Here is a 72089-nt window from a genome sequence, read left to right as displayed (position 1 = left end):
TGGGTTCAAGTCTCCAGGAAAGTTTCACGCACATAAACTTAGATTAGGCTAAAGTGAAATTCTATATTAGATAAAATAAAATAGATTAAATTTTTACTTAATAAATTACAGGTGATATGATCATAGTATTGACTAGTTAATAAATAATAATAATAATAATAATAATAATAATAATAATAATATCAAATTAATAAAAAAATTGAAAGCCTATAATATCAATTTGAATTATTCTAGGATATTGCTAAGTTTAATTTATATATAAGACTTATACTATATTTGTGTCTTTTTTTTTTTTTTTTTGCTCGCAAAATAATTGTCATACATGTTCCCTTGTTAAATAGGTTGTTTGAATTAAAATTAAAATTAAAATAATTAGTAACGTAGCCAAATTAAAATTTAGCCAAAACAAATAAAATATAGAATATCATAATTCTTTTGATGTCAATTTTCCATTTTCACCACTTCGTATCATATCACATGTTGCACATGCATAATATGACTTCCACATATTATACATCATTTGATGTACTTTTTCTATGTGCATTCAATAAGTACATTAAAATGATTAACAGATCCTATTCTAACTTCTAAATGAAACTCTATAGGGCAAGCTTCTAGAAATTTAAAATACTATCCAATTAAAACTCCATAGCCAAAAAGTTTCAAGAAACTTAAAAGGAGTTTATCATTTGATTAACATTATTCTAGTAATAATCGATTATGATATTTGGTTTAAATAAATATCTATCTTTTTTTTTTTTTTTTTTTTGAGAAAGAGATAAATATCTATCTTAAATGTTAATTTCTTTATATTTAAAACATAAACAAATGTATAAATATAAATATATATTCTAAACATATGTGATAGAATTGAATTTAATGTTCACTCCGCATACATAATTTTTTTTTTTATGTTCCACATATATAATTAATATTGTTTTATAATTAAAAAAATTGTATTGACAAAGGATATATTGTTTTCAAGTACGTTCTAGATATTAATAAATTCGAGAAATTGGTACACAAGTAAATGAAGGCTTGTGTAAATGATTATAGATACTTACCAAGTTTAAACATGTAAGAAGTTTTTTGTTTTGTTAAAAATCTATTTTGACCAAAGAATCATACATGAAAGTATGTTGATTAAACTTTATGTACATTGTGAAATTTACAAATATTTAAATCGAGATGTTTGGTTAGAAACATCAATGAAGTGCATACCTTTCTAAATAAAATATGATAATTTCTTATATTAGAAAACAACCTCTAAAGATTAATATTTTTATGGGTTTAACTTACCTCCAATACTTTTTTTAACATGATATGTTCTTTTATTTTAAATATACAATGGCAAGTGGTAGTGTGTTTTAATCTACACCATTTATTTAGTTAGTGGATGATATTGTGGTTTCTCATTAAAATAAAATGAGATTTCAGTTAAAAAAGTACTTGAGATAAGCCAAACCCTATTTTTATCTCTAATAAATTAATAGCTTTGAGTAGTTAGTGTACAAATAACAATACAAATATTAATGTTTTAAAAATGAGAGATATGATTCATTAAAGAATATAATCGCTTGAAGATTAGAGAATGACAATCTCTTCGTACAAATTCCTTAATTGAATTATTCAAGTTCTATAATATTTTAAAAACACCTGAAAAAGGATATGTTGATTTGTGTATCCTAGAGTAATCATGAATATTTTGGCTATATTTTCTCCAAACCTTTTGAAGACTGCTATGGGAAAGGTCTTTCTTCGAAGAAAAAAAATTGCAAGTTAATGCTTTTATGATTTGATTTTGCCTGTAAAAGTTTAATGCTTTAGATTATAAGTTTAAATTATGGGGCAATACTATTGATAATATTTGTGCATAAAATATGAGATGCATCGATGGTAAGTCATTTATTTTTTTTGAGTTTTATTTTTTAGAAAGAATTTGGGATACTGTTATAAGGTTTTGTCTAGTTAAAGGTATTTCAATAAACTTATACAACATGAAAATATCTCAAAAAGTTGAATATATTAATATCATTAAAGAAAAATAATAATTTAACTATCGCATAACTCAATTTAATTTTTTGACAAATGTTGTGTGAATCGTGAAATAGAAATATCATGCATTATTTTCTTGTGGATAATGCAAAGGAGGGTCCAATATGTGGCAAAAGCAATTCTTGTCATTGGTTTCAAAGTGTTGCCTAAGTTTGTGATCGTAATTTTCTTTGAGGCTCTTCATCCTAAAGGGAGAAGGTTCATTTTGCTGTTATGGACTAGGGTCTTTCTTTCTTTCTTTCTTTTTCCAAATCACGTTGGCAGCAACTTTATTCTTAACTTTATCCTGTCATAAGTTATGGCAAACTTAGAGCACTTAATGTGTATATTTGAAAAATGTGTCTAATTTATATATTTTTATCCAAAATCTAAGCACATTAGACAAGCCAAAATTGTGTAAATATCCATTGTTGGCTTATATTTAAAATTTTCCATAAATCGAAACTCACAAAGATCAAACACCAAAAATTAAAGGTCTAAATTGATACAATTTTAAAAGTTTAAGGTTTAGAAAAATTGAGGAAACAAAAAATAAGGTTCAGGATTTGACTAAAAAACTTAAAATTAATGAAATTATAATTTGCATTTAGATTTAAAAAAAAAATTATTTATTAAAATATTTTTTTTTTTTATTTATGGTTTCAAATTTTAAGTCTTTTAAAAACTTGTATATAATCAAATAAACTAAGAAAAAAATGTAATAAAAATCATACTATTCAAAAAAAGTTAAGTGCTAAATATCTGGGTTGTGCTAAATGACTATATTCTCACTGCGATAAGTGACTATACTCACAGTAATTATTAAAATATTTTATATATATATAAAAATTAGTAGGATAGTTTAATTTAACTAAACCCTATTACCTAAATTTAAAAATATTAAAAATTATACTTCAACTAAAATTCTATATTCCTTCTTATTAATTTTTTGGATAGTTTAATTTGGGTAGAGTTCTATATTTTCTAAGTTTCAAGAAATTTAAAATTCTTCTCCCACTAAAATTCTATTACGAAAATTTCAAGAAATTTAAAATAAAATTTAATATTTTTTTTAATAATCTTTAATAATTTTGTATTTGAATAATAAAACTTGCTATGTTCATGTCTGTAAATGCCACAAACATACTATATTGATCTTAAAAAAATATATAATAAATTTAGGACAAAGTTTGTTTACAAACTTGATTGTAACCTAAGGCTACAACTCCACTCAATATCTTTTTATTAGATGTGAATTTTAACAAATCCATCATTGGATTACATTTTCTTTTGATATCATCCATGATGGCAAAATTTCCCGAAGATCAAAAATCAATAGTTATATCATCAATCAAATGTATAAATTTCAAGTTTTTGTAGTTTAAAATTATGCATAAAAAATAAATTTATGAATTAAATAATAAATAACATTCAATTGACATGAAATTTGATACTTGTGTTAAAAATATAAAGAACATGTAATATAATGGTTATGTTTTCAAAATATGTAGTCATGTTAATTTTTTTTAGTGGGAGTTGTAAGCTTAGGCTATAATTAAGAGTATTAGCATTAGGTGTGTAAAATCCCCCAAATTGTTATTTTAGAATACACACTCAAATTGAGCTTTACTCGGGTGTGTATTGCTAAAATTTTTTAGCAACCATGAACAATAAATTTGTATATATACAAATTACTGTAACTAGATGATAAAACTTAAACATTTTATTTTATTGTCTCTCTCTTCCAATAAACAATTATTATTCTTCTTTTATTACTTTTTCTCTCTTTTCACATGCTTCCCCTCTCAAGAATCTACTTCTTTCTCTCTCTTCTGCATGCTCCTCACTCTTTCTTCTGTCTCCTTTCTCCGCCTCCATCACCCTCTCTTCTCTCTGCCTCCCTCAACCTTTTTCTCTCTTGCCTCCCTCCACCTCCCTCAACCTTTTTCTCTCTTGCCTCCTTCCCTTTCCCCTCACCCTTTCTTTTTTATCGTGTGTGCTTCTCTCACCAAATCGAACTTCTAGACCGGACCATAACTAGATCGGCCACCACTAGATTAGACTAAGAGATTGACAAACTTTAGACGAGGTCAAGGGTGTGGACAATTTGTGGTTGTACTGGTGTTGCAGTGGGGCTGGGTTTTGGGGGGGCTAAACAGTAGGTTGATTGGCTTAGTTAGTTATGTAGGTTGGCTTAGCTAATTTTTGCTAAATATTGGGTCATGGATGGTAGTTTTGGTGGTTGGTTGGTTCGATTTCTGGTGATTTAGTGGTGATGGTGGTTGAGATTCGATGGTAAGTTGTTGCTGGCAATGGTGGGGTTGTTAAATTTGGTTGTCGCTGATTGTGTGGGTTTGTTAAAAAGACAGAGAGGAAAAAGAGAGATGGGAAAGAAGAGAGAGAAACATGTTTCTATATAATTTGATGATATAGTTTATATCATTTTATTGGGTTGTATATATGTATTTTTGTGGGGCCAAGGAACTTAGCAACCCCGGCCCACTTTATACTGGGCTCAAGGCTTGCGCCGAGGAGGGAAAAATGCCTGAGAACGTACGAAGAAAGCCCAAACGTCCTAGAGACGATGCTGAGGACAATCTTGTCCTCGGCACTCCAGACCCCAGGAGAAAAGGACAGCACACCATCAAAGGCATCTTCCCAGAGCGCCCCCAAAAGAAAGGACGAGTACAGAAGGATACACACGGGGGTATGGTGTAAGAGCAATTCAAGGAGAAACTGTCACCTCCACATTGAATGCACCCAACTAACGTTCTGGCCGCATTAATGAGGAAAGGACCCTTGAATAGTGTGGCCTTAGTTGCCACAACTCACAAAGGGTTTGGAAAAGTGGCTAACGGGACGAGCACTCGAGTGATGACCTGCACAATAAACGAGTGGAGGGTCAAGATCGACTGAAAAGAAGTATATAATGTAAGAGACCCTCCAAGAAGGGGGGATCATGGAAAAGAAAGTAAGAGGAGAGAAAAAGGAGAAAGCTGTGTCAATCTGCATGGTCTTGAAAACTACTGTAACCTAGTACTGAAAGTAGAAGAAGAAGAACACTAAGTTCCTCGGACGAAACGCCCGAGGACAAAATTTCATACTTTAATCCATTTCCTTATTGCCCAACCCGCATCTAACCGTGTCCAGTGATTGTGGTTCAGACTAGGACCTAGTTCTTAAACCCACTCTCTAAAAATTTATTGTATTGGGTCAATTGGGCTTGAGACCTTTCGTCCAGTAGAAGGAACGCTCAAACCCACCCCTTACAATTTTTTTTTAGAAAGTTATTGGGTTGTATGCAAAAATAAGAAAAGAAGGATGTCAGATGTATTGTTAAATGAGTTGGTAAAATTACTAAGATAGATAAATAGCTTTTGAGAATGTAAAATAAATACTTTTTTAGAAACTAGTAGTATTTCCATCAACCTTAATAGATAGACTAAAAAAGGAAAGTAGAAATGACATGCTTGCAAAAGTTTGGTAAAATAAAACTTCACAACAACTTTTGTTGTACATTATTCAAAACATTTAAGACAATAAACCACTGGTAAAATAAAATTTCAATTAATTTTATTCTTCTAAGTTTCAAATTTATTCAATTAATGTATTTCCATTAACTTTTGTTAGATATTTCAATTAATTGTCCAAATTTTTAGTCTTTTTTAAAAAAAAAATTTCTTTTTAAAAAATCCAATTAATGATTGAAAAATATTTTTTAGATTTAAAAAAAAAAATTAACGGTAGTTAAAGAAGAAGACTTAATTGAATAAACTTGAAACTAAGATGACTGAAATAAACGAAAACAAAGTTAAAAGATTAAAATGAATTATGGTGAAACTTAAAGAGTGTGTTTTGCATTTTAGCCTAAAATTAAATACCTTAAGTTGTCCAATTGAATACAACCAACCAATATAGCAAAATTAGTATCATGTTTTCAAGATTAATTAAAAACAACCTTCTTCCTCCAAAAAATAAAAATAAAAACAACCATATATATGGTTACTACATGGTTGATTTTAATTAGATACCTAAAGTAAAAGGATCGGGGTTCTCTAAGAGGAAGTTTCACACACATACACTTATATTAGGCTAAAGTAGAGGAAAAAAAAACATTTTTACGTAATAAATTATAGGTAATCTGATCCTATTATGGGCAAATTTAGATACACCACATTATGTACTATTCTTTAAGTTGACCTCATAATTTTTAACCACATGTCTAATTAAATACTTCAACAAACGGTGTTAAAAGACTCTCTCTCTCTGTTTATATATATATATATATATATATATATATATATATACTTTTTCATCATCCCTGTCTCACAATAACACATCAGATATGTCTTCAAATCTCAAACTTCAGGTTGGAAATTTTCCTAATGCTAAGAATAACTTGAGAGATCTGGATCAAACTTCCTAACAAGTTTTTTTTTTTTTTTTTAATTTCAAATTTTTATCAATACCATATAGTAAATCTATATCATTATCATCAACAAAACCCATAAAAAAAAATAAAAAAATAAAAATAAAATAAAAAAATCTCTCATTTTCTCTCTCTCATGGCTGCCTTTACAAATCCAAATCTCCAAAACCACAAATCCAAATTTGTCGTTCAAGCCTTAGGACCATGGTTGTCAAAATCGCGATCTAGATTGTAGGATCACATAATTTTACGATCCCACCTCACCAAAATTTTTAGGATTGCACTACGATCGTATGTAAGATTGTATAGGATTATAGGATTGTATGGGATCCTACCGATTCTACCAATCCTACCAAAACATCAAGTTTTCGTTTTATTTTATATATATATATATATATATATTGTGATGGTATGATTTTTTATTTATAAAATTATGTTAACCTAAGCAAATGTTTTCTAGTTTATAGTTAACTTGTAATTAAAACAAAGGAATGCTTCATCATTTCTAAATGAAGAATTTGGCTTTGCTACATTTTAAGCTATAATGTTGTTAAATTTGTTTGATCAATATACTAATTTGTGTTTTAATATTACTAAAATGTTTTTCTTATATATAATTTTATTAGTACACTTGTATTTGTATATTGATTGATTGATTTTTTGAGCATGCTTTGTAATTGTTGCTGAGTGGTGTAACTTGAATAGTTAAGTGTAAAGTTGTATCTTGATTTCTTTTATAGTTCTAGTATACAAATATACAATATCTACATAGATGACAAAATAGGTGATGATGATTAGGACGGTGATTATAAAAACCCTAAAATGAGAATAATTGAATGTTCACTTCACCTTAATATTAATCTTACTTTTGGATTTTATATTTTAGTTAGCTAGTTTCCATTTGATAACTTATTTTAGAATTTAAACTTGGAACTTAGAACATGGAAAATATTTCCATATGTGTTGATAAAAATTCTGGTATTTGGTTGCTAATTAAACATTTAATGAATTTTTTAGAAACATTAGGTCAAAACTTAAATATATTTGTTTCATTAGTATAGACGTAGCAATATATAAAATGCAAATTACATCATATAATGCAAATATTTGTTTTTTTATGGATAAATTTACAATTTACGTAATTATTCAATATACAAAGTCATTATCAATGTGTTTTTTGCTTTAAATTTGAAAATATGTGGGATCTTACGATCCACAATCCCACCTACCTCTCACGATCCTATGTAGGATCCTGATTTTGACAACCTTGCTCAAGACTCCATTGAGAACTAATCTACAACAACATTACCCAGATCGAATTTGGTTCAAATTGGTCTTTTTTTAATTTTTGTTTTAATAGCTTGTGGCTTGTGGGGTTTCGATCTTAACCGCTAGAGATGAGATTGTACCGATGGCTTGGTGTTTTAAGCAGAGGCTAATAGCGAGTTTGGGATTTTGAGTGGAGGATAAGAGCAAGTGGTGGTTTTGGGATTTGGTGATGACTAGGTCAATGGTGGGAGGTTTTTGTGGAGGCAATCCTCATCCCTTACCTCCTTCCTCTTCTTAGTCTCAACCATTTGGCCCTTTTTACTTTTTGTTGAAGCTAAATTGGTTGTTTTGAAAGCAGATGTTTTATTATGGACCAGGGAAAAGAAAAAAAAAATCATTGTCTTTTTTAACGTTGTTTGTTGAAGTTTTATTTTTTTGAGATAGTTTCAATCTATGGCGTTTGCTATTGATTGTAGCTTTTTATCATTAGACCAAAATACCAATTAATTTTTTGGTGTAGATGAGAATTGAACCCTAGATCTCTTATTCAAACATCAGAAACTTTTAATGTCATTTGTTGAAGTATTTTAATTAGACAGATTGCTAAAAATCAAAAAGGAACCTAAGAAACAGTATATAAGATACCATATTTAAGTTTTGTCATCCTATTATTAACTAATTAATAAAAAATGATAATATCTCATTAATTAAAAAAAAAAGATACTCTTTAATATCAATTTGAATTATTATATATTCTAAAAATAAAATTGAATTATTATAGTATATTGTTAAGTTTAATTTATATATAAGACTTATAATATTGTGTCTTTTTTTTTTTGGCTCACAAAATATTTGTACATGTTCCCTTGTTAGATAGGTTGTTTGAAGTGGGTTTCAGTTAGCTCAATTAGTAAAACCTCTGATGGTTGAATAAGAGATCTGAGATTCAATTCCCGCCTATACTAAAAGCTTATTGGTATCTTGATCTGATGATAAAGAGCTATCATCAAAAGTGGGTGCCATAGGTTGAAACTCTCTAAAAAAAAATGTTGTTTGAATGTTTATACTAATTAATTTTGTTTGATATTAATAATATGAATAAAAATAAAAATAATTAGTAACATAGCCAAATTAAAATTTAGCCAAAACACAAAAAAGAAAAAAAAAATACCTTGACTCTTTTGATGTCAATTTTTCATTAACCAACCAATTAAACCAAGACTTTAGAGCATAACTTTCTTCCATGTTTCAACTTTGGTTAGGAGGAAAAGGAATCAAATCATGGCTATTAAGAATTTAGTGGGGGAGTGGATCCTTGAGGAGAATGATATCAAAGAGTTTATTAGAAGCAGTTTTAATGGGATATACGCAACATCTCATGAGGCTGTTTCAAGGGATGAACCTAATTTTGTCCAGTGTCAGGCCAGCCTCTCGGATGGGGAGAGGGAGAGCATCAGTGGAGAAGTTACTGAAACAGAAATCAAGGCTGCCTTATGGTCTTTAAAACCATTTAAAGCCCTGGATCCGAATGGACTTCATGCGGGCTTCTTCCAAAAATTTTGGCCAATAGTGGGGGACTCTATGATTGAGGAAATTAAGCAGATTTTTAGGAGTGGGAAAGTGTCTGAGCATCTGAATAAGACTCTTATTGCTTTGATTCCTAAGATCCAAGATCCTGAGACTTTAGGTAATTACAGACCTATTAGTCTGTGTAATACGGTGTATAAAGTGGTGACCAAGATTATTGTGGCAAGGCTGAGATCTTTTCTAGATAAGCTTATTTCTCCCCTACAGACGGCTTTTGTCCCGGGTAGAGAGGGTATTGACAATGTCATCATTGCCTAAGAGATAATTCATTCCCTTGGGAAAAATAAAGGGAAGACAGGGTACATGGCCTTAAAGATTGATTTGGAGAAGACTTATGACAAGCTTGAGTGGAGATTTATTCGGAACATATTTATTAGGATTAACCTTCCTACACAACTCATAGATGTTATAATGAGTTGTGTGTCGACAGTCTCCACCTCCATATTATTTAATGGGAAAGTTTTGGATCCGATTCTTCCTTCTAGAGGAATAAGGCAGGGTGACCCGCTCTCCCCGTATCTTTTCATCATTTGCACGGATTTTCTTGGTCAGTTAATAGAAGAGAAGTGCAATATGAAGACTTGGCAGCCAGTTAAAGCCTCTCAAAGTGGTCCTGAATTCTCTCATCTCTTCTTTGCGGATGACCTCATCCTTTTTGCTAAGGTAGATTGGGTTAATTGCGCCGCCATTAGAGATGTTCTTGATGATTTTTGTGAGTTATCTGGGCAATCAATGAGTGAAGCTAAGTCGAGGGTGTATTTCTCCCCAAATGTAGACCGTGACACAAGGGAATCTCTTTGTGACATTCTGGGGTTTGCTTCCACTCCTTTCTTGGGGAAGTATCTTGGCTTTCCTCTCAAGCATCCTGGCTCTTCTTTTCAGGAGTACAACTTCATCCTTGATAGAGCAAAACAAAAGCTTTCAAGTTTGAAGGCTAACATGCTCTCTTTGGCGGGGCGGAATGTTCTCATTCAAGCCTCTCTCGCTGCTGTTCCTTTGTATGTTATGCAATGTAACTTGTTGCCTGGTAGAATTTTGAATGGGTTAGATAGAATGAATCGAAATTTCCTGTGGGGTTCTTCTGAGGCTGCCAAGAAGATTCATTGGGTTGGTTGGGATAAGAAGATAAAGTTTAATGAGGAAGGGGGGCTTGGGCTGCAATCTGCAAAGGGGAAGAATATAGCTCTCCTTTCTGAGCTTAATTGGAGGTTCCATACGGAAAAGGAGGTCACTTGGGCTAGAGTTTTGAATCTGAAATATTTTAATCCGAGAAGAAGATTTGCTACCAATACTAATAGGCTTCCTTGTTCTCACATTTAGGCTGCGATGAAAAAAGGTATGGACACTTTCAATAAGGGTAGTAGGTGGATGGTTGGTAGGGATAGTGGGCTTAATGTGTGGCAAAGCAATTGGACTAATGGAGGTTTTCTTAGAGGTTTGATTCAGGGTCCTATCACGAGGGAGGCTAGCTAGTTAGAAGTTAAAGACTTTATGATAGACACTGGTTGGGATTGGGGGAAGATTCCCTTTGAACTTCCTATTGAGGTTAGAAGGTTGATTCAAGCAATCCCAATGACTTTGTTGAGTAGAGGTGTTGATAAGTTGGCTTGGTCGGGATCTCCTAAAGGCACCTTTGACTTGAAGAGTGCTTATAGGATTGCCATGGGGGATGAAGGGATAGATCCTTTCCCAGCTCGTTGGATTTGGAAAGTGAATACTCTTCCAAGGATTAGAATTTTTCTTTGGAAGTGCGCCCATAACAGCATTGGAGTTAAGATTTGCCTTGAGAGGAGGGGTGTTAGTCATAATACTACTTGCCCTTTATGCTAGGAAGGAGCTGAAAGCATTTTACATACCCTGAGAGATTGCCCTCTTTTAAGAGGCTTGTGGAATCAGTTGGGGGTTTTACCCTCTAATCAAGCCTTTTGGAGTAGCAACCTTTAAGATTGGTTGATGTTAAATAGTAAATTTAAGCACAGTTTAGGTGCTACTCATCCTCCATGGAATGTTGTTTTTCCTTTTGCTGTGTGGAATGTCTGGAAGAGTAGAAACAATGCGGTCTTCAATGGCAAAAGTAGGAACTCGAAGCTTGATTTGGTGATTATAAACCAAGCAGTGGAATTTTTTCATTGCCTTTCCTCTCCAAGGTTGATGACCCGGAAAGTTTTAAGGAGGATTAGATGGGGAAGCCAGTTTAAGGATGGTGGAAGCTTAACACAGATGGCTCTTATTGTGGTAACACTGGTTTGGCAGGTTGTGAAGGGGTGATTAGAGATGATGCAGGTAGGTGGGTTATTGGTTTTAGTAGGAGTATTGGCATGACCAACAGTTTTGCCGCCGAACTATGGGTTTAAGGAAGGGTCTTCTTTTATGCAGCAACCTTAACATTAATGCTCTTGAAGTTGAACTTGATGCCAAGTCTATTGTGGATGCCGTAGATAATCCTTCTTATGTGAATAATGTCCTATCGCCTTTGTTGGATGATTGCAAGCTATTGATTTCTCGCATTCCGCAGTTTTGTATTAAACATTGCTTCTGTCAGGCGAATAGGTGTGCAGATAGTCTTGCTAGATTGAGCTATTGTCTAGATGCTGATTTCTCTACCTTTGATAGTCCACCTGTGGACCTAATAGATGTTTTTGAGGATGACCTCAATGGGTTGTTTTGTAATAGGGTTTGTTCTGATTGTATTGTTGCTGCTTAGTTTGTAATGAAGCATTTTTTCACCCCCCAAAAAAAAAAAAATGTCAATTTTTCATTTTCACCACTTTGTATCATATCACACGTTGCACATGCATAATATGACTTACACATTATACATCGTTTGATGTACTTTCTCTATTTGCATTCAATAGGCAAATTCAATAGTTTATTTTAAATGAAACTATATAGCACAAGTTTCTAGAAATTTGAAATACTATCCAATCAAAACTCAATAGCCAAAAAGTTTCTTTTTTTGTGGGGAAAACATTGAAACTTCTTTTATTCAGAAAAGCCTATTAAGTCGGCTTGAAATACATTGTGTAATTGTGGTGGAACATCCTTCATCCATACTAAAAAATTTGGTATGCCAACAGCATATTTAGCCAGACTATGAACTAAAAGGAGTTTATTATTTGATTAACATTATTCTACTAATAATAGATTATAACATTTGGTTTCGATTAATATCTAGCTTAAACGTTAGTGTAAAGTAATTTCTTTATATTTTAAACATAAACATATGTATAAATTCAAATATATATATATATATTCTAAATAAATGTGAGAAAAAATTGATTTTAATGTTCACTCCACATACATAATTTTATTTTTTGGATGTTCCACATATATAATTAATATTATTTTTTTAATTAAAAAAAATTGTATTGACAAAGGATATATAATTTTCTAGTACGTATTAGATATGAATAAATTCGAGAAATTGGTACACAAGTAAATGAAGGCTTATATAAATGCTCATAGATAGTTACCAAGTTTAAACATGTAAGAAGATCCTTTTAAAAAAAAAAAAAAATTATAATCCATGTTGACCAAAGAATCATACATGAAAGTATGTTGATTAAAGTTTATGTACATGGTGAAATTTACAAATATTTAAATCGAGATGTTTGGTTAGAAACATCAATGAAGTGCATACCTTTTTCAATAAAACGTGGTAGTTTCTTATATTAAAAATAAAAAAAATAAAACTCTAAAGAGTAACATTTTTATCTCTAATGAATTAATATCTTTGAGTATTTAGTGTTTAAATAACAATACAAATATTTATGTTTTAGGTGAGATATGATTCATTGAGGAATATTATTACTTGAAGGTTAGCAAATGACAATCTCTTCATACAAATGCCTTAATTGAATTATTCAAATTTCATAATGTTTTAAACACCCGTAAAAGGATATGTTGATTAAAGTATCCTAGAATAATAGGACAAAATGGGCTTCTGCCCTTTTTGGGTAAATTAATTAGCCTTTTGCCCTTTTTCCCAAACTAAATAGGAAAATGCCCATCTTTTGAAAATCGAATTTCTCAAAATCGAGTTAAAAGAAAAAAAAAATTCTGGAGCCCTATAGTGACGTTTTTAAGGACCTATAGTGACATTTTAAGAACCTATAGTAACGTTTTATAACTTAATATCCATAAAATCGAGTTATAGGCAATAAAATTGCCTATAACTCGATAACTCGATTTCATGGATATCAAGTTACAAAACGCCACTATAGGTCTTTATAAACGTCACTATAGGTCCTTGAAAACGTCACTATAAGGCTTAAATCGATTTTGAAAAACTCGATTTTCAAAAGAGGGGTATTTCCCTATTTAGTTTGGGAAAAATGGCAAAAAGCTAATTAATTTGCCCGAAAAGGGCAAAAGCCCATTTTGTCCTAGAATAATCATAAGTATAGTGTCTGTACTTATCGTAGTCCGTAGATCTCCTGAATACTACTATGGGAGAGTGAACAAAACCTTTGTCAAATAATCATGGTTGGAGTTCTTGTCTGATATATATATATTTTTTTCTTTTGAGATACTATACGCATAAAAAGAAGAAGCAAATATAGTCTCAATAAAAAAAGCACAACACAAACTGCAATTAATTCATGCTTGTCAAGTACCCTAAATAAAGAAATTGAACACCTTATTAGTAAGATAGAGATAACTATGGTTAAAAATAATAATAAAATAAATTTTTGTGTTTGTGTGTGTGTGTGTGTTTTTTAAGACTATTCTATTAAGGAAGCCACATTTTGTGAAAAGGTAAAAACTTTTCTACTACCTTTATGTAGTCCAATATAGTAAAAACGAAAAATGTGCATAGGCATGGTAAAAAAAATTAAAGCGCACATATGGAATAAAAAAAACATAACTTTTTTCACAAGTTTAAAATAGAGTTTATGATTAAGTACATGTTTATGTTTTAAAAAAAACTTTGTTAAATTGAATCAAGATTAACAAATATCAAGTGCAAGGTAATGCTTTTATGATTTGATTTTGTCCGTAAATGTTTAAACGCTTTAGAGTATAATTTTAAATTTTGGGGCAATACTAGTGATAGTATTTGTATGAGATGCATTGATGGTAAGTCATTTATTTTTTAGTTTTATTTTTCCTAAAGAATTTGGGATACTGTTATAAGGTTTTGTCTAGTTAAAGATATTATTTTTTACAATTTATTTAAAAAGCAATTACGCAAATAGTTTATTATTATTCAAATATTTCAATATACTTATACAAAATGAAAATAACTCCAAAAGTTTAATATATTAATATGTTTAAAGAAGACTAATAATTTAACTATCGCATAACTCAATCTTATTTTTTGACAAACGTAGAGTGAATCATGAAATAGAAATATCATGGATTATTCTTTCGTAGACAGCGCAAGCGAGGGTCTATTATGTGGCAAAAGCAATTCTTGCCATTGGTTTCAAAGTGTTGCCTAAGTTTGCAATTGTAATTTTCTTTGGGTCTCTTCATCTCAAAGTGAAAAGTTTCATTTGGTTGTTATGGACTTGGGGGACTAAGATCTTTTCTTTTTTTTTTCAAAATATGTTGGTACCAACTTTAATCTTAACTTTTATCCTATCATAATTTTTGGTGAACTTAGAGGGCAAAATTTGCTAAAAAGCATCTTTTTGGAAAAATATTAGCAAAAAAGCACACGGATGAAACATTTTAGTAAGTTAGATTTAAAAAAAAAAAAAAAGTGGAACTCGAGTTCCAAGATTTTTCGCAAAAAACTCGAGTTTAGGAGACTCGAGTTCCAATTTTTTTATTTTTTTTGGTTCATGTCATACTTCACGGAAGAGGGAATTGGGTTGGAACTTGAGTTTAACAAACTCGAGTTCCAAAAACAGTCAAACTTACTAAAATGTTTCATCTGCATACTATGCACCAAAATTTTTTCTAAAAAGCTACTATTTGGCAAATTTTGCCGAACTTAGAGCATTTAAGGTGTATAGATAGAAGTGAGTTTTAATTAGCTCAATTGGTAAAGTTTATGATAGTTGAATAAAATATTTGAGATTCAATCTCCACTTACGGCAAAAACCAATCTAGAGTTCTACTTAAGATGTATAAAGAGCTATTATCATAAGCGGATAAGTTGAAACTCCCTCCAAAAAAAAAGTGTATAATAGAAAAATGAGTCAAATTTACATATTTTTATCCAAAATCCACCACCTTAGACAAGCTAAAATTGTGTAAATATCCATTATTTGTATTTAAAATTTTCCCTAAATTGAAACTCACAAAGATCAAACACCAAAAAATAGAGGTCTAAATTGATAGGATTTTAAAAGTTTAGGGTCAAAAAAAAAATTGAGGAAACCAAAAAAAAAGGTTCGTGGTTTGACTAAAAAATTTTAAACTAATGAAATTATAACGTGCATTTCGATTTGACAAAAAAAATATAAAACTAACGAAATTATAATTGCATTTAGATTTTTTTTTGTTTATTTATTAAAATATATTTTTTAAAATATTTTTTTATTTATTGTTTGAAAATTTAAGTTTTTTAAAAACTTGTATATAATCAAATAAACTAAGAAAAAAATTGCATTAAAAATCATAATATACAAAAAAAAAGTTCAACCCTAAATATCATGGTTGTTATAAATGACTATATTCTCTCTGCAACAAGTGACTATAGTCTCAATAATTGTTAAATTATTTTATTCATATATGATAACTATTAGGATAGTTTAATTCAACTAAACCTATTACCTAATTTGTAAGAAATTAAAAAATTATATTTCAACTAAAATTCTATATTCCTTCTTATTAATTTTTTTGATATTTTAATTTGGGTAAAACTCTATATTTTCTAAGTTTCAAGATATTTAAAATTCTTCTCCATCTAAAATTTATTACAAAAATTTCAAGAAATTTAAAATAAAATTTAACATTTATTTTAATAATCTTTAATAATTTTGTATTTGAATGTAATAAAACTTGCTATGTTCATGCGCTTAGAATGGCTCATTAATAGTTTCAATAATATTTGTAATTTTTTTTCTTTTACATAAAATTTTTAGTTAATCTCTAAATCCCACAAACATACCATATTGATCTTTAAAAAAAATATATAATAAACTTAAGACAAAACATGGTTGTAGCCTAAAGTTACAACTCCACTCAAAATCATCTTATTCCATTAATTAATTACATTTTTTTTCTTATATCCTCCATGCTTACAAAATTTCTCGAAGATAAAAAATTAATAGTTATGTCATCAATCAAATATTTAAATTTTAAGTTTTTGTAGTCTAAAACTATGCATAAAAAATAAATTTATGAATCGAATAGTAAATAACATCCAATTGAAATGAAATTTGATATGTGTGTTAACAATATAAAAAGCATACAATCCATTGATTATATTTTCAAAATATGTGGTCATGTTAATTTTTTTAGCAAAATTTATAGACTTTAGCCACAATTAAGAGCATTAGCATTGGGGAGTCTAAAAAACTACCGATGTGACCAAAAAAATAAAAAATATATATTGTGAATTGTTAACTCTAGAACATTTTGTGATGCATGAACCATAAACTATATAAAAGGTGTTATAAAAAATTTGGCTATGAATGAAAAATTATTATACCAAACCCAAAAATACATGCTTATTTTATTGGGTTGTATGTAATAATAATAAATAAATAAAAAAGAAAAAGATGTTGGTAAAATTACTAAAATAAATAAAATAATTTTTTATAGAGTATAAAATAGATATTTTGTAAATTGTAGCTTGGCCATAAATTTATAACAACAGTTTCTAACTTTTAAAACTATCTTAAATATTTCTAGGGTTTAAAATAAAATACCTAAATTAAAAATAAAAAAAATAACTAGACTCCGAGTCCTTCTGGACCTCGAATTCCGGAAAGTGTGTAATCTCTCTTTTGGTTTGCCTCTTGAGTCTCTTTTGCAATCCCCTGTTTGGTTCAATCTTCAAAGAAACAGAGATATCATTACACCCTCTCTCTCTCTCTCTCTCTCCCTCAAAGCTTCCATGGCCGGACCTTGATCATCTCAGCGCCGCTGCCACCGTGGTTTTGGTCGTAAAGCCCTTTCCGATCTCACCCAATATTGCTCTCTTTATTTGCTTTGCACCGAGGTTAGCCACAGCCGAACCACAACGGACCACAACCGCCACCAGTGATAGCGGTGGTTTACGGCAATGGTTTATTCACTTTCTTCTTCTGTTTATTTTTTTTCTCTTGGGTTTGGGGATTTAGATTTGGTTTTTAAGATCTGATGTTGTTGCTTGCATGTGCTTTGGTTTCGATTTTTTATTTCAAATGTATTTGGATTCTGTGAATCAATGGGTATGGGGGATTTTGGTTTGAGATTTCCTTAGATTTTGTTGTTTGTGTTGCTGTGGGTGTTAATTTATGATTTGCTTCAATATGTCTGATATGGTGTTATAATAATTTCCATAGAAGAAAAGAGCAATGAGATCTGGTTCAGCAAAAAAGGTTTTTTTTTTTTTTTTTTGGTGCGCGCGCGCGTGTGTGCGTGCGCGTGTGTGTGTGTTATCTAATGCAAGTATAGTATATGTTATGTCAGGATGAATCTATTTACTAGGGCTCCAGTTTTCTGTTTCTATATATCAATTTCTGTTCTGGGTTTGTGCTGTTTGATTTATATAAGGGCCAGAGCATTACAAATCTTCGGTTTTTGATGGGAAAGTTTTGATTTATTATTTTTATTTTTGGTATGGAATTGGTGGGCAGTGTGCAAAATTGTGAGAAATTGCATTGGTTGAGACTGGATCTCTTGGCAACATGGTTGTAGTAGGTGTGATTTTTTGTAAATTTTCTGAAAGTAATGGCATTTGTTTAATCTGGGTCAGTGATATTCTTATGTGGGATCTGATCTTTTCTGCTATGAAATCTTTTGAATCAATGATATGTTGCCAAACAGACCCAGATGATGGAATTTCTTGGTGAATGAATTGTAGGTCCCTAGATGAAAAATTATTGTGCTTTTGACTTAAAAATCTTTTATAGCAAGAGTTATGGTGCTTCTTTTTTGATAGTTTGGCTTCATATGGTGTTGCATTATGATTGTTGTGTCATTTTTTATTGGGTTTTCTGTGCACGTATTTTCGGCATTGTCTTACTAATAGTTATGGCTTTTATTTTTTTTGGGTATATCTTATGAGGGATATAGGTTTGCAATCTAAATGGACTGGACTATAAATCTTTTGTTGTTGTTGGCAATTCCTCTATTCGCATTTGTTCTGTTGAGAGTTTTAAGTTTCTAATCTGGTTCTTCATTTTTTTGTTGTTAATGCATCTTTGTAAAGTCTTCTTCTCTAGCTTGGGTGTATGTGAGGCCCTATCTGATTTAGTTTTGGTTTATGCCATGGTAGTAGTACACTATCATTGTGTTTTTGAGCATATCAATACAACCAACACTGCACTGGGCAGGTGCAAAAGATGGGGGAACATTCACTGACATCTTGCATTGTGGTGGCATGCAATCTATTACATTTGTCATGCATTCTTTATGTATAATGTAACCTTTATTATACTCTCACGGTGCATTGACACTCGTGTAAGTGAATTGATAAGTGCAATTTGTTTCCATTGTATGTAAATTTTCTTCAATGAATTTGGGATTGGTGACATATTAACTTAATTTCTGCAGGCATATGGTTTGTGACTGTGATCTTTTCTACTCCATAACATAAAGGATTCTGTTGATATAATTCAGAGCATTGAGAAGAATGGCCGATGGAATGTCAAGTTTCTGGGGTCCTGTCACATCCACTATTGACTGTTGTGAGAAGAATTATGCCTACTCAACTTATATTGCGGAATTTTACAACACCATATCAAACATTCCATGCATTCTTTTGGCCCTCTTTGGTCTTATCAATGCTATAAGACTACGATTTGAGAAGAGATTTACTGTTCTTCACATATCTAATATGATACTTGCCATTGGCAACATGTTATACCATGCCACATTGCAACGCGCGTAAGTGATTCTATCATTTAGGAGTTCTGAAGCTTAATTTATGTGTGATTGGTTGATCTAATACTATTATAATTGGGATATGTTTTTAAAAGCAGTTTTGTCATTTGGGGGGAAGGGGGCGGGGAGGGGTTTAAAGAAAGTGTGAATTAGATGTTTGTGACCTAAACAACAGTAATTGAACTTATTTCAGATGAAGAATTTGCAGTAGGAAAGCACTCTTTAACTTTTTGTTGTTTTGTGTTGGACATGCTCTGGTAACTGATTCTTACAAGCCTTGAAGACAGACATTTAAAATGTGAATCCTTTGATAGTGCAAGCTTATAACTGTAGGCAACCTCACGTAGTTAGCATTTGCCACATGAATTGATTTGGTTGGTTCAATGCTGATGGTGTTTTTCTTTGAAATTGGGGTCAAAATTCTATTATTCTCGCTTTCGAGTGAAAAGAACATATATGGAAGCAGGCATAGGGAAGAGTTAATTAGAACTTTGCATGTGTAATTTTGACAAATTTATGTTTCACATGCAAATTCTTATGCATACACTTTCAGTTTAGGCCTGAATTTCTTCTCTGCCTTTATGTAATATTGGATATGGAGGCTGTCATGATAAAGTTAATTTTATTTAGACAGTTTCTTTATTCTTGAATGGTTATTTGCCATTTACATTTACTCTTTAGGTTTTCTAATTTGTTCCCAGGCAACAGCAGAGCGACGAAACTCCTATGGTGTGGGAGATGCTACTCTATATGTACATCCTCCACTCACCAGACTGGCACTACCGCAGCACAATGCCTACTTTCCTATTCCTTTATGGTATTGTTTTTGCTGTTGTCCATTCATTTGTCCATCTCGGCATTGGCTTCAAGGTGCATTATGGAATCTTGTGTCTCCTCTGCATTCCCCGAATGTACAAGTATTACATTTACACAAAAGATGCTTCTGCTAAGCGGCTTGCAAAGCTTTATGTGGCAACCCTTTTCCTAGGTAGCTTGTGTTGGCTCTGCGATCATCTTTTCTGCAAGGAGATATCTAGTTGGCTCATTAATCCACAGGGTCATGCCATTTGGCATGTCTTCATGGGTTTCAATTCTTACTTCGCAAACACCTTCTTGATGTTTTGTCGTGCTCAGCAAAGGGAATGGTCTCCAAAAATTGCTTATCTTATGGGTGTCCTACCGTATGTGAAGGTTGAGAAACCAAAAGCCCAATGAAAGAAACACACAAGTGATGGAAGTATTGGCTATCTTGAGACGTTTTGGCAGGTGACAGACTTAACAAGTGACCATTTTTGTTCTCTTTTTCGAGATGACTTTTGGTATGCCATTGAAATTTCCATTGTTATAAAAGTAGAACATGTACCATATTTATAAGCTTTTGTTGCCGGTACGAGATTAGATGTTTTTTTTTTGGGGGTGAATCAAATGGCTTTTTGCTGAATACTTAGATTTGATTTTTGGTTTTAGAAACACATATCCTGTTATTGAACTCTTGAGAGATTCATGAATTTTGATTTTGTTAGTTTTATGTCTTTAATTAGACAATCAAATTTTTTCAATTTATAGTCCCACAGTATTATTATTTTTCTTTGTTAAAGATCTCTCCAGAAGTTCACATGTACCATCAGCGTCCATATAATGAGCTGGTTAAAGCGTATGTCCTTCGAAGGAAGATTTGATGGTCAAGAGATACTAGCTTTTGATATCTTGGTTTAATAATTCATAAATATGGAAAGATCGAAGGTGATGTAAATTGTAGGATAAAAGTAAGGTAAATGAAGTGAAAAAGCGTATTACAAGTATTAGATGATCTTAATACACCTATTAAGTTAGATAAAGACTTTCAAAATATGTTACAAAACCAACTATACTTGATTATATTAGATGTTAGGCTATAAAGAGCGAAAATGAGAATGTTAAAATAGATGTGAAAATATACAAAAATATAGAATTCGAAATTAAAATTTTTTTATAAAGAGAAAAATGAGAATGTTAAAATACATGTGGAAGTAAAAAAAAAAAATTGAAATTAGAAAATTTGATTAAAGATAAGGACTATATACTATGAAAAAAAAAAATTAAAACTAAGATTTATTTGTTATTTTACTTGAAACAAAAAGTAAATTGTAACTAAATAAAATAAAAATAAAAATTAAAGTTTTAAAAAGTTGTGCTGATATTGATTGATGGCAGGCAAAGGCAATAGTGTTTGTCGGTCAATATGGATAGGCTAGAGTAGATTTGCATTGAAGACAAACATATACATACGAAAAGGTATCAAACTTTGCTTATGGCCTCCGCAGTCCGCAGCACAAGCGGAATGTGCTGCCGACTGAGTGCATTGTTTGTGATTGGAGGAACTAGATTCTTTTCAGATTGTATTAACCAGTTAACATTCATTTAAGGCATTCTTATTGTGATAGTCGTAAGAGATGCTTCAGTAATAATCTTCCTCTTACAGGCGATAACATATCAGCCTTGATTTTGTCACAAGCTTTAGTGTTATGGAATATGGACTGCCTTACCACTTGTCAGTACCTACAAGTTCTTACCCTTGCAGGGCGGCGCCAGGCCAGGGTGTTCCTGGGACCCCCTTGAACTAATTTTTTTTTTATATAATAATTAAAAAAATTTTATTTGTTTACCCTTCAAAAACAAATTGGGAACATCATCAATTTTTTTTATGTTAACAAAATTAAATTTTATTCCATAATTTGTTCTACATTTAATGAATGAATAATTGCTTGGTTATGTACATTAAAAGAAATGTAGCTTGTAGCATTGATAACGAGACTATCATGCAACGATTTCAAAATATGAAAACTCGTAAAAGACAATTGTAAATTTTATGTATTTTCTTGTTTTTTTATTGTTTTGTTGTCAATATATGAATTTCTCTTTTTATTAGATTGTATAATTTATGATTTTAAGGAATACCTTAAAAAAAATTCTTGAAGTTATCACTGTAAACTTGTAGTGAACAAGACTTGATCACCAATTAGATTTCAGAGCAAGTCAGACAAGAATTTCTACCCATTCAAAATTGTAATGAATATATATATATATATATATAATGTTAACCGATGTCCTAAGAATATTGATTTAGAAATTATTTTAAGAAACTTTTTATAGGAAAAGAAAAAACAGTTTAATTGTCTTGACAGTTTTTTATATATCCCATGAAAGTGATGGCAAAATTTTTCTTGAAATGATATATTAATAATTACCTTAAAGTACTCATTAACCTGACTTATATATATATATATATATATATATAAAATTTATAGCTTAATCTAACATTTTGAAACAAATCAAGCCAGGTTTCTTGGCGGGTGCCATTTGTGCTCTTAAAGTCAATATAAGGCTCCTGGCCAAACTTCAGATGACTTGGACTTTGACCTGGAGAATATTTGTGATGGTAAGAATCTATTCAAAAAAAGTCCTGCCGTTTTTGTTTGTTGAAAAGTGGTGTTTGGGGGTGAATATTATTAAAATATGAGCTTATGGACACTATGTAATATACTAATTAATATGTGTTAAGTTATAGAGAGGAATGAGGAGAGAGATAATTCGGCAAAATAAAGACTGAATTTGGGAGTAATTCGACATTCCTATTGCCGAATTAAACTAAAAATTCTGGACAGAGGGGACCAACTTGACACTGTAATTCGGCATTAGAAAAATAGTCTAATTTAAATGTATATGTGTGTAAAGTTTCATTTTAAAGACTTGAACCTCTCTTTGTACTTGTAAAGTGACCATCATGTCAAGAGTGCGCGCTAATCTAACCAAAATTAAAAAAAAAAAAAAAAAAAAAAAAAAAGTGGCTCAAGTTATATATAAGTTATAAAAGTCTAAAGACACAACAAATTTCACAAATAGTTAAATGGCATCTTATGGTTGTATTCTAATTATGGATAATATCTATCCTCCTAAATCTGAATTAATGAATAATTTTTGTTCTTTTCTAAAAGGATTTATAATATTCATTCCTTAATGTAGGTAATAAAAGTCTATTAATCCTGACTCTAAAAAAAAAAAAAAATAATTCTATTAATCCTAAACCCATTTCCAGTCTATTATTTTAAAAAGGTAGTAAGGAGACTAAAAGAAAGGAAAAGGAAATGCTTGTTTTGTTTTTTTAGAGGCTTTTATATGATTTTTGCTTTTCATGAAAATAAATTTGTTGGCCGGCTAGGAAAAAAGAGGTCTATTTGATAGAGGTCTAGGAAAAAAGATGATTTTTTTTTTTTCTCAAAAGAAAATTGATGACGTGCAATATTTTAAAGTTTAGGGATATTAGTGTAATTCACCCTATATATATATATATATATATATATGTATATGCATGTCTGTGAGAAATATCAATAAATAGAAAATTTTGTTTTAGATGGGATAATTAAATTTGAGTAATTATTAGGTATTTCTGGAGTACAGGTAACATGGTACTCCCTTTTCTCATATTTTTGGTAGATATTACTAATTAATTCAGGAAAAAAAAAAAGAACTAATTATAGCAACTTTTTAAAATTTGTAATATTCAGTTAAAAATCAAAAGCAAAGTACATAGAGAGTAGACAAGAGAAAATGGCATCAGTATGGCATATATCAATTATCAACGAATTGGATGGTGTATTAAAACAAGCTTAAAACCAAGATGACATTACTACATCTAGAGGATAGGCCATTGAAAAACCAGCACATAAAGTTCTGTTCAAACAGGAAAATCTAAATATATGACTCATGCAAATGGTAATCCTATTAAACTGTTGCTTTTTGAGAATTCATAGATCCTCAGAAGAACATAACCACAGCATTTGGAGAGGATTTTTGGTATGATAAAAATTGATTAGTGACCTGACGTAATTTGTGTCCCTCCTTTAGAGTCGGGGTTCGATTACTAGCCTCTCTTTTTCTATATATAACCATCTTCTCTAGCACACTTGCATGCTCAAGCAGAAACTGTACAAGTCCAGTTACAAATTTCAACCCAAAACAGTTTGCTTCAAAGCCAACAATCTTAACAGTCTTTAAGTGTGAAGACAAACATACAAATTTCCTGCTCTGTGATTTCCAGTACTCGTCATGATCAAAGTTATTGACATTGATAAGGTTTAGGCAAAAATCCAACTACAGAAGAAAATTAAGTCAGGGAATCCATATTTGAAATTTGCAATGTAATTTCTGCTGTCAAAAATATAATGGCATATCTTAAAGCAAGTGGAAACAAGGCTCGAGAAGCAAATAGGTCCTTTCCATTTGAAATTGAAAATTAAAAACAATACTTTAACAAATAAGGTCGGATGAGATCAAATAGAAGTGGTAAGATGCTGAAGTTTATATGAACTGTCTGTTGTAAATATAACAAGGGAAAAGAAATGGGGAGGTCTAATTAAAAACTCACCTCGACGTTGTAGGCTAGCTATTCCAGGAAGGTCCCATTTGTTAAGCTTTGTATCCAGTACCAAACATTTGCGCGTTGAAAATGGAGACAGGAAAGTTTTCAATTCCAATATTGTTAAGACCTTAGCACATCAAGAGAGAAGAGAACAATACATTTTAGCATTGATAAGTTTTCATATGATTGAGAAAATTTGTTTTCATAGCATGTACAAACAAGATTGATCATTCCTATCATAGAGGAAGATAATAAGCTTCATTACTTTCACATCCGCCATCCCAAGCCACCACCAAAGAAAAATTGAAAAGGCCTATTCGTATGATTTGCACCATTAATTATCAGTTGTAACATGAATGCATAAGAATTCTGTTTTTAACTTTCCAATTTAACTGTGAGCTTAGTCAATCCATAGTACTTTAAGCGAAGTCCAAGAAATTGTAGTTATTGTTTCAAAGCTACAAAATGTTAGAGACAATATCTTCAACATTGAATTAGTGCATAAACTTGGAGGCAACAAATAGCTTGTAGAATCAGACGTGTTGGGTTTTTTTTGTGGCATAAAATTCTAGGTAGAGATTCTCAACGTTGTGGGTTGTTGCGAAGTGACCCTATTTGTCCACGTAAAAAAAGTAACGTCCTGTGTATTCGAAGTCGATGAGAAACTTGATCAACTTACCAGAAGAACTGTTTAGGTCTAGGGTTGTGCACAATAAGGCAGCGAAGACAGATGTTGGGACCCAAATAATGTTATCAACTATATTAGCAATTCAAAATAACAATCACACATAAGAACACAAAATTTAAGCGGAAACCCTTTCTCTTTGAAGGGAAAAAATCACGGGACAAACTCCGAATAATTTCACTATTATCAAATCAATTACAATAATTCTTGTGTATGTCTCACTGTTAAAGAAAAAAAAAATATCTCTTATTTTTCTTTACTCTCACAGACACACACACAAATTTTCTTTCTCAAAAGCGGTAACACTTTGCTCTCTCCTCATTGGCTATCTTTTTGAAGGCAGCAACCTTTTGCTCTCTTCTCCTTCGCTATCTTCTCGAAAGTGGCAATATCTTACTCTCTTCTTTCCCTTGCGTTCCTCCCAAGCGAAAGATCTCTTTTTTCTCTCTTGGTTTCACACTCTATTTTCTCTCTCCCCATAGGGAGGACCCTTGAGCCAAAACCATCAAATTCTTTGTAGCATTGTCTATTTATAAGACTCTTTTGCTATTCCCTCTGGAACTAAGAATACATTATCTCTTTAATAAGGAATAGAATTCATTCCACACCAAGGAATAGTCTTTCCTTCTTCAACTAAGAAATCTAATTGACTTTCCAAGTCACATTTGGAATTTGAGGCAATTCCCAACAATCTCCACCTTGACTCAAATTCCATCAATTGTCCTCAACTATCTTCTTTCCTCTTGGGATAACTCCTACCTTAATCAAGTAGTCATATTTTCCTCTTGGAATAGCTCCACCTTAATCAAAGCAACTCCTCTTCCATCTTAATTCACACAAAGAGTCATCCACTAAATCAACCAAGCTCTAATACCACTGTTGGTCTTTTCTTTCACAGCATTGTGCGCAACTGATCTTAATAGAGTTAATCGAATAACTCCCAATACTTATCTATCAAGAAGGTTTCAGTCTTCATCCTTCATAGTTTTAGGTTTCGTCCCCAAAAGAGATAGGTGCAATTTCTTCACATAAAGATAATCTTCAATCTCCATCCTCCAATATCCAAAATTTGTCCATCAAACTTTTCAATTCCTGAAGCCTTGCCTTCTTCTCTGGCCATCGCTTCTACTCTAACCTTAGCTCTGATACCACTTGTTGGGACCCAAATAATGTTATCAACAATATTAGCAATCCAAAATAGCAATCACACATAAGAACACAAAATTTACGTGAAAAACCCTTTCTCTTTGAATGCAAAAAATCACGGGACAAATTTCGAATAATTTCACTATTATCAAATTAATTACAATAATTCTTGTGTATGTCTCACGGCTAAAGAAAAAAATCTCTCTTATTTTTCTTTACTCTCACACACACAAATTATCTTTCTCAAAGGCGGCAACACTTTGCTCTCCCCTCCTTGTCTATCTTCTCGAAGGTGGCAATCCTTTGCTCTCTCCTCCTTGGCTATCTTCTTGAAAGCGGCAATACCTTCCTCTTTCTTCCTCTTGCATTCCTCCCAAGCAAAATTCTCTTTTTCTCTCTTGGTTTCACGCTCTATTTTCCCTCTCCCCATAGGGAGGACCCTTGGGCCAAAGCTATCAAATTCTTTGTAGCATTGTCTATTTATAAGACTCTTTTGCTATTCTCTTTGGGACTAGGAATACATTACCTCTTTAATAAGGAATAAACTTCATTCCACAACAAGGAATAGTCTTTCCTTCTATAACAAAGAAATCCAAATTAATTTTTCCTTCTTCAACTAAGAAACCGAATTGAATTTCCCAGTCACATTTGGAATTTGAGACAATTTCCCAAAATCAGAGACAAGTGGTAAATGACCTCGACGGTTGCAGAAGGACAAGCCTAGCAAATTTCCATAACCCATTCCATCTTCTTGATAAAATGCTGGTTTTGATGGCGTCTTCTGCGGCCAAGAAGTAGAGGATGTGGTGGAGAATGGAGTCATGAAACAGGCTGATACAGTCATGTTCTTCCCCTGTTTGGACCGGATTTTTTTTTTCCAAAATACCCCTACACCCCTAGTTTTAAGTAGAGACAAAACTAAAGGATAGTCTGGTAAAAATACATGTCTAACTTGCACTAAAACATTGCCTACAAAATAGGAACACTCTTTCTTCTAACCCACTTCTTCAAAGTAACTATACATTTTTTTTTTTTTAAATAGAAAAATAAGTCAAACAACCCCTGTTTTTTCCTTTAAAAAAAACTCCCCATGTTTATCGAAAAAAAAAAAAAAAAAACTAAACTAAATAGATATACACTTTTTTTTTTTTTTTGATAAGTAGATACATCTTTAACTCCCATTAAAATGTTGCCTATAAAACATGAACACTCTCCTGGTGGTTTTCAAATTGCTCTTCTATTTATTTTATTATTTTTTTTTTTGTAAAGGTTAATAATTTGCATCTATTATAATTTGAAATTACTACATTTTTCAATCATAGAAATACCTAGAGGTGTGATGAGTGTTCTGTGTTTTGGATGGAATAATTTACTCATCACACCCTAGGTTTTTTTGTGATTGAAAAATGTAGTAATCTTAAATTATAATAGATTCAAATTATTAACTTTTACAATAAATAAATAATTAGAAGAACCTCTAAGCAGGCGCGTGAGCTCGTGCTCAGAGGCTAGTTTACTATTATTTATGTTTGCAAGCCAATTGTATTTTTATGTTTTAGGTCCTAGTAGTTTAATGGACTATTAGTATTTTAATTTGGAAGTAATGTTATTTTCGTAATAAGACAATTAAAGTTTCCTAGCAAATTAAAACTAGGGTTTAGCAATCCTTTATAAGCAATTTATTGTACTCTTTGAGGGAGTTGATATTTTGATGAATGGAAAAATGGTCATTTGGTCTCTCTTTGATTTAGTGCTAACTCTAGGTCCACCCTAGGTGCTGACTCCTAATGGTTTCCCTACTTGGTGTTGACTCCAAGTAAGGCCTAGGTGCTGACTCCTAGGTCATATCCTTTATTTTCTTGTTGTTTAATTTTGTTCTGGTTGTCCTACGTCAGTTTCTTGATTATTGTGAGGAAGTGGGTGATTGTCAAAGAACAAAGTTTAGCTACAAAACTGGTTGAACCTTACTAAATAAAATAAATATTACTACATATTTTGAAAATCTAACCATTAAATTGCATATTCTTTATACTCTTAATACACATATCAAGTTTTGTATCAATAGGATATTATTTACTATATAATCTATAAGTTTATATTTTATGCATAATTTTAAACTCAAAAAACTTGCAATTTAAAAAATTTATTGATGACATAGCTATTGATCTTTAATTTTCTAGAAATTTTGCAGGTATAGAAGATATAAGAAGAAGATGTAATCCAATGATGGATTTGTGAAAATTCATCTTCAATAAAAAGATATAGAGTATAGTTTTAACCTAAGGTTACAACCAAATTTGTAGTTAAACTTTGTCTAATACTCGTTTAACATCTGTTTGGTATGATTTTGTAGTGAAATGGTGGATCAATATCTAGAGTTTCCATTAACTTCGTTTTCCTTTTACACACAAACTTGTGTATAATTTTTTTTTTTTTTAATTGTAATCACGTGTAACAAACACTACCATTTTTTTTCCTTAAAACTTAAAAGACTATCACATATAAAATGTTTTATACAGTTGTACATACATTCCAACTTAAAAGTGTTCATTTTCCTCCCTTGAAAGAAAGAGTATTTCTTTTAATAGTTTAGAAATGAAAATAGTGAAGAAAAAAAATATATTTTTTTTCAATAGTTTTTATTTTGAGTTAAACAGTCAAAAGTATTACATTTTTGTTTTTCAATATTTTAGGGAGGAAAAATGAAATTTTTAACATTTTGGGATGAAAAATGAATTCATGCAAATTTTAGGGACAACAATTTTTAGCTTTTTTTAATAAAAAAAATATTAAAAAAAAAAAAACAATGATTTCTTTTAAAAGATAAGAAATTATTAAATACATTTGAAATACCACACATTTTCCTTATATAAATGTAAATCTCAGTTATAAAATCTATACATGGGTTTATCTTTATATAAGAGGAATGTGTTGTCCACCTCAAAGGGTTTCATGACATTATCCATTGTACGTGAATTGAATAAACATGAAATCCCTTGAAGTTTTGAGTCTAGCACTTAACTCACTTTAGTATTGTTCTACATATAAACTTCTAACTAGGTAACACATACCCCTTGAACTATTTGAATGTAACACAAAATCAATCATCATAAGGTATTCTTTTTATGTGAACAATGTAGCTTTAAATTGGGACATGTGTTACTAAATGAACAAGTCACTATTTTAATAGTTTACACAAAACAATACTAAAGAGGGATTGAGTATTACATTCAAAACTTAAAAGACTTTTTTGTGTTCTTAGAAGAAAACATAGGATATTTCATATATTTTTCCTTTAAAAGGAAAGAAAAAAAAAAAAAAATCCACGGGTTGATTGAGACCACGTGACTTCTCCTAGTATTTGAAGACGTGGAAAGGGTGTATATTTTCTCAACTCCAGAAAATTTTAATGAAAGTTTCTCCTTTAAAATTTGAAGTCAATATTAATTTAAAGTCACGTTCTCAGTTGTTTTGGGCTATGTTACATTTGCATACACCATGTGCAACACGTTTTTCCTTTTGGGCAGAAACTTACAAGATTGGGCAGCCCATTATTTTTGGTTCGATTCAATTTTTGTAATGCCGAATTACAGTGTCTAGTCCGTCCCGTGTTGAATTTGACAATAGGAATGCCGAATTACTTAATTCGGTGTTTATTTTGCTGAATTAACCCTCTCCACATTTTCCACAATAACTTCCCACACATCATATTCTACCCACAAACTCATTTTAGTAATATTTAGCTTAAACACTTGAAAATTATGTAGAAAAGAGGAAAGAAATTCATGAATTGACTCATTATTTAGTGGTTTGAAGGCAACATAAAAAATTAAAAAATTAAAAAAAACCCCTCCTCCCTAAAACAATTGTTTAACTTAGTTTAAGATAGTAATTATATTTTAGTACGAGGACTTCAATGACTTCTTTTCTTCCATGGAGAGCTGACTCGAGTCCTTTTAATTTGGGTGATTAATGCACGTAACTGGAATACTGATTTAATTACGCCTCTGAAATTTTTTGTTGTTGAATAAATTAAGCCTCTGAAATTTCGAAAGAACATAAATCCAACTAATAAACTGGTGCAAGAGAGACGCAGAGAGCAATTCACTCTCCAATGAGAGTTCATGCACTTAAACTGGTTACAAATACACTATACAGAGTGTGCTGACTGAAGAATTACTCAACCCAAAATATTTGGGTTGCACTAGGAAAAGAGAACAAAATACCATATACAAAACATTATCTATTTCTTTCATAGTTAGGCCACCACGTACATAACATGCTGGGGAGAGAGAAAACATCACCCAAGACGCAGGTTATGCAGATCTAGGACTCTCCGGTCAGCGTCTCATGCAAGATCTCCCCAAGCTTTACGTATAGAGAATGCTGCTCCTCGAATGTAAGGTTCATCAATATCTAAAAAGCAGTCACGCCATCAGCTAATGAATCTTCACATATTCACTCATTCAATTAAATGGATATCCAAATTTTATGCACAAACATGTGAAGACAGTACCTGGTCCAAGATCCTTTCAACTGAGAGGCTTTGTGGCACAACAAATGACTGATGATAGATGTAAGCAAAGACGGCCATCACCATCTACATTTGACGACCGCATTAGTGATTAGTGCATGACAGCATCATTTGTAAACAACCAGGCTTATTACATCTTTCAGTATAATTCATTTTGGTAAATACATCTTTCTCTTTTCAATAAAAGTTGCTAACAGTAAAAAAATAATATATGGTTACAAACAGAAATAAAACTAGCATGATATCATAGTTTCCTGCCAACAATGACAATATAACTAACCACACATGCATTAGACATGGTAATCAAGTTTATTTGAAGAATAAGACAATATAATACAAACCGGGATAGGGGGAAGCCATGGTGAAAACACTTTCAATTAGTAAATGCATAGAAATCCGGAGGATTCATTTTTCATCAAAGCTTACCTGGCAGTCCATTCTATCTGTAATTCCACCATGTCCAGGAATACTATCACCAAAATCCTGTAGCAGAAGAGGAGAATTATAGCAAATACAGTGAACATCTTGGAAGCTAGCATCTATGTTTGAATCACTTGATTAGAAAGTATCAAAAGCAAACCTTGATTTTAAAAGCTCTTTTAAAACCACTAGCAAAGAAGCCTCCAAAAGGTGCTATTATAGATGCAAACAAGCCAAGACATAGAGCATGCCATTGAACTGGCAAAATTGAGATCTCTTTCCAAGGAAACTGTGAAAGACAATAATAACAAGATAAATTAGAATTTGAGTTTCTTAACCATTCAGAGACTCAAGATCTACATCTCGTTTGCTATAACTGGAATTCCATAATCAGTAAGCTTTATATTAACTCGAGTTAAATAATTCCACATAGCTCAAGCAGTGGATCAATAGCCATGTTTTTTACCTTTAATAATTGGATAAAGCTAGTGGATTTACCAACGTAAGGGAGTTAGAAGTTATAAGAAAAACTATTGCTATAATTTTATGAGTAAATTCACCACAAACAAACCAAAAGGCGAAGTAAGGCAACCATCAACTTTTAAAAACTAACACGGTTATACATGAAAGCATATGTATTTTACTCCCAAAATTCATGGCAAAAAATACCTGTCAGATGAGAAGAAAATGATATTCTTGTGGGAAGGCTGAGGGATATCTATTGAAATAACAAAAATACAAATAGTTCACAACAGAAAAAATCTGAAAAAGATTGCATGAAAGACGTGAAAGAAACAACCTTGGGTTGATAAACAGTAATCTAACCACTGCTACAACTCAAGCACTACATGCCAACTTTTATGGTCTAGTTTAGGAATATCAAAACCAACTTGAACCAGCATCTAGATGTAGTATCAGTGGTCAAATTCAAGGATGCAACCATTATATATAATATATAATATACGCCTAGGATGTGTTCGTTAGCCATCAGCTTATTTGGCCTTTAGCTGATTAATTTTTTCTGAAAGTGGCTAACCATAAAATTTGGAGACATGTGAGTACATGCAATGTAGTTTGGTATGCTATAAAGAACAGATTTAATTGCATTCCAATTTACTCACCCATTGAGAAACCCATCCAGGTAAAGTATGTTGCTCAGACTTAAACAATGGACCTGGATCACAGTGAAGCCAACCATTTGATAAATCCTGCATGTAATAAAAACTGAGAGATATAAGTTTCTTCAGAACTGATCTATTATGCCTTTCAAACATCAATAACTTACTTCCATGAAGTTACCTTTCTTGGGCATGTAAACCACTGAAAACGACCCATGATGTTTGCAAGCTGCATGAAAAAGTACAAATACCAGATTTTATCGATATCCATTTGCATACAATTTTGATGTTGAACAAACAAACATCAGTAAAAAGCAAGGTTTCACCCCAATTACTGTCATAGTAAACAAACATGAATGCAAGAAACATGAAGTCAAAAAAGTTTTAAAGCATGAAAAAGAACAATTTTGGGGTGAACTAGTGTTCTATAAGTGGATTTGAGGTGAGATTTTTGTTTGAAGCACTAAAAAAGTAACTTCAGCCTATCTAGAAGAAAGAAAAAAGGATTTCAGATGCATGTTTTGGGAAGACATGAAGACAGGTCTGTTTAATGAAGAGAAAAGAGAATGTACATCAACATTTAGGGCCAAGGAGTAAGTTGCACCTTTATGAGTATTTGAAAAATAAAAACAGCTGAGTTGTGACAAAAATGACATTTTCAGATCTAACTCTGTAGAATTTAATAAAATGAATTTCGATAAACAGAGGTAAAAAAATCATTAGGCATAGTGGAGATCCAAAAATAAGGAAAGACATAAGCATGAACAAAACTAGGCAGTAATGATGTGTCTCCTGACCATGTCCCATAACATAGTCAGCGAGAAGTAAGCACTGACACATATTATTCTTGTCATAAATATGATAAAGTTATATAATCATAGTTAGAAAGGTTAATCGTGCTGCTTAACACTAATTGGAGTAATAAATATGCTATTTATTTATAGGCTAAAATGCAAAATTGACACTCTTAACTTTCTTCAGATTTCATTTCAGTCCTCTAACTTTGCTTTCATTCATTTTAGTCCTCTAAGTTTCAGATTTATTCAATTAAGGCCTTTCCGTTAACTTTTGTTAAAATATTTTGAAAAAAAAAATCTAGAAAATATTTTTCAATCATTAATTGAATTTTTTTAATTTAAAAAATTTGAAGAAAAATTTATAAAATTGAAAAATTAACAACAACATATAACAAAAGTTGATGGAAAAACTTTAATTAAATAAACTTGAAAGTTAGAGAACTGAAATGAATAAAATCAAAGTTAGAAGACTGAAATGAAATCTGAAAAACTTAGCGGGTCAGTTTTGCATTTTACCCTTATTTATATGATATTTGGAAAATACATATTAGGAACTTTCAGATGCAATGAGATCATCGAGTTAAAGTAGCTTCTGAGCACGCACTCACACACGTGCTTAGGGGCTCTTCAAATTTTTTAATTTCTAAAGGTTAATAATTTTCATTCAACATAATTTGGGGTTACTACATTTTTCAATCATTTTTCAGATGCAATGAGACCGTCAAGTTAAATTCAAGGCCAAATATAATGATTAATTAAAGCCACAAAAAGACAAGATCAATGCAAGCCGTATTGTGAAAACTGATGCATGGCACCATGTTTGGTGGGTAATAGGTCTGCAACCATAAATGGCCACATCTGACTGAAATACTAGGTTTACTCATAGGATTACACTTTCTCAAACTTAGTCAGCAAGCAAAATAAACATAATAAAACAGGCGCGATTACCATGAACAAGGAAAAAACCTATGCTTACCAGAAATGCAGAGATTATAGTTGTAACAGATGCTCCAATAAATCCCTCCCAAGTTTTCTTTGGAGATAACTTGATTAAAGGGGTTCTCCCAAAAAAGAAACCAAAGATATAAGCAGCAATGTCATTGATAACTATAAGAGTTGCTGGAAGAAGAAACCTGCATCAATAGCCAATATCAGAATCTAAAAACTTGTTTATGAACCAGATGAAACATGTTAAAGAGAAAACAAGTCTTAACACAATTTGTAATACAAGATAAAAATAAAATACAAATGTTCAAATTTGTCAAGTTCTATAGGGGACACAAATGGACTGTAACTGGTGCTCCTTGATGCATCTCATGAAAGTAAGGAACTTTTTAAACACAGTATTGTTACCATTCATATCAAAATCTATGCTTTTACAGAGGAGGTGGACATCATAGTATTTGCTGTTCTGGGAGGTCCTAACTTTAATTGATAGGAATAGTAAAACACACAAGGAAAATATATTACCTCCAAGGAAGCAAAAAATAAACAAAAAAATTCATGTTGTTCAATAGGCTTCTCTATTGGTCTGTTAATTATCCGCTTGCTGGAGGGTAAGCCATTTTAGTCAAGCATAAATGATATGGGAAGCAGTAAGGATTCTCAGAAGATCCAACAACCCATGCATGTGGAACAGGGTGCCATTTGTCCTGCTAGATCAGTTTTGGATGGATTTATCATTAAAATTCATAAGCAACTCAACTAATATCACCTATATGCCTTGGCATTGGCTTATTAAAGACATCCATGAAGAAAACTTACATTACACAGTGCCAATTATGGAAATTGTAAGTACTCAAATGCAAGTTTTAGAAAAGAGGCTACAAAAGACAAGGCCCTCAAAACAGACTACCATGGGAAGTAAACAGAAGTTGAGGAATGGCACAATTGGTCTGCAAGTTAGAAACTAGACTTCATCATCAATATCCAAAATTAACTATTATTTCCTAAGAAGGTTGAGTTACCAGAAAATTCCTTCAAAAATGTTGGCAACAGTGAAGGAAGACTGTGCAAACACAACAATTAGAATCATGTGTGTCCATGCATACTGGCCAAACTGATACTTGTACATCTTCTTCTTTAATGAAAGAATGAACCACATAAAACCTGAGCCCCATTAAAAAGATATTGTTATCAGCAGCTATACATTAAAAAATAATAGTACGAATAAGAACAACAATAACCCAAAAAGAAAAGCATCATGGATATGCAAGTTCATTAAATGCTAATTACATTATAAGTATGAGAAAATTGCATACAAAGAGGGTGTTTGATATCAAGAGTCCTCAAAGCCATTATATGAAAGGAAAAAGAGAACACATATACCAACCTGTAATATATAAGAAATAACAGATGGCCATATGATACTTGAAAAGGCTGCTCACAAGCTGATATAAAAATCTATCTGTAGTCACGGTATTGACAAGCCGTTGACTCAGAAAGCGGCCATATACAAATAGCATTGCAGTGAAGAAGAAGTGCCTGAGCACAGAAATTGAAAATGAAGAACAATATATAAGACATAATAAACAAAATCTAATTTTCAAGTCATGTTAGTTGACTAACATAAAAAAATTAATTAAAAAAAAAAAAACAAAAACAAAAACAAATTTCAGTAGAAAATAAATGACATTCTTACCAATTTAATAGCCTAAATCCCGGGAGATGACTATCTTCATGAGATTTCCTAAGTAGATTGAACAGCTCTTTGGCCATATAGATTTGAATAACAACAACCATAGCAGTAATATAGAGATGACCCATGTAGACAATAAACATAAAGCCCCCAATCATCCAAATTGATGAATGTGCACGGATCCACATTGATCTGTATTTATTACGATCATGAACAAGCAAATGGCTTCCATTTGGTTTGCTATCTTCCGGAATAACCTGACAACCAAGAGAAATTGTTTTTTTTTTTCAAATTGTATATTGAATCCCATGCCTTCAAAGAAGACAATATACCACTTCAAAATTGTTTACATTAAATTTCCCAAGAAGCTAGGTAGTGATAGTATCCAAAAGGGATGAACTTTATATTAAAATTCATCTTCTTTTTACTTTTTTTGATGGGAGATGCATATTACAGAAATTAGCATCACTAAGCCCCTACCTATAAAATGAGGGATGATTCAAGCAAAAAAAAAAAGACCTTACAAGATGAGATGTAACAAAATTAAACATTGGGATACCTCCATCAGACGTACTAGACGAATTTCATTGTCTGCCAACTTTTTCAGGGCAAATATATACATTAATACATACATAAATACATAAAACCATACCCAATGAAGATCAGATGTATTACAATGCAGAAAAGGAGTACAAGTAGACATTGATGTTGACCAACCTCATTTGAGCGTCTACGATTTCGAACACGACTGGTAGGAGTTGACGGAGTGCTAGTACTATGATCTTTTTGCATGGCTCTCCTGATTAATTTTTATTCTACAAGGAAAACAACAAAACAAACTTCAAACACAATTTCAGGGAACACAACAGCAAAATAGATTTACAGAGTAGAAAGGGGGCAAACCTTCAAAAAAAAAGTTATTACAGATAAATTTGATAAAATGGAATTAACTAACAGCAGGACTTAAGTATGGCGTAGAATCAGAAAAAAAAAAATATATATATATATATATATTTATATATTCTATTTAGCATGAACTAGGTCACACTGCAAATTTTAGCACAAAGGCTGCCCCAGCGTCAATGAAAAATAAGTAATCATTAAAGCAACCAACTCACATGGAAAAATCCAAAGGCAAATCCGCTATATTGACTTGAGCATGGTACATAACACTACTTATCAAAAAAAAGAGCATGGTACATAACACTACATATAATATACTTCCATTCAAATGAATGAGTGAATCATTGTAATCACTTAAACATTGCATGACCACACCAAACTAAATGACGGAACCCTGATTTTGTGTTTCATTCAACAAACATAATATTTTTCTCCCTATTGATTGCATCTATAACCCTAAAACACAGTCAGTAAAGCCTAGATACTGGTCGCATTGAACATGAACAAACCATCTTAGCCAACATTCTCTAATGTTTTCTTCAATGATTACAACCTCATTCTTAGAGATCATATGATGAATGGTAAAGTTCCTTTCTCATAATCAAACTCTAAAGGCATTCCAAAACACATATTTGGCCGGGAATACTCTTCAAATATGTTTCTGACAAACCATCCACGTTTTGATTAAAAAAGTCCAAATTTGTGTTACTTCACAAAGCCAATGACTCTGGGTCAAATGACACTTTCTATTCCCACGAGAGTGGTAGGAGGTTGAGATTGCAAGTTCAAACCTTTTTTTTTTATTTTTTATTGTTAGATTGCAAGTTCAAAACCTATTGGATGTGTGTGTAACTTACCAACACAACAACAACAAAGCCTTAATCCCAAAACTATGAGATTGGCTATGGATCCTCAATAGAGTAATTGGGATCATTCACTCGTATTCTTCTCCGTCATTCTATCTTATCCAAAATCATTTCTATCATTAAAATTTAATTTTTTAGTCCTAGTATTATTTTTGGTTCCGTTACATCTTTTCGTTCCCTCAACTTGGATCAAAATCACTCTTCCTCACTGGTACATTAATCATTCTCCTTGGCACATCTACCAAACCATCTCAAGCAACCCTCCTAATCATTTCATTAATGGAAGTAAGCATGATCTTTAATTGAATTTCTACGTTTCATTATCCTATCTTTCCTTCGAACCCAAGGAGTTGCCCCTAATGATTCGCAAGGCCTCATGCGTACCACGAGATATTGGGTTCAAAACCCCTAACCAGCATTGTGGGGCCACACCAAGGGATTCCTCTTTGTAATTGCCTACTGTGTGTGGGATGGTGGGATTAATAATCCCAGAATACACACCCAAAACACTCTCATTTTACCTACACTCATTTTATGAACATATTGTTTCATAATAGCCCAAAAATTCAGTTACTTAATAAACCCATCAAGCATTTGCCTATCACATATTCACATCCTAATTTAGCATACAGTATCATTCCAAGGGAAAATAATGCCAAACAGCCAAAGTAACCAAACCATAAGTTCAAACAACAAAAAACACTAATCAATAAACCCATTTCCCATTTGAACCAACAACTTCTCTTCACTATACTACTTCCAGTTCCACTACATTACCCCCGCACTTCCAGCTCTAAACATTCAATAAAGTACCAAACTTCACCATATTTTCCACTGATACAAAGATTTTTTTTTTTTTAAAAAAAAAAACCCCAAAATATTTAATCAAACCAACAAAACAAAACCAAACAAGCATACCCAGAAAAACTACAAATTCAACGGAAACAAAAAAAACAAATCTGAATCACACATACCTTGTTGACACCAAAAATTCAACCTAGAACAATAGCTACCAAACCAAACCACAAACACATGTATGTGAGAGAGAGAGATTAGATTGAAAAACCTGGTGGGTTAGGCTGAGAGTAAGAGAGTTAAAGAGAGAGAGAAAGAGAGAGGTTGAAAAGAGAAATGAAGCAAAGGGAGGCGAGTAGAATACGAATAGAATAATAGGGGAACCAAAGCAAAGCCAGACAGACAGAGAGAGAGAGAGAGATATCAGATTAATTTTGTTTTTGTGAAAAAATTATAAAATCATTGAAGTGAATTTTTGGTTTCGGTGTGATAATAATTAAATTTCACCCAATAAAATAACGCCACATCAGCTTTTTGTTTTTCACATATTTAATAAAAAAGGAATCTTTATTAAAAAGAAAAAAGAATCTGTAAAAATCTGGAAGTGGAAGGGGTTTTAACAAATTTAGCAAACATTTTCATTTTATTTTTACTTTGAGGAGGAAGAAGAAGTTTTTTTTTTTTTTTTTAAACACTGAATTTTGACTTAAATAGATTTTTAATGGGTTGTTATTGTGTGTGCTAATCCTTATTCTTTTGGGTTTCTTTAGTTCTTTATTGAACTTAAACTCTTTGACATAATGATTGGATTTGCTCTTATGATTCCTATCTTTAAACTTTAATATTTAATATTTAAATAAATGCTAATTGATTATTTTTAATTTAGAGTTTACTTGGGAGTGTGTAGCATTTAAATAAATATTAAGTAGCATTATTTTAGCATTTATTTAAATCATTAGTAATAATGAGTATTACTACAGTCATAAACTATTTTATAACATTTTTACAAATTATTAATGTGACAAATTCTTATTAGTTCTAATATGGGTCCACCACTAATATCACATTTATGTTTATCAATGATTATTTGAAAATTACTAAAGCTACATCAGCAATTTGTAAAAATATTATAAAATAATTTGTACCTATAACATTACTCTAGTAATAATATGATAAAATTCAATATCATTCACTTCATATTCATAAAAAATTATTACAATTTTAAGTGTTCTAGAATATAACGTGGAGGTGTACACTCAACTCTATCATATGCCAAGAGTTTTGTAACTAAATTGGCATTTTCTCATGCGCAAAAAAGGGGTTCAAGTTGTAAGGTTAGTAGTATATTGTAATTATCTCTTAAAAATATTCCATTATCTAATAAATATTATTTAGGGGTTGAGTTTACTTGAAGAGTTTTTTCAACTCAATCCACTATGGTGGGTTAAAAAAAATCTAACTCAACCCAACCTATCACAAAGGTCCAACTCAACCTACATGGATCGGGTTTGACTCATGGGTTGGACAATTTTTTTTTAGTTGCTATTATTATTAAATTGAGCATTAGAACAGCACCATCACAAATAAGAGCAAATCAAATAATCATGAGCATAACACCAAATAAACACAAACTATATGAGGAGAACTTGGGGTTTTGAATTTATTTTGGAATAAGGGAAAAAAATAAATAACAAAATTATATAATATATTTTCTAATATATTTTTTAAAATTTAAAAATATATTAAATATAAGTAACTCTGGTCAAGCTAGGCAGATTTGTAAATTTCATAACTTGATCCCAACCCAACCCATTGTAAAAAAATAATTTCATAACCCAACCTAATCCACCAACCTTTAAAAACTGATCCAACTTGGTGGGTTGGGTTAGGTCAAGTTGGTTTTGGCGGGTTCATTGCACACCCGTAATATAACTTAACCTAACCAAATACAATAGTTTGGGTTCTTTTTTATATAAAAATAAAATAAAATAAAAAATAAGTTGGGTTAATATTGACAAATTTTCAACATGGTAATTTTCAGTGACACAATGTTATTTGTCAGTTTGGTGTATTTGGGACTTTATTTAATATAGTTAATTTGATTTATTTTGGCACTTTCAAAGTTCCAAACTTTTTTTTATTAAAATTGAAATATTAGATCCAATTATATGAATTGTAATTAAGCCACACAAAATGATCTTAACTCAGCAGTTCTTATGAGTTAATTTTTATTGAAATAAGTAGATTATAGGGATGGGGCAGGGGGTTGGCATATCACAACTATTAGAGAATTACTACTAGATTATCATTTGAGATTTTTCAATTCTAGGAACTCATGTTAGAGTGAAATTTTTTCAAATGCCAACTCGATGCATGAACCTCAAGACTTCTTAAGCTTTAGTTTTCCACCGTGTAGCTTAATAGTAAGAAATTATTGTCAGTTGTGACCTATCACACTTTCGAAATTAAGAGTTATAGATTCAATTAGTAACAAATCTCATTATTGCTCAAGCACCACCATACACAACTAGGGTTTAGGTGAGTGGGGAATAATGGCCAAACATGTGAATCCTCTTTTTTTTTTTTTTAATTAAAAAAAAAATCTTTAGTTTTCCGTATGAATAGTTTTTCCATTATAGGGGTAGAGATAGACTACAGCACTATGGCGATGGCAAGATTGCCAATTGAGGTTGGACATTACACGTGGGAAGGATATAAAACTAGCACGTATGGATTCTTTTCCGTTTGGATTGACTAATAAGCGGTTGATATGGCAATTTTGAATTTTCAGGATAAGTTTGTTTTCAGTTTCTTTTTTAGGGCCCTTGAACTTTGTAAAATACAACTAACTTCCCATAAGCTTTGATATATTTAGTCTAAGTTTTCATCAACGAAAAAAGAAGATATATTTAGTCTGAGTGAAGCATGGACTAAGGGAAAAAGGTAGCTATTTATTAAAAAAATATAAAAAAAGCAAATGGTAACAAATAACAAGGGCTTTTTAAAAAAAAAAATTAAAAAAAATAAAAGGTAGAATGTTTGATTCTATAAAGAAAATTGAATACAAACAAGTATGCATTAGTCACCTAATAACTAACATATAATCATCATAATTTTTTTAAATAGAATTTGTGATGTGTTTTTGTATCACAATTTCATTGCCTCTTTTGGTGTGTGTGTGTTTTTTATTAAAAAAAAAAAAAAATCTAACATATAATTACATACATTTGACATTTGAACATTTTACTTTGCGCGTATATATATATATATATATTGACATACGTTTGTACTTAATAATAAATTAAGTGGTTGAACAAATATAAATATCAAAAATAGCAGCAAGTACAATTATGGTTAGATTGCATATCAAGCTGTGACAAGCATTTTATAACTCTTACATTTTGTTGAAAATTTTTCATATTATTAATTAAAAAAATAAAATAAAGAGAGAGAATATATAAAATTGGGCTCTAATTGACATGATGCATTGATACACATATGGGGAATTGTATTTAAATGGAAAAAAAAAAAAAAAAAAAAAGGGTCCCTTCATATTGCATATCTTACAATTTCGATTTATAGAAATGTGGTGATTAGACACTCAGGTTCGATTCCCGCTATCAGCAGGAGTCCGTTGGTGGGCATCACATTCCTAAGCATGTGTGATCTGCCCAGGGGTTTAATATAACTATAAACACTCCCATTTTCAATTCTCAAAAAAAAAAAAAAAAAAAAAAAAAATCCCTCAGCAAAAAAGAGAGAAGAATCTATTCTCAAAATTTGACATGACAAGGACATGTGAGGAGGAACCTGCATTGACAGCATTGTTGCTACTTCATAAAATGTCTTTAACTTTGTTATTAATGGTGCTTTTCCACAATTTTACTCTTATTAGAATCTAAAACATTGGAGGTCCACACAATTTACCCAGATTCCTCAAGTCTATTTGAGCACCAGGGGTGTTACCTAGATAGCCTTTTGTTATTACATAATGTTAATGATATACTTATATCTAACTAATTATTACTATTATGAAAGAGAACTTTATTTGAAAAACTAAACCAAACCACATACAAACTAAACCCCAGCCTCCAAGAAAATAACTTTAGCAAAACTCATAGGACTAACAGCCAAACCAGAGAGTATTTATGCATACAAGTTTCCTTAAAGCCATACTAGCTGCTCTATTAACCTAGCTAAATCAAGAGGACTGAAGAGCTTAATTTAGAAACAAAGTTAACCAATCTTAATAGTGATGGGTTCAAATCTTAAGAGATGCTAGTAATTCTTATTTCTTTTTTATTCAAAATATGTAATTCCTTTTTTTTAGATGGTAGTAATTCTTTCTTTTTTATTCAAAATATGTAATTCCTTTTTTTTTTTTTTTGACATGAATAACATCTACTTTTGTAATGATGAACATTAATTCTTATTGCAATAATGCAATCCTTGGTACACATATAATGTATGTCATGCAAGCCAAGTTAAACAACTTAATAAATAAGTCTGCGATGAGGGACAAAGTACAATAATATTACATTAAAAAAACTTGGAGATCAGTAGCCCACCTTTAGCTGAAATGCTTCACAAGTGGATTTCTTTTTTTTTTTGATAATCAAAAAGGGGCGGGGCGATCATATGTGACTCCCTTACGATGTGACCTAATAGAGTACTCCCCCGCTAATGTTGGATTGAGCCATAGCTATTGTGATCGGGGCGTTACAGACGTCACTCTAACACCCCAAGAGAGCCAGTAGATGGGGCGCAATGCAAGCCAGGAACCCCCCCCCCCTCCCCCACATGATCATACCCACCACGACTCAAACAAGGCACCATAAGCTTACCTGCGAGATCCCACACCAACTGGGCCACCCCTCTTGGGGCGCTTCACAAGTGGGTTTGCACAATGATCTGGGTTCAAAATTATAGAGTGCTTCGAATAGTTCTTATATGGGTTTGAGGGTGCAAGCAGAGGTGGTAGACAATAGACATTACCAACTTTTGTGGGTGTGGTCTAGACTCTGGAGTGCACATTGTCTTAAAAGATATACTGGCATGCATAAAGATTAATAATGGATTGTTTGGATGGCTTTTATAGGTGGTTTAATTACAAATTTTGTCCAAATTTTTTGCCCAATGTTTCAAAATGGCTCTTATTTTTTGAAATGTTTCATTTTAGTCTTTATACTTTAAAGTTTGTGTAAAAAATGTTCATGTCGTGAGCTCTTGATTTGATTTTCTCTCTCCAAACATATAATTAATCTTTTTCCCTCTTTGCTGCTATCAAATTCCTTGGGATTTAGCTAAATAATGTCAAACTCAAAATTAGATTGACCTTTTTGATACGTAAAAATATAAAGACTAAAATGAAACATTTTAAAGAATGTGGTTTTAAAATATGAATAAAAAATTATTAAGGACTAAATATGTAATTAAACCTTTCATGTAATTTCCAAAGGCCACATATCAAATCATGGCCGTAACATTTGATAATTTTTCGCATGTGTAAGTGTCAGAGACTGTGACCTCCAGTTGGTCTTGTTTTAAAGCCATGCCAAAGCATATATATATATATATATATATATATATACCGACATCGATCATCTCTAATCTATGGCTCCAATTGGTCTTGTTTTAAAGCCATGCCAACTAGCATATATACCGACATCATCTCTAATCTTTGGCTCCAATAGTCTTCGTGACTTGCAAGGCATCTGATCTTGAAGGAGCTTAGTAGTAGCTAACCCGTTATGAAACCGGGCATGGCCTTTTTTATGGGTTTTAATTTTTTAAATATTAAAATTATGCAACATCACTCAAAATGTCAAGTCATTAGTCCTCTAGATGGGTAGTTAACAGAATGACATATAGAGCTCATTTTTTAAATTTTAGAGACAAATAACACTTGCAAAAAATCATGTAGTTGAATTGTCACCTTTCTATTTGGCGTATTAATAACGCTTACTTGAAAGTAGACTGAAATCACTCACTTGTTGAATTAATTTCAAGAACTAACCATGTATTTTTGGTGTTTTTTTTTTAAAAAAAAACATATATATTTTAATAAATAAATAAAAAAGAATAAGGATTAGTCGCTTCAGTTTAATCCGCAAAAATCCTTGAATCTTAGTTTTAAACTTTTAGTTTTCTAAAGGCATAAATATCACCCTCAAACATTCCCAGTGCAAGCAAAGAGGTTTCAAGACGCGCGCTTCTATGGGCATGGGAATCTACAATAAATAACATCTCAATTGTGTTTCGAAATTTCCGCCATATTTTGCACGTCCGGTTGAATCGGTTAATGGGTTAGTTTTTATTTAATTTTTATAAAATAGAAATTTTACTCTAGTCTAATTTAGGTATATATATATATATATATATATGTATGTGTGAAACTTCCTATTAGAAACTTAAACCTTGGTCTTACTTTCCACACTTCATAATCACTTATATTTGTAGAGTGACCATCGATTATGTGTATGTTTGGATAGTGCGTTTCACGTCTGCGTCCGCGTTTTCCTTCTTCTTCTTTTTTTTTTTTTTTTTTTTTCAGCCGCATATTGTTGACTTTTCAGCCATGAACAGTGGTTTATGTACTGTTCACGGACCCACAAACTCTACTTTTTATCAACTTTTTCATTAAAAATGGGTCCCACGGTACTATTTACACATTTAAAAATTATTTTGTTACAGTGTTTTCAGTTTTCAGTTTTCAATTTCAGCAAAATAAGTTCTATCCAAACAGACCCTATGTCAAGAATATGCAATAGATTTTATGGGTCAGTTGCTGATATGACCACTTTATTATATTCGTTTCTTTCATAATGTGACAGTTCTTGGCCACTGCAGGAACTGTATATGATCTAAACCTTTCGTAGTTCATACCAATCAATTTATTCTTTATAGATGCCAATCCAAATTAAAATGAGTGGTGAAATGTTCTTGTCTCAGTGGATATGTCTTAAGCACAATGTCCTTTATTTAACTATATGACAAAGAAAGATCCCCCCACACACACACGGTCAAATTAATACTCAAAACACAACAAAGAAAGATTATATTCTGAACTATATATGCTCTTTCTTCAGCGGTGAAAAAGGAAAATCCAAACTGTACAGAGAACATGGATACCCTTACTAGTTCCATGAATATGGAATTTGCATGCATTATTACGTTACGTGTTTTTGTGTACTACGTATGTTGACATGACCCCCTCGTCCAACTTCTGATTGAGCAATGCCTTGTCCTAGTATAAGATGATGAATAAGCCAATAAAATATTGTGTGGATTCATTTGTGTTTTATCATTAAATCCAAATGACAAAATTATAGAGATCAATGGCTATGTTAAAACCATAATAATTCAATAGGGCAAATTCTTTTATCTTCAGTGACACACTTCAATTAAGCTAGTTTTATATTCCAAATTTGCTCTAATATCTAACAATGAGGATGGGGGAGGAAAATCACTAAAGGCCCATTGGGTAAGGGCTAGATCCCGATTTTGATGTGTCCGGCCCAGGAACACTCGAAGAAGGTCACTTTCCCCATTATGTCAACATTAATTACCCTACCCCATTACCACATCAGTAACATTGTGGGTAGTACCATATGCCACGTCCCCTTTTAGTTTCTCAATTATTACTCCCTCCGTCTCACTTTGTTTGTCCTCTATTTCATTTTGGAATGTCTCAAAATATTGTTCTGTTTCTAAAAATAAAAGTCATTAATTTACTAATGTTCTCATTATACCCCTATTAATCTACTAATTCAATTTTTTGATAAATTTATTTAAGGGTAGTACTGGAAACTTATACATTTTTAAAAGATAGACAAGACAATAAATGATGTTCCCTTAAAAAGTTTGACTTTTCAAACAGGACAAACAAAGTGGGACGGAAGGAGTAATATATAAAAAGCGGCTCGGCCGCTACAGTGCTTATACGGTGCATCTAACGTATTTCACTATATAATACTGTAGCTGCAACAGTGCTTTGGTTTCGTGAGTATTTTTTTTTAACCCTTTTGTTTAAGTTTTGCACAGTAGTTACAGTGCCAAGTGACACTGTAGCTACAGTAGTTGCATTTTTTAAGTCTTCCGTTTGTATTTTTTTTTATATATATTGTTATATTGACACAACAAATTTTACAATATTTTCACAATTATTGACGTGTCAATTTCTTACAAGTCGAAATAAAATAATAAAATATAAGATTGTAGCCAACCAAAACTGAAAATAAATATTTAAAAAAAATGTTACAACACTTATTGTTATCACAATATTTTCACAATTGTTGAAATCTCAGTTTCTTATATATCAAATAAAAAATGCTAAATCCACAACATTTTAACATTAATTTTACAACAAATCATAAGTAAGCTATTATTGATGAATAGCACTAGAGCTATAGTGCTTTTGGTTTATTCAACTGGTACTGTAGCTACAATGCCAAAAGTTTTTAGTGACCAACCACAACTGAAAATAAATATTATGAGAATAACAATAACAATGTTATTAGTTTAAAACCAATAATAACTTGTCATTTAGAATTTGTTCTAAAAATGTTATGAATGTAGCATTTCTCTCAAATAAAATAAAAAAACATCTATTCAGATCCTAAAAATGAAGATATTGTGAAAATATTGTGATATTTTGTTGTATTTTTAAACTTCTTTTTTAATATAATCAAATTAGGTGAGTCAAAATTCACGATTTCACACACAAAATTTATATTAATTTTCCCACTACTAGGGCAGCACGTGCAGCCAACGCTAGTTATGGTAAAAAACTAAAAATGGTCACCAACCCCACTAACGAAATCCAATAAACACTCACTCAAACAATCATTAAAAGAAATTTACTCTGGTTTTTACAACTTATTGTTTTTTCTTAAGATTTTTAAGAATTCTTGCCTTGACTTTACTTTTGGAGTGCTTCTCTTTTTGCATGCTCTTATTTGATGTATCTCTAATTATCATACATTCCTATTCAATTATGTGATTTATATTCTCATTATCTACAAATAGAATTTCACTTTTTGTGTTATACTTTATGCGCCATTAATTATGGTATGTCGTATGCTTTGTTTTTTTTTTTTTTTTAAATCTAGTTATTTTATAAGAAAAGTTAAATAAATACATGCTAATAAGTTGCCTTTAAAAAAACACAAAAATAGAATATAAAAAATGAGACAGAGAATTTATATTCATATTCAACCCTAAAGTGGATAATTTACCACTTTTAATAACAAACACAATATGTAGGGATAATTTACTATTAGTAACAAATACAATGGATAATGAACACCTAATAACAAAGTGTACGATAATAACTAAGCTATTATTGTCCTCATGAACATTGCTCCTCTAGGCTCCTCCGTCTCTAATCACTTTATAATCCCTTCAAAAATACTCATTCAATCCCATTTCTCATCTTGGCATTTTATTTATGATTTCATTTTTGGTTCGCTAATTAAGTTGCTTCAATTAGAGAATTCAATGGGGGCCAGATTGAGCAGGGTCAAGCGTTCTAATTCAGGAAGACAGCCTAATTCAGTCAACTCCAGTTATGGTAACATGACTCCGGATAGGCAAATGAAGAGACCAATGTTTCACTCACCAGAAAAGAAGAGTCCGAAGGTGGAGTTAACTCTAGAGGAATGGCTCATGGCTTCTCCAGATAGACCAGATTACTGCAGCGAAAGTGAATTGTATGTATTCAGACCCTGTTCAAAAAGGGTGCACCCATCTTTACCTAGAGCTAGAGGCCGTACTGCTTTATCCTCTAAAGCAATAGATAGCTTCTGCTTGGAGAGAAGAGTACACATTGAAGAAAAAGCTGAAGTGAAATCAGAGGTTTCTTCAATACTCGGAACCAAAAGTGGGAAGTTGAAAAAGAAGGTGCGGTTTAGATTGCTTGAAGAGGCTGACATTATCATATTTTGCTCACCAGAACAGTGATCAGTATTATTGTTCATGATGTTTGTTATTTCAACTATTAAGGACTTCTATTTCTATATGTTGTTGTTGGGTTTATATATAAGATACATACATGGAGAGAAATTAAGCTAGCTGAAGCAGGAAGAATGGTTTGAGAGGAAAAATAGTGTTGCATGTGGAGTTTCAAAATGGAAATCCCAGGAGGGATATGGTTGGTGATCCTATAGGTACAGAAGTTTTCAGGAGTTAAATAATTTGTATGTAATGAAATAGATCGTTTCAACATGCACGATGTGATGAAAAAATTATTTAGGTCAAATAAGTCTTTGCATCTTTGCAAAAAAAAGAAAAAGTCTTGACATGTCTAAAAATATACAAGTCAATTTAATAAAAAATAAAATATATAATTAAATTATGCACAATATATATTAAATGCAATTTAATTTAATGAGTTATGTATGACATAAAAGTAATTAGAGATAACAGAAAATGCATTAGTCAACTATATAAATATATTACATGTTTTTAGAAATAATCTAGGAGGACTTTTAGTCAAGGGAGCCATGGGGGCGGGGATGGGTTTAAACATTTTAGACCCACCCCGCCCCGCCCTTCCCCATACCCGCCCCGTTCCGTCCCACATTGCTAAGAGTTATAATTGTAATTTTTTCATACCCTAAAACCCTACTATTTAAATAAACATGTCGATATTAGCTTATTTTATTCTACCCAATGTAGTTTTTTGCCTTTATTTTGTTATGTGTTATACTATGAGATTTTTTATTTTATTTTTTATGATTGTCTTGTTAAATATTTAGATATATTATTCTTTTTTTTTTTTTCTAAAAATTGATTTGATTTGATGGGATAAATTTAGTTGTAATTTCAAGTATATTTTTTATTAATGAAATAGATTTCATTAAAAAAATTGTATTAGTTATAGGGCAAATTAACAAAAAGTAGAGTTTTACGGGGTGGGGCGGGGTTTCGCGAGGCCCCAGGGGGCGGAGATGGGCTGAGAAAGTTTTCCCCGTCATGCAGGATGAGACGGGGATGAGGAAAGACAAAACCATGCGGGGTGGGGACAAAGACCCCATCCTTCGGCCCCGCCTTGCCCCGCCCCATTGCCATCCCTACTCTATGTCATTGGTGTATGTGCACAAGTTAGGGTGTATATTTTATTTTGTTTAGTCTACCATTGAGTCTATGATTTCAAAAGCTAGTATTGATAAACTGGTGATGAGGAGGGGGAGCTTTGTTGCGAGTGGTAAAGTCAAGAATTGGATTTGGATACGTGTACTATTTGCTTAGAGGAGTTTTCATCATCACCAGAGGCAAAGCTGATTCGAATGGACTGCTCTCATGTTTATCATCTAGCTTGCATGTATCCATGGTTGGAGAACCGGAGTACTACTTGTCCCTGTTGCCGTTTTAATATCAATTGATTATCTTGTTTCATATTTTTTTTCCTTTTGGGTTTTAATTTTGTTTTATGATATTAATTGATTATTGATAATATGGTTATTTTTTAGTTTTTATTTTTCTCTCCATTTTTATGAATTTTATATTTCATGGTGTTGTAATTTGTAAATAACAAAAAAAAAAAAAATGGTAGACTACCCAAAAAAAAATCCCTTGAGATTTGGGTTCGTTGTTTTTAAGCCCACCCACCTCTTATATTATCAATTTAAATTTTAAATCATGATATATTACAATTGATCAAAAAAATTAGGTGAAACTTGTGTCCAGTGTATTTTTTGAACACATGTCCACATCGTAATATATCCAATGCAAAAAGGCACTAGATACAAGCCGTATTCGATCAAATTGACCCTTCGATCCTACTTGCATGGTAAGGCGCAGAGTCCCAAACACATACTTAAATCTTTCCTAATTTTTTTTAAACTATTAAAATTCATTTTAATACTATTTTTTCTAAAATAAAATTTAACTTAAAAAAATTGTACTAGTTATAGGGCAAATTAACAAAAAGTAGAGTTTTATGGGGTGGGGCGGGGTTTCGCGGAGCCCCAAGGGGCGGGGATGGAGTGAGAAAGTTTCTCCATCATGTGGGGCAGGGCGGAGATGGAAAAAGACAAAACCATGCGGGGCGGGGACAAAGACCCCATCCTTCGGCCCCGCCTCGCCCCATTGCCATCCCTACTCCATGTCATTGGTGTATGTGCATAAGTTAGGGTGTATATTTTATTTTGTTTAGTTTCCTAATATAAAATATATATTGGATCATGTTCTGTACAGATAGGGTATGATTTGAAACTCACAGTCCATGATCATTACTATTAGTTTGAGATATTAATTTCTTTGATAGGTAGACAGGATTCAAATTTCAAAATCCCCTTTTTTGATGACAAAAAAATATCATTAGTTCATTACCAATTAAATTAACTCAACTTATTCATGTAAAAAAAAAAAAAAAAAACCTTTATTCTTACACATCTTTCTTTTAAGTTTCTAGTATATACTTAAATTAACCCAACTTACTCATGGATTTTTCCAAGAAAAAAATGTTTTCACTTGATTTTGCGTTATTGCACATGATTGATCCTCTATTTTCTTGTTGACTCTACAATTTTAGTGATAACATATTTTGAGAATTGAATAAAATTCTTAACTTACATAAGACTAGATTGTAACCCAACAACATAAGACTAAGATATTGTAGCCCAAAACAAACAATAACTAATGTATTATCAGCGGCCAACTAATATTTTTTCCTCAGTAATTTTCCATCGTATCTTAGATTGTTGGCATGGCTGGTATCTAACATCTATATATTTTTGAGTTTTCTCCCAAAAGCTATAAAGTTGCATCACGACGATGCCTCAGTTGCAACTAAAACTCAATCAAAAAATTAACCTCAAATGCCAGGTCGCATTAAATAAGTCGGTTGCCTTGAAATTAAATTACTATTAACATTAGGACTATCCTGGCTTAGAATTCAACATCAAATAGGATTTGTTGCCGACTTTGACTTGCATTCATGTGCAAGCAATTTTGTTTCAGCCCTAGCTGACATAAACACCTATATAATAGAGAGGTGCTGCTGTTTATGTGTGTGAGCCGAGTGTACCAAATAATAGATTGAGAAAGATCAGAGAGAGAGAGAGAGTTTTTGGCAAGTCTCTAGCAGATTATGTGAAGTTTTTCTTGGTCCGCCATTGAAATCAATTAATCGATGACGACTAGTTCTATTAATTATTCAAAGAAACTAAACCTACGCAGAACTAGAGTGACTGAACTGGAAGCCGAACCCACGGGCACACTGGTAGTTTCTTGTAAACGTCTATATCAAAAGAAGGAACGAAGGTTGGACGGTCGTGTACTCATGGTTGAAGATTTCAATAACCCTCCTACAAATTTGTTAACCCTCAAAGTTCCTACCCAAATACTCCAATGCCCACCTTGTCACCAACACTATCTTTTGGGGAAAATCTCAGCCCTTAACCTCCTCGATGCTACGAAAGTTCAGCGAATTGTTTCGACAGCACAAGACTTAGCGGCCACGGGCACAGGATATTTCATCGTGGCCGAGTTGGAAATCCTCCGAGTTGAAGTTGTTAACGTATTTGATTTGTCAAATTTCATTGAGTCTACCATTGAGTCTATGATTTCAAAAGCTAGTATTGATAAACTGGCGAGGAGGGGGAGCTTTGTTGCGAGTAGTAAAAGTCAAGAATTGGATTTGGGTACGTGTACTATTTGCTTAGAGGAGTTTTCATCATCACCAGAGGCGAAGCTGATTCGAATGGACTGCTGTCATGTTTATCACCTAGCTTGCATGTATCCATGGTTGGAGAACCGGAGTACTACTTGTCTCTGTTGCCGTTTTAATATCAATTGATTATCTTGTTTCATATTTTTTTTTTCCTTTTGGGTTATAATTTTGTTTTATGATATTAATTGATTATTGATGATATGGTTATTTTTTAGTTTTTATTTTTCTCTCCATTTTTATGAATTTTATATTTCATGGTATTGTAATTTGTAAATAACAAAAAAAAAAAAAAAAGGTACCCTACCCAAAAAAAAAAAATCCCTTGAGATTTGGGTACATTGTTTTTAAGCCCGCCCACCTCTTATATTATCAATTTAAATTTTAAATCACGAGATATTACAATTGATCAAAAAAATTGGGTGAAACTTGTGTTCAGTGCATTTTTTGAATACATATCCGTATCGTAATATATCCAATGCAAAAAGGCACTAGACACAAGCTGTATTTGATCAAATTGACCCTTCGGTCCTACTTGCATGGTAAGGTGCAGAGTCCCAAACACATACTTGAATCTTTCCTAATTTTTTTTAAACTATTAAAATTCATTTTAATACTATTTTTTCTAAAATAAAATTTAATTTAAAAAAGAAAAAACTTTTTTTTTTGGGTTCTACTTCACAATCTACCCATTCTCTGTTTCTCTCTCCCTTCATGAAGCTGGTATAGTTGCTTTGATAGCAGTTTCCTCTCACATTCAGGGTCCATAATTCAATCTTTCTTCTACATGGGTGTCATTTTGCAAATCATCCTTTGACACTTTTAATCTTAAAATTTCAAAAACACCCAAACTCCTTTCGTCAACAAATGTGGCTACGTGCAAGTGACCACTTTATAATAAAAATAATAATTAATTTTTCTAGAATTAAATTTGGAAAGAAAAAGGTGCATTTCAGTATGAATAATATGAACCTTCATATATGAGTATTTATTTTTTGATGGAATCCTTTTTAAAAGGTAATGGTCCATTTAGGTTGAACTCATTGGGCTTTGATGGGAATGAGAAAGCGTCGGCCTGTTATCCTTCCAATGCCCTCCTCTCTATGAACCACGAGGCCCAGAGCCTTCAATTTCTCAAAATCACTAGAACATACAATTTTATGTCATCTACTAGAACATACCAAATTATCAACCTTCAATTCACTTAATCACTCAAACTCCACAACAAACACTAAGTATAACTTTACATGCAATTCCCACAAAATCTAAAACCTCAACATATTAAAAAAAAAAAAAAAAAAAAAAGCCCTTTAAAAAATCAAATTTTTTAATTTTTTTAATTTTTATACAAGATAGAAATTATACTCTAGCCTAAGTGTATATGTGTGTGAAGTTCTCTTTTGGAGACTTGAACCCTGACCCTTACCCCCTCACACTCCACAGATATTTATACTTGTAGAGTGAACATTGTACCAAGCAGGGCCAGCTGAATGGTGGAGCAAGAAATGCGGTCGCCTAAGGTCCCAAGTAAAAAAAAGGCCCCCAAATTTTAACCAATAGGGTTATTTATAATCAATAAATAATTTTTTTTTTTACCAGATGAAAAACAAATAAAAAATAGAGAAAAATGCAACGTCCACAATATTTTTCACAACACTTTTACAACTCAGGTTGTTACAGCCTATTGTTGATGGCAAAAAATAATTATAATGATATTTTCAAATAGAAAACAAAAAGTAGTTTAAAATCTAGGATTTGTTGTAAAAAATATTGTGAATGGTGCACTTCTAAAAAATAATAATAATAATAATAAGAGTTTAGTTAGCAAATTTTTACTAGTTTTCATCTAAGTCTACCACTAACACCACTGTTTTACTTACCACTATCAATCTACCACATCAATAAGTATGAAAAATTTTGTCAAATTTTTTTTGTCTATAAAATTTCTAAAAAAAGAAAAAATTGTACGTAGTTCATGTTAATTAATAGTAATTTTGCATCTAAAACAAGATGATCAATTTTCGCCTTAGGCCCCCAAATGCATCAAACTGCCCCTAGTACCAAGGATGTGTGGTGATCCCACAATTTTAATTAGCTATGATTTTACAATAGTCAAAGAATCCACAAAATCCAATTCTAGAGCTTTAAAATTTGAAAAGTAGCGAAATATTAGAAGTGGAATAGAGATCGATGTTGAGTAAACCAAAAATTGGTTACTCTAATACTGCAACCCATGTTTCAATTATATGTTAAAAAGCCTCCTCGTACTCTCCTCTATGACTCTATCCCTTCCTTTCTTCTTGACCTCTACCACCACCAATGAAGGAAAGAACTCAAAAATCTTAACAGCAACAGTTAAGTGTCGCTTCACACCTTCCTGTGACCCTTCCAAGCTCAACTAGCAATCCTTCTTCATTACTGTGAAACTCGATCACCAGCCTCATTAATTATACCATACAGTTTTGATATAATCTTTGATACCAGAGCACATGACATATTATGAATATTGCCTCATCTCTGAACTAGAAGTTGTTACAACAATTTGAAAGAAGGATTTCTAGTTCATAGATTGATAACTAAGCTAGGGTTGGAAAGTTAACAACTTACCAACCAAAAAAAGAAAGAAAAAAAAAAAAAAGAAGAGAAGGTGTAAGGTGCACTAGAAAACTTACTTGTTGAATGATGGGCCTGTTTGGTAGTCTATTTTGAGCAACGTTGTTTTGTGTTTAAACACCTAAACAGGTGGGCCCCATGCTGAAATCTTTGTTTGGTACGTGAGTCTGAACTATTGTTGTTTGAGTTGTTTTCAAGCGTTGTTTGAGCAAGTGTTTCACAGGAGATGAGTTGTATTCAAGCTTGTTTGAGTGTGTGTTTCACTGTACTCTAGGCCCATGCGTATAATCATATTGTCTCTTCTCTCCCACGTGTTTAGTCTTGATGTGAAATAAAGAGAAACAGTACCGGTGACAACTTTTTTTTTAAAAAAAAACACACTTACCAAAACACACAACTTCATATTTCTAAACACCAAAATATCTATTTAAAACACATTACCAAACACATTTTTCTCTTTATGAATACTATAAATACATATTTTTAACAATACTTTTTAAACCACATTTCCACATCATTTTAAATAACGTTACTCAAACTCCTCTGCCAAACAAACCCTAAACTTTATTGACTTTATTGTTTATCGGTGTAGTGAGAATGTGAAGTCGTGGACCACTTTGATATTCTAGTTCAACAAGTCATATGGTTGCTTTCGAGAAGCTATGGATTTCCAGTGGCTACTCAAGCATAACGTCATAGTTAGAGATGAAGTCGTGTTATGCGTTCTGAACGTATCAGCTGCATGCATCTAAGTGCTTAACTGCTTATGTTTGGATATTTAGATGTATTTTGTCATCATTAGAATCATAATCAAACTTCAGAATGGTGTTGGAGCTGCCTGAATGGGCATGTATTTCAATTGTTTCTATTGGAAGATATGCACAAGTTATTTTAACAAGCTTGTCAAGATAGTGATTTAGTAATTTAGACAATAGTCACTTCAAGTAATGATCATAATGTGCTAGCAAATGAAGCTCTAAAGTATATTTTCTAAATGAAAAATGAAAGCATGAAACTAAATGCACTTGCATAGTTACACGCATGATGGTTTTTAAAGGATGCATTAATTGGTATTTAGAAGAATATTTTGATTTTATCTAACACAATTAATAAGGTATCGGGTTTGGTTTACTTCTAGTAATTTTTTAACTAAAATCTTCTTTTATTTTAATGAGAAATCATCACATCACCTACTAACTAAATAAAATGTGAAGATTAAAACTTACTACCACTTGCTATTATATATTTAAAATAATAGGAAATGTCTAGTTAAAAAAGCACAGGTAAGCTAAACCTTGAAGTATCTGTTGGTTTTGTCTAATGCAGGCATGCAACTAAAGTTGTAGAAGAAAAAAAAAAAAGTCAACAACAATGCAATCAGACTTACAAACATCTAAGATTACTTTTATGGGCATCATGCTTATTATAACAGAATTGACTTTTTATCCAAACAGCAAGTTTAGCAGTAGTGTAGGCTAAGAAATAAGATTTCTCCTAACCCAGCTAAATTTACTAAGTTCAAGGAAACTACATATAATAGTGCCAATAGACCAGTCCACTTGACAATCCTTCTTTACATTGAGGCTATCACCACATGCTTTAACATTACCTCCTAAGATAACCTACATATTCTTTCTAGTAACAGCTTGTAAGGCCTAGAGAAAGGCAGATGCTTCAACCTGCAAAGCAGAGCACCACTCATATAGAGAGATAAAGTGTGCACATAAGGTACTTTAATTTGGTTAAGTTTCCATGGTTAAGTTTCCCTTCACACCTTCCCTCGACCCTTCCAAGCTCACATGGCAATCCTTCTTCATTATTATGAAGCTTGATTACCAGCCTCGTTATTATCTACAGCTTTGATATAATCTTTGATACCAGAGCACCTGATGTGAATATTGCCTGATCTCTGAACTCGAAGTTGATACAAGAATTTGAAAGAAGGATTTCTAATTCATAGATTGATAATTAAGCTAGGGTTGGAAAGTTTACAACTTATCAACCAAAAAGAAAAAGGAAGAGAAGGTTAACAAGGTGCACTAGAAAACTCAATTGTTGGGAGATCAAGGATAAAGTTTTTGACTTTATTGTTTATCTGTGTAATGAAAATGTGAAGTCGTGGACCACTTATTGATATTCTAGTTCCACAGTCATATGGTTGCTTTGGAGAAGCCATGGATGTTTTCCTGTGGCTACTTAAGGATAACGTCATAGCTAGAGATGAAGTCATGTTATGCGTTCTAAACGTATCAGCTGCGCATGCATCTAAGTGCTTAATTGCTTATGTTTGGATATTTAGATGTATTTTTTCATCATTAGAATCATAATCAAACTACATAATGGTGTTGGAGCTGCCTGAATGGGCATGTATTCCAATTTTTTCTATTAGAAGATAAGCACAAGTTATTTTAACAAGTTTGTCAAGATAGTGATTTAGTAATTTAGACACTAGTTGCTTCAAGTAATTGATGTGCATGAAATATATACAATAAAGTATCCTCATATTTGCATATTTTACCTCATTTTTATGATTAATTTGTGACTAATTATAATCTATCTTTGTTTTATAGGTTATAAAGGCTTTGCATTCTTACAAGAATTAGTGGAAGACAAGAAAAATGAAGAAGAAGCAGAGCAAGTGAAGTGTAATTGACTATGCTGAAACTACAAGGTGGGGCCAATTGATTCAAGAAGCGAATTTACACTACATTCAACCCACAAAAACATGGTCAGCAAAGATGAAGGCTAGCAAACTTTAATAAAGTCAATACAAAATCCAAAAATGAAAACAAAATAGAGAATGAAAATCAGGTGGGTAGGTGCGAATGTAATAAGGGTAGGTAGGGAGGCTAATATGGTAAAAATTTTGGGAGAGAACTTTTCTCTCCCAACTTTTCCTCCCGAATTGGGGAGACACAAATTTGTGGGCCCGGAGAGAAAGTTTTCTCCTGGTTTTCCACTCCCTCTCATTTTTCTCCCTTCCCAAACAGCAGAAAATCCACATTTTCTCTCCTATATTTTCCATCCCTCCTAAATTCCATCCAACCAAACACAGTGTTAGAGAATTGTAATTTGCAAGGCTGGAAGGCGCTAAGTGTCAGATAAGGAAAAGAAAAGACAAGAATTTTGCATGTTTGTGGGCTTTCTCCAGTCCAATAATTCCCTATAACTTCACCGACATACAAGAATTAAACAAGGAATTTCTATTGGGCCACTTCAGTTTTGGTCATTGTAAAGAAAAGCCTTAGGTCAGCCGCATGTGTTATGTGATTATGAATAAGCAAAATAAAGCAATAGAAAGGAAGGCTAGTCCGAATTGTATTAGGAGTGACTTCTCTTATATAATGCTTTAGGTTAGAGTTTGTTTAAGGAGGACGGCTAGGACTGAACGTATAGAACCGCGACTACCTCTTTAGTTTTCTTCCATGACAATTAGTTTTATTTATTTGTCTAGTTTAATGCTTAGTATTTTATTTTTGTGTTTTATTTCAATTACTATGAGTAGCTAGATTTTCAATTAAGGTTAAGGATGAAACCTCGTTAAGGATTATCAGTAATATTTATGTGATTTGATTTTTTCCACAATAGTTGTTAATTTAATGATTTAAATTGTTCTTACTTCATATCAATTGACAAAGATGAGATTCTAGATATGAGTTCAATCATGTTTTTCTCATGATTTAGGATTTATCCTAATTAATTGAATGCTTGGTTTATTATTTCTTGATTTTAAAATTGGATATCTCTTGTGATTTGTTTGTCAATGGATACAATTGATGATTTGATTTTTAGAATTTGATATCTCTTGTGATTTGTTTTTCAATGGATACAATTGATGAATTGATTTTATACTTAGGAAGCGAAGAAAAGCATGCTTTAGATTTTTAAACATAAGTTTTAATGATGATATTTTCCATGAAAGTAAGATTGATTTCTAGATTATCATGTAGTGGTTGGGAAAAAATAATAATCATAAATATATGTTGATATGAATTAACAAGGTGGATTCCAAATTAATTCCTTTCTCTACACTGTTTACATCTCTTTACTGCTTTATATTATATCTTTGCTTAGTTTAATTATTTGCTTAGTTTATTTTAATTTCAAAACAACCAGTTTTTATTAAGCTAGATTAGGATTAATTTGGTTAAGGTTTAATTAATTTTCTTACGTTCATTCAAGTCCCTGTGGGTTCGACCTCGTTCTTGTCAAACTATTCTTCGGTACGGTTCGTACACTTACAAGAACTTTGTTGTGAAATTTTAAAGTACTTGCAAGTGTACGAACCGTACTGAAGTATAGTTTGACAAGAACAAGGTCGAACCCACAGGGACTTGAATGAACGTAGGAAAATTAAATCAAATCTTAACCAAATTAATCCTAATCAAGTTTAATAAAAATTGGTTGCTTTCAAAATTAAATAAACGAAGCAAATAATAAAATTAAGCAAATAGTTAAACTAAGCAAAAGATATAAAGCAATAAAAAGATGCAAACAATCAAGGGAAAGGAATTAAGGTTTTGGAATCCGCCTTGTAAGTCATATCAGCATATATTTATGATTATTAATTTTTCTCAACTCACTACATGATAATCTAGAAATCAATCTTGCTATCATGGAAAATATTCTCATTAAAATCCTTATTTTAAAAATCAAAAGAATGTTCTTCTTCGCTTCTTAAGTATAAAATCAAATCATCAATTATATCCATAGCCAAAAAAATCACAAGATATATCAAATTCTAAAAATCAAATCATAAATTGTATCCATTGACAGACAAATCACAAGCGATATCCAATTTTATAATCAAGAATTAATAAACCAAGCATTCAATTAATTAATATAAATCATAAATCATGAGAAAAACATGATCGAACTCATATCTAGAATCCTATCTTAGTTAATTGATATAAAGTAAGAACAATTTAAATCATTAAAGAACAATTATTGTGAGAAAAATCAAATCACATAAATTATACTGATAATCCTTAACAAGGTATCATCCTCAATCCTAATTATAAATTTAGCTACTCATAGTAATTGAAAGAAAACACAAAAATAAAATACTAAACATTAAACTAGAAAAATAATTAAAACTAACTATCATGGAAGAGGTAGCCGCAGCTCTCTATACATTCAGCCCTAACACTAGCCTCACTGAATTTTGCCCTAAAGAGTCTTTAAATAGGTTAAGGAATCCTATTACAAGTTGAATTCTCGTTTGGAGAAAATCCTAGATTTTTAGGCTTTAATTAACCGACGATTTTGGCCCATTTAATATCTGAATTCGGACTTTTGGTAAACTAAAAAATTATAGCCCTTTAAGTTAACTTTCCAGCCCAACTTGAATCATCACCATTGGACATCTGAGCCGAAAGTTATGCCAAAAATGCTAACTGATGTGCAGTCTGAAATTCTAATCCGAATTGGACTTAGATTTGGTGCAAATTTCATTTGAGTCCCTGCTCCAACTGGACTTAAATTTAATTGGGTTGGTCTTCTTTAACTTTATCATGGGCCTTATAAAAGTAACGTCCATTAGTTTTCTTTTTTGTACAAATCCACTTATTTAATTCCATTCTCCTACAAAAGACAAATTCATGCAATAAGATTCAATTAAGCACAAAATTGATTATTCAGCATTATTTCAAAGCCAAATATGAAATGCATGAATTATCTCAAAATAAGTACGATAATGCTTTCTAACAATGATATAAATATGCAAAATTAAGCTATTATCAATGCACATCAAACTTTAAAATTCCACACCAGTAATGTTCATGATGTGTTACCAAATGAAGCTCTAAAGTATATTTTCTAAATGAAAAATGAAAGCATGAAACTAATTATGTGTTTGGATAGAACTTATTTTGCTGAAACTGAAAACTGAAAACTGAAAACACTGTAGCAAAATAATTTTTAAATGTGTGAATAGTGCTGTGGGACCCATTTTTAATGAAAAAATTGATAAAAAATGAAATTTGTGGGTCCGTGAACAGTGCATATATGCACTGTTCACTGCAGAAAGTAACCGCAAAGTCAACATTTGCGGTTACTGTTCATTGAACAGTAACCGCAAAACTCCAACACGCGTGAAAACCAAAAAAAAAAAAAAAAAAAAAGGACAAAAACGCAAAACAGAAAACGCAAAGCAGAAAAAGCTGAATACAAACATACACTAAATGTACTTGCATAGTTGCATGCATGGTGGTTTTTACAGGATGCATTAATTGGTATTTAGAAGAATCTTTTGATTTTAAGTAACGCAATTAATAAGGTAATTAGAAGAATCTTTTGGTTTTGTCTAATGCGGGCATGCGGCTAAAGCTTTGGAAGAAAAAAAAAAAGAGCCAACAACAAACATCCAACTATCCAAGATTACTTTTGGGAGGCATCATGCTTGTTATAATAGAATTGACTTTTTATCCTAATAGCAAGTTTAGCAGTAGTGTAGGTTGAGAAATAAGATTCTCCTAACCCAGCTGAATTTACTAAGTTCAAGGAAACTACAACTAATAGTACTAAGGCCACATTTGGATTCGGCTGAAATGTTTGCGTCTGCATTTTTCCATTTTTTTTATTTCACGCGTTTTTGAGATTGCGGCTACTGTTCATGCACTGTTCAATGAACAGTAGCCGCAAAGTTGGACTTTTCAAACTTTTTTCAGCCAATCAGTGCATACCATGTACTATTTACGGACCCACAAATTTCACTTTTCAGCAACTTTTTCATTAAAAATGGGTCCCACGGTACTATTTACACATTTAAAAATTATTTTGCTACAGTGTTTTTCAGTTTTCAGTTTCAGTTTTCAGTTTTCAGCTGTATCCAAACAAACCCTAAGAGACCGGTCCACTTGACCATCCTTCTTTATATTGAGGCTGTCACCACAAGTTTTAAAATCACCTCTTAAGACAACCTACATTCAATTCTTTCTAGCAACAACTTGTAAGGCCCAGAGAAAGGCAAATGCTTGATGCATCAACTTGCAAAGGAGAACACCTCTCATGCAAATAGATAAAGTGTGCACATAAGGTACTTTTATTTGGTTAAACCTAAGAATTAACTAGAAATATAAGGCAATAAAGTTAACGCATTTGATTTGTGATGTGAAATGGCTTCATTTGTTTAAAGATATTAAAAAAAAAAAAACTCATAGTGTTTTTTAGTGTTTTTTATTTATTGGGGGATGGTTTTTTATAGTTGATGAAGCACAAAGTGTAGTGGACATCATACTTGCCTTTTTTGCTAAGTCAAAAAAGGCATGTTGATCTATTAATCATGACCAAAACCTTAAATTTGGCTCATTGCAAATATCATTTTTAGTATTTTAATATATATTTCATCATTAATATTAGCAAAAAAACATATTGCAAAGTATATGTTTATAGATGTTTAAAAGGATATGTTTATACATATTAAACCAATATGTTTATATTTTCTAAAAAAAACCAATATGTTTATACACATAAATATTCAATTACTTCAAAGTTTTCCTCTCCCACCATGTATCAATTTGGTTCTTAACCTTTCAATTGTATCAATTTGGTCCTTTATATTTCAGTATCATGTCATTTTGGTCCCTGTCATTATAAATTAGATAGAAAAATCTAATGTTTCAAATGAAATAATAAAAAATTGAGTTACTCGCCACATCATCTACCACATATATAGCCAAATTATACTTAAAAAAAAAAAAAAAAAAAAAAAAAAAAAAAAAACCAACCAAATTTCTATTTCCACTTGAGTTAAGTTGGGGAAAAATTAAAAAATTATATACATGAAAGTTAATGTTAACTTTTTATCATCATTCATGGTTTCGCAATAATAAGGATTGTAAATGGGTCTTGTTGTGTTTATTTGAGTACTTGCTTATTAATCAACCAAATTTCAGGTATAACAGTAGTTAATTTTGAATTTCAGTACCACAAAGGACCATCCTAACCATACATATTCTAGGTTGAAAACTTTAAAATACATGCAGCTTCTACAAAGAAAAGTCACTGAAAGTCAAAGAATCAAGTTGTTTCTTAGGAAGCCTTTTTAGTTATTCACACAAAATGCAACTGAAGTGGAAAAATCAACCGTAGTTGATACTGCTCCAACCAATTTGATTATATCTCTGGAAGCTCATAAGAAAGAAATTGTTTGTTGAAATATCCTCATCAGTTGATTCGTTCTTTTCATCTTTAAAAAAAATTCATTACCTTTTTTTATATTGGGTTTGCCATTCAATCATGGCATAAGGGATCTTTGTGAATATCATTTATTTCAATATATATATATATGTTCAATATATATATATATATATAAATGTCATCTTTATAGGTATTAAAAAGAATATGTTTATACATATAAATAAAATATGTTTATATACATAAAATTTTTTTTTTTAAACAATAAAATTAGGACATATTTGGTACATTGAATAAAGATTACAACATGAACAGTATTCTTTATTATTAGAGATAAAATGAATTGTAATGAAATAACTAAACATATTCATACTTTTGGCTGTAAGTTATAATGTTCGTTGGACTAGATCCTCCACTGGATTTGCCCTTCTCATGTTCTCCCTCATCTTCGCCATAACCTTCCTCATCTCGTCCATTTCCTTCTCCAATTGTGGCACCCTTCTTGACGTGGTACCCCTTGATTGGCTTTCAGGTTCAGTGTTTCCCCTATCTTCCTGATTTTGGGCTTGACCTTCAGTATACCCCTCATATCATTGCTTCTTCAAATTAATCTCCCTGGTCAATTCCTGATTTTGACGAGTTAACTCCACCATGGCGGCTGCCATAGATTGCAAGTGTTGAACAAAGGATTGTGGCATTACTGGGGCTGATAGACGATCGCGATGAGGGTTGCTTGAAGCATCCCTACTCTCTTAATGGCCCAGGCTGGTAACCCTCGATCTGGTTCGAACCAATCAACCTTTTGTCATAGAAAGACAAATTGCAAAGCAATCGGACTGCTTCCTACAGACGGCGCCAACTGATATTGCACAGGATCAGTAGGCTGAATGCTTCAACTTCAATGGGCTTATGGTTGTAGTGAAGTCCTGCAAAGATGAATGCACTTATCAAAAAGGTGACCGGGGTGAATCGGCCAAGTCCTCTCCGATGAATAAGTCAATTTCTCTCTCAAAAATCAAGTTCCAACTTCTGGGGAGTAATGTTAGAAAAAACTTGCCTTGATTTGATACCGGTTGGTCTCTATATAGAGAACCTTGAAGCGATTATTAATTTAGTAACTTCCCCAGGATTTGTGGAAATCAACGAATTCTGACATAACTTCCTCAACGGCTATAGAAGTTACAACTGCTGAGGGAAGTTAAGAATTTGTGAGGAATTTGTGGCAATGAATACGGGTTTAATTCCCACTCCAAAATTCCGTGAGAATTCCCCAAGTGTCATGTGGTCGTCCATGCGCTTTGCCTTTGGACGACTCCTTTATCCATAGACAACCTTCCTAAATATTTGGCCTTTGGCTCACGGACGACCCTTATGGACGAACCAGAGATGAGCAATTTTTGCTATCCCATCAATATCTATATTTAAAGAAATATCTTAATTATACCTTAATATGGCTCATTGTAAATATCATTTTTATTATTTTAATATATATTTCATCATTATTATTAGCAAAAAAAAAAAAACATATTGCAAATTTTATGTTTATAGATGTTTAAAAGGACATGTTTATACATATTAAACCAACATGTTTATACACATAAATATTCACTGGCTTCACCCTTTTCCTTTCCCTCCACTAGTTCTAAAAAAAGGGTTATAAATTATATAAATGATTCCTATCTCTTACACCATATGTCAATTTGGTTCTTAATATTTCAATTGTATCAATTTGGTCATTTATCTTTCAGTATCATGTTACTTTGGTCCCTGTCATTATCCATTAGATTGAAAATTTTGATGTTTCAAACAGAATAATAAAAAATTGAGTTACTTGCCACATCATCTACCACATATATAGCCAGATCAGAATCTAAAAAAAAAAAAACCAAATTTCTATTCCCACTTGAGTTAAGTTGGGGAAAAATAACAAAAAATTGTTCTCTTTTCATCATCATTCATGGTTTCGCAATAATAAAAATTGTAATATTGGTCTTGTTGTGTTTATTTGAGTAATGGCTTATTAATCATCCAAAGTTCAAGTATTGTAGTAGTAATATTGAATTTAAATACCATTCTCAAGTTCTCCTGCCAATGCATGATAGGCAAATGAGTCAAAGTACAATAAACCTTCTACAAAGTAAAGTCATTGAAAGTTAAAGAAAGATGTCGCTTCTTATGTTTGTTATCAAAAGTATGCCAAGTTAGGAAGCCTTCTTTTAGTTATTCACACAAAATGCAACTGAAGTGGAAAAATCAACCACAGTTGATATTGCTTCAACCAATTTGATTATATCTCTAAGGCCTCGTTTGAGAGGAGGGAATGGAATGGAAATAAATGAAAAGAATAATTTTAGAATATTTTTCCCTTCTCTTGTTTGGGAGTTTTAATGGAGGGAATGGAAAGCTCTTCCCTTGTTTGGGAGTTTAAGTGGGAGGGAATGGAATGAGTAGGAGGGAACACTTATTCCTCTCTATTCCCTTAAAATCTCAAATTTTCATTCCCCTCGAAATTGGGAGGAATGGGAGATAATGGAATTAAATTTAATAATTTTTTTTACTAAAACTCCCAAAATACCCCTATACATGGGAGAGAATGGAATGAGTAGGAGGGAACACTTATTTCTCTCTATTCCCTTAAAATCTCAAATTTTCATTCCCCCTCGAAATTGGGAGGAATGGGAGGGAATGGGACTAAATTTAATAATTTTTTTTACTAAAACTCTCAAAATATCCCTATATATTCAACTCTTTATTTTAAAATAGGGGTCTAATAGTAATATTGTCATAAAATGATTCTATTTCATTCCCTCTATGTTGCTCCCAAACAAGATTACTTACATTCCATTCATTTTCATTCATTTCCATTCCTTTATATTAAAACATCCAATCAAGGTTACTTGATTCGATTTGATTCGATTCGATTCCTTTCCCTTACTTAAATACATTCAATTCCATTCCATTTCATTCCTTTCCTTTCCATTCCCTTATGATTACTCCATTCTATTCCATTACATTCCCTTATAAACTCCTAAACAGAGCCTAAAAGCTCATAATTAAGAAACTATCATTGAAATATCCTCATCCGTTGGTTCGTTCTCTTCACATTTAAAAAAAAAAAAAAACAAAATCATTACCTTTCTTCATATTGGGTTTGCCATTTAATCATAGCATGAGGGCTCTTTGTGAATATCATTTATTCCACTATATGTGTGTGTGTGTCCTCATTATTGAAAAAACATATTAAAAAGTCATCTTTATAGATATTAAAAAGAATAGGTTTATATACATAAAATTAGTTTTTTTTTTAAAGACCATAAAATTAGTTTTTTTTTTTAAAGACCATAAAATTAGGACATATTTGGTACATCAAATGAAGATTACATTGTTGCCTTCTTCTTTTCTTTTCATTTTTTCTGTTGAGATAAATAGATAGTGGGGGAAAAGTAGATAGGGTTCAAACTGCATATATAGAAACCACAAAAAATATCATTATCAGTAAACTATTAAGAAACTTCTTTGATTATTTTTCCCATTCAATAAATAAATTAGAAGAATTTGAACTTAAGTTCTTTGCTTTTTCTATAAGAAGCGAATTAGATAATATTAGTGGCTCACAAGATTTTTAACTCACTAAAATAAATTTAAAGAAGATAATAACTTTGGAAATCATACGGCAAGGACAATTGCATTTCAAATGGACTAGGGAAGGAGCTGCCTATTTTCAATAACCAGGTAGCAATGCTAAGTTGTTTTAACGTAAAAAAATTACAGTGAACTCCTGGGAGTTCCCTCCAGTGTTGTTGATACCGTACCGTACCGGCCGGTACGGCCGGAATATACCGTACCGGCCGGTGATCCGGTACGGTTAACCCTTACGTTTCGTACCGGTAAAAATACCGGCCGTACCGGCCTCGTACCGGCCGTACCGGCCAATACCGGGCAATACCGGCCGGTACCGGGCATACCGGCCGGTACATAAATTTTTTTTTTTTTTTTTTTTTAAGTTTTGTAATTTTTGAATTTTTGTTAGGAAAGAATGGTAACTTATTTGCATTAACTTATTAGTATTATTTGTTTTTTTAGTATGCAATGGTAACTTTTAAGCTTTCTATTTTATTTTTTTTTTATTTTTTTTCCCTTTTAATTGATACTAAAGTTTAAAACCATGAATAATTAGTTTTGAATTGAGGAAATGTTTTATGGTAAACTTTTATATTTATTATAATATATATATATATATATATACAAACACATACATACATACATACATACATATATATATATATATTTATAAATATAAAAATAGCGGTAAACCCGAAACGGTATACCGGTATTGACCGGTATCCGAAATATATCGTACCGGTAGCCAAACCGGTACGGCCTCCGGTACGGTATTGACATCCTTGGTTCCCTCTCCATATTTTTTCAATACAAAGATTTTCAGCTTTCCTTGTCACAGGAACCATTTGTACGACAGGTAAAGTCATGAAATTGTAATTAGAGAAGTTAAACTTTGATTTGTATAATAGCTCGCATGTGGACATCTTAGATATTTTAACTCTGATTTTAATGGTTCCTATTTTAATAGGATCTAAATGGAGGAACTATTTTGCCGCAAATGATGAAAGTATAACGAGTGGGAGAGAGAGAAAAGCCTAGAAATCTGATCAAAAAACAAAGCCTAGAATTATTTTTTTTTATTTTTTTTATTTTGAGAAAGAAAAGCCTAGAAATTGATTACTTTCTCAGGTTTTTTTTTTTCAATTTAACAAAAACTAAATTTTTTGAGAATAAAATAACTTTTAACTTTTATAATACATTAGCATAAAAATTATTAAAACAATTTTAATAAACATTATACAAATAAGTTTCTGAAAACTAAAAACTATCCAATTTAATAATGTATGTTTGGGTAAAATTTGTCTTTTATAAATATGTCTGATAAGTGTGATCAAAACTTATATGATTTAATTCTTATTTTGCCCCCGTCATATCATAATTCAGCACGTAAAACGGTTCAATCCCATATTGAACAAACAAATTGCCAAATGAAACTATACAATTTTTAAATAAATAATAAATAAATAAACTTTTATTTATTTTAATATTTTAAGTTTCACCATTTCTCTTTACTTTTACATTGAATATTAAAAATGAATCACAAAACATATATAATTGTGAAAGTTTACAAAAAGTTCGTTCTTTACTATTTTTATTTTTTTTTATTTTTTATCATGGACAACAACAAATATACTCTAGCCCACCGATAGAATAGCACGTGTAAGCGCATCGGAATTGCACTTGACCTTTTCTCAACCACAAATGGTCGCTACTCCTCATTCGCTACTGACCCTCGTGTTACGTTCACGAGTGTCTGTCATAGTTACAGAGGTTGTTAGATACATAGCCGTGACAGGAAGCCACGTTTGAGTGAAAATTAAATTACAATGTGAGAGTGAGAGTACAAAAAGTTGCCACCTCATGCTGTTACCTAACATTTCTTAGGTAGATTGCCCAAAGCTTCTCTGCTCTTTAATGGTCAAGGGCATTTTAGTCTATCAGTAAATAAACTAAGAGATATTCTAAACAATATAAAATGTTACAACTTTCCTGCGTGGTAGGCAGGGAATTGACTGCCTGTAATTTTTATCGCAACTATTCTATAAATATAAGATACTGCAAATAAGTAATTAATTGTCGTCGGCCACTTCATATGGAACAACCATTATCCTATGCGGCGCACAGTTTGGCGGTATGGTACTCATTGTGAATATCCTTTGTCAACATATATATAATAACATGGCCTACTATCCTAGTACGATAATAAATATGCCAACAAATCCAAAGAGTGAAGGATATACGTGTGTAGTTTAGCACCCACACACAATTCACTAAAGTCCTTCGCTTTCGTGTAGGTTTAGGAAAGGAAGCTGCTTGGAAAGGCGTTGCTACGTGCTATACTAGTGACTAGTGAGCTACAAACTAAAAAGAGAAAGATACGCTTTTGCTTTGCCTCTACTCCATCTCTCTTTTATTTCCTTTGATTTGCCATTTTAAAAGCTATAGAGAGGGAAAAGCCAAAACTGTTTTGGGTTTTGTGGTCATAATAATGGCTGGGTTGAAGAATATTGTGGCTGTTGCTTTGGTTATGATCGTCTCTGTGAGCCTTGAAGGCAAATGGGTTGGAGCCCAAGTGCACCATGTGGTCGGAGGTGACCGTGGGTGGGACCCAGCTACCAATCTCTCTTCTTGGTGCTCCGGCAGAATCTTCAGGGTCGGAGACAAAATCTGTAAGACCCCTCTATTGTACTTTTAATTTCTCTGATTTTAATTAAAATACTATATTGTATGTTATTGCTGTGGTAGGTCTGGAAAAAAATTAGTTGCAATTGTTTTCTCGTGCTTTTTTTGCTTTTGGCATTGCTTCCCGTGTGAGTCCCATTAAAGAAAAATTAAATTTTCTTACCAACCAAACAAAGGGTTCCTCACAAATTTCATTTTCAATTTAGCCAGCTGGTCTACTTTCATTTGTCAATCTTATACTAATTCCAAAAAACCAATAATCCAACGGCAAATCGAGCACTCTCGTCTTGTCCACTCAATTGTAAGCCACTTGTTGAATGAATATCCTCCTCACAATGAAAATTTAGATGCTTTCAGCTTTACCTTAAACTTGTATTTTTTACTACTTAAAAATATAAAAAAGAAAAAGAAAAAGTGTTAGTGTTACTTACAGTATTAGTTAAATTACTAAAAGAAAGGGCAGAGGCCTTTTCTTAGTTCAGAAGTAAAAACAGAAGGTCAATAGCTACCATTCAACCAAAAAAAGGTGACACAGAGAAGTTAATTTAGGGCATGTAACTGCTATCACTTACTCTTTTTTTCTTTTCACTACAAGAAAGGGCAGAGGCCTTTTCTTAGTTCAGAAGTAAAAACAGAAGGTCAATAACTACCATTCATCTAGAAAAAGGTGACGTAGAAAAGTTAATTTATGATACATAACTGCTATCACTTACGCATGAGCTCACTATTTTTTTTTCACTACCAAAAAGGACTGAGGCCTTTTCTTCGTTCAAAAGTAAAAACAGAGGGTCAATAACTATCATTCATTGAGAAAAAGGTGATATAGAGAAGTTAATTTAGGGCACGTAACTACTATCACTTACTCATGAGCTCACTATTTTTTTTTCAATACTTACACTTTTTTTCAAGTCACATAATTATGGTAAAAAAATTGTGAAATAAGTATTTAGCATAATCATAAACTAGATTATTTCCTTTTTAAAAGAAATTAAAATAATTGAAAAACATAAAGAGTTTCATTGGCTTTGATTTTATTTATTTATTTATTATTATTATTATTATGAGTATATCTTTAAATGAAATGGAAGTTGTGCTGTGCATGGGCAGGGTTCACATACTCCGCAGGACTAGAGAGCATCGTTGAGGTGAAACAGCAGGATGAATACTTGTCGTGCGATATCAGCAATCCAATCAGAATGTACACGGACGGCTTGGATAGCATCTCATTGGACGGGGAAGGGATCCGCTACTTCGTGAGCAGCAAGCCAGACAGCTGCAAGAACGGCCTGAAGTTACACGTGGAGGTGCTGCCTCAGGGAACACCTGATGATTTCCAAAAAATAGCTGCATCAGAGTCTAAGGCCTCCAATGGCTATGTGTCGGCTCTTGCTTCTGGGCCCACAACTCCTTCCGGTTCGGCCCATCTCATTGGAAGCTCCATCCTCTTAGCATTTGGGTTCCTTTGCTATGCTATTGGTGCCTAGACACAAATATGAAATATCTTTATCTTTTATCCACAGTAATTCTAGTTTTTGAGTCACGAGTTTTATGGGTATTGGCTAAAGAAAGAAAAAAAAAAAGACTTTTTTTGGACTTGTTATTATGTGGTATTTTTAAAATAGTACTTGCAGTGGTTGTGTTTGGATTGGGATTGTTATGAATTATGTAATCTGATAAAAATATTCAGCCCTTACAGCTTGCAATTGTTTACAATTATATGCATGATAATATATTGTCTTAATTTTGTACGACTTTATGTGATTAATATTTAAGACATAATTTATTGTTAGAATGGTTTTTAGTGCTCCAACCGAAAGTCTTCACTCTTATTATAGATTACTTGGGAGATTTGAATATCCTCGAGTGTTAGTATTTACTTAAAAAAAATGATAATCCCACCGCTTTGGTCGAGTGTCACTAGACACTAGTGGGCACGTAAAAAATATTGAATCCAATTTAAATCATATTAAATAAAAATGTTGAGCCGTTCTCTATTGACTACTAAAGAATAAATACTGGAAATTGTCTATTTCTTTTTTTTTTTTTGATAAATTGTCTATTTCTTTGAAGACAAAGGCAATCCTAAGGTGATATAATTTTCAAATAAAGGCACTATATTCCAAGGGCTATTATATTAGATTATGAGTTCAACGTTGCGCACAAAGAAAGATCCTTTTCCTTATTCTTTCTTTTGCCCCCGTTCCCTAGGGACAAAGTTCAGCTGAATTTAATGAGAAAATACACCACATGAATTTTATTTTATTTTATTATTTATTACTGAAGGTAGCAACATACTCTAGACAGTGCGCATTGTCCTTTTTTTTTTTTCTTTTTTGGATTAACCATAATAATTTGATGGATTAAGAGTCAACAAGTATGTTACAAACTACAGTATTTTTATCAGCAGTCAAGAGACTTGCCACCACTGACGGTAGATTCAAAAAAACAACAAAAGCAGAAATGGAGCTCCCCCAAATTTGGCCAGCACATCCACACATTGATTGGCTTCATGTAATGTGTGCACTATCCACTTGTTGGGAATAGATTTCAAAAGGTTCTTGCAATCAAATAACAGAAGTTCCATTAACAAATTAGAATATTTATTTTTCATCAGTATCACCACACTCAAGGCATCCATTTCCACAATCAGATTATTTAAGCCAAGCTCTTTGGCAGTGGCTAGGCCGTCCCTTAGACCCATAGCTACGCCATAAAACTGCTGGTACTGTCAAGAGCTCTTGCATAGCCTCTTATCCAAT

The 72089-nt window shown here is 31.9% G+C and overlaps 3 protein-coding genes across 4 annotated transcripts; 2 read left to right on the top strand and 1 right to left on the bottom strand.

Annotated features, from left to right (window-relative positions):
- Positions 1 to 17144: 17144 nt before the first annotated feature.
- LOC115960203 (alkaline ceramidase) lies at positions 17145 to 20860 on the top strand. The gene is made up of 3 exons (XM_031078977.1): positions 17145 to 17504; positions 18977 to 19309; positions 20008 to 20860. Exons 2-3 carry the CDS (start codon positions 19056 to 19058, stop codon positions 20519 to 20521), a joined length of 768 nt encoding a protein of 255 aa, XP_030934837.1. The 5' UTR covers positions 17145 to 17504; positions 18977 to 19055; the 3' UTR covers positions 20522 to 20860.
- A 9721-nt stretch (positions 20861 to 30581) lies between these two features.
- Positions 30582 to 39045, bottom strand: LOC115960461 (phosphatidate cytidylyltransferase 2-like). 2 transcript variants are annotated; one of them, XM_031079383.1, is made up of 12 exons: positions 38786 to 39045; positions 36760 to 36857; positions 36046 to 36299; positions 35737 to 35888; positions 35372 to 35513; positions 34381 to 34537; positions 32789 to 32836; positions 32611 to 32697; positions 31650 to 31778; positions 31496 to 31552; positions 31052 to 31135; positions 30582 to 30951 (listed from the first exon to the last, which is right to left on the bottom strand). In XM_031079383.1, the coding sequence occupies exons 2-12, from the start codon at positions 36832 to 36834 to the stop codon at positions 30862 to 30864; spliced, it is 1275 nt and encodes a 424-aa protein (XP_030935243.1). In that variant the 5' UTR covers positions 36835 to 36857; positions 38786 to 39045; the 3' UTR covers positions 30582 to 30861. The 2 variants fall into 2 exon arrangements, with proteins under 2 accessions (XP_030935243.1, XP_030935244.1); XM_031079384.1 differs by having other exon boundaries at positions 38878 to 39045.
- Positions 39046 to 68887: 29842 nt separating this feature from the next.
- LOC115962273 (early nodulin-like protein 2) lies at positions 68888 to 71081 on the top strand. The gene is made up of 2 exons (XM_031081180.1): positions 68888 to 69317; positions 70438 to 71081. Exons 1-2 carry the CDS (start codon positions 69137 to 69139, stop codon positions 70812 to 70814), a joined length of 558 nt encoding a protein of 185 aa, XP_030937040.1. The 5' UTR covers positions 68888 to 69136; the 3' UTR covers positions 70815 to 71081.
- The last annotated feature ends 1008 nt before the right edge of the window (positions 71082 to 72089 follow it).

Source organism: Quercus lobata, chromosome 9 (genome assembly GCF_001633185.2).
Source record: "Quercus lobata isolate SW786 chromosome 9, ValleyOak3.0 Primary Assembly, whole genome shotgun sequence".
Lineage (NCBI taxonomy): Eukaryota > Viridiplantae > Streptophyta > Magnoliopsida > Fagales > Fagaceae > Quercus > Quercus lobata.
The sequence above is the reverse complement of the archived record's forward strand: the minus strand, read 5'-3'. Positions and strand labels throughout refer to the sequence as shown.

Excerpts from the sequence above, each read along its gene's own strand:
- LOC115962273 (XM_031081180.1), top strand. The coding sequence starts at position 69,137 with ATGGCTGGGTTGAAGAATATTGTGGCTGTTGCTTTGGTTATGATCGTC. Across the intron at positions 69,318-70,437 it reads CAGGGTCGGAGACAAAATCT|GGTTCACATACTCCGCAGGA; the intron begins GTAAGACCCCTC and ends GTGCATGGGCAG.
- LOC115960203 (XM_031078977.1), top strand. The coding sequence starts at position 19,056 with ATGGCCGATGGAATGTCAAGTTTCTGGGGTCCTGTCACATCCACTATT. Across the intron at positions 19,310-20,007 it reads CATGCCACATTGCAACGCGC|GCAACAGCAGAGCGACGAAA; the intron begins GTAAGTGATTCT and ends ATTTGTTCCCAG.
- LOC115960461 (XM_031079383.1), bottom strand. The coding sequence starts at position 36,834 with ATGCAAAAAGATCATAGTACTAGCACTCCGTCAACTCCTACCAGTCGT. Across the intron at positions 35,889-36,045 it reads GGATTTAGGCTATTAAATTG|GCACTTCTTCTTCACTGCAA; the intron begins GTAAGAATGTCA and ends TTCTGTGCTCAG. Across the intron at positions 30,952-31,051 it reads TTGAAAGGATCTTGGACCAG|ATATTGATGAACCTTACATT; the intron begins GTACTGTCTTCA and ends ACTGCTTTTTAG.